Raw genomic sequence first — 71,031 nt, 5'->3', positions numbered from 1 at the left:
TTCTGGTCATAAACGTGAAACTTGGTAAGAGACTTCTTCAGGGGCAGCAGGAATGGGGGTATTAATTATAGTTATCATTTACATTGGGAATAGAAGAGTAGTTGGTCACAAGGAGTACCAGGAAGTCTCTAGCATCATGGGAAGATTGGGATCTTTGATGATGAATCCAGCAGTCTGAAAGGTTACCCCCTTTCTAATGGCCTGGGAGATACTGAAGGCGTTATCTTTGCAGGGCAATGCCACAGTAAAGGAAAGAACATGAAAAAGATTTCATGCTTAAAATCTGAAGTCTTGATCTGGCCAGTCCGATCTGAAGTCAGCTGCTTCTCTTGTTTGTTGGTTTTATTTGAAGGTCTCCAGCATCTTTACAGGGCCAGAAGGCAGCTGGTGACTTTAGCTGTGAGAGGTGTATTTAAGGCTCAATGTCCTCTAGTTTTCCATTAGTGTCAGGGGTCAAGAGCACTTGAGATGGTCCTTTGCAATGGGGCTCAAGAGCTATTTTTCTCTTGTGTTGTTTCCAAAATACCCAGTCACCAGGCTCTAGACTACAATTAACAGAATCATTTGAATTGGGAACAGGAAAAGCTGCTTTATCCTGTTGATGATAGGCTTTAGCATAAGACATTAAAGTCTTATAATCACTGGCTATATAAGTATACGATAACAAGGGATCAGCAGAAAGTGGGATTAGCCAATAGGCATTGGGTTACATTGGGTGACTATCTCATAAGGAGGGGGTTTTACGGAGGGAGTACTATAAATGGTTGACAGACTCAGAAGCAATTCCTTAGGCCAAGGGAGTATAGTAGTTTCAGCAAGCTTAGAGATTTTTTAAAAAATACTTTATTTATTTATTTGACAGACAGAGATCCCAAGTAGGCAGAGAAGCAGGCAGAGAGAGAGAAGGAAGCAAGTTCCCTGCTGAGCAGAGAGCCCGATGCAGGGCTTGATCCCAGGACCCTGGGATCATGACCTGTGCCCAAGGCAGAGGCTTTAACCCACTGAGCCACCCAGGCGCCCCAAGCTTAGAGATTATAAGTTTAAGGATCCCATTAGTTTTCTGAACCTTGACTGATGATTGAGAGTGATAGGGACAGTGATAATTCCAAGAGGTTTGCAAGGTATTCATTAAGGCTTGTATGATTTGCCCAGTGAAGTGTGTCTTGATCACTGAGATTATGGAAGGTATATCCCATGTGGGAAACACATTTTCTAAGAAACATATTTTCTAAATCTTTAAGATTTTATTTATTTGAGAGAGAGAGAGAGAAAGAGAGGGTGTACATGTGTGTGTGCGTGTGCATGCACGCACACACACACGTAGGGGGGAGGGGAGAGAGAGCGGAGCAAGCAGACTCTCCGCTGAGCAGGAAGCTGGATGCAGAACTCAATTCCAGGACCTGGAGACAGTGACCTGAGCTGAAGGCAGACGCTTAACCAACTGAGGCACCCAGGCACCCCTCTAACAGTTTCTTTGCCACCGTGAAGGTATCAGTTTTGTGGCAGAGGAAAGTTTCAACCCATTTGGAAAATGTACATATAATAACAAGAACATATTGATAACCCATCCTACGTGCCAATTGAATGAACTCCAGCTACAGGTGTTCAAAGGATAGAGAGAGAGGAGGTTGAGGCCTTTGGGAACAAAAAGAGTTTTTCTAGTATATGGGCCTGATGGGTTAGATATTGATGGTAAACCATTTATATAATTTTTAAAAAAGATTTTATTTATTTATTTGTCAGAGACACAGTGAAAGAGGGAACAACAGTGGGGGGAGTGGGAGAGGGAGAAGCAGGTTTCCCGCTGAGCAGGGAGCCTCATGTCGGGCTCAAACTCAGGACCCTGGGATCTTGACCTGAGCCAAAGGCAGATGCTTAATGACTGAGACACCCAGGTGCCCCTTTGCAATTTTTTTTTTAAATTTATTTATTTATCTGTCAGATAGAGAGAGAGAGATTACACAAGCAGGAGGAACAGCAGGCAGAGGGAGAAGCAGGCTCCCTGCTGAGCAAGGAGCACGATGTGGGACTCAATCCCAGGACCCTGGGATCATGACCTGAGCTAAAGGCAGATGCTTAACTGACTGAGCCAGCCAGGTGTCCCAATAGAATTTTTAACCTTCACAGACTGTCAGTAAAAGTGAACATTCACATAAATAACCTGTAACAAAAGGCAGAATGAAGAAAGAATGTGAAAGACACAACCATGGGGTACAACATGGAGGAGAGGCCGGGTCCACCACTTGCTCTTCTGCAAACAGTGTTCATCAGGTCTCATCTGCTGCTCCCATGTGAGCACTGTGTAGAGAGATATGTTCAGGTACTAGCAAATCCAACTGCAACAGAGCAGCTGGTGTTTAGGGACGATTTGAGAACATGTGTGCATCTCATGACACAACACATAGAGCTTAATGTTGGAGCACACTGCCGATGGAGCAGTGAGGAGAGTGAGTAACACCAGTCCAGAGATGTGCCGATTAGCTCTGGAACTGGAAGTAAGAGAAGTGAGAAGTAGTACAATTGAAAAGTCAGCAGAAAGAGAAGCATGGGGAAGAAAAGGCAAAAATGGGGTGTAGGCACAAAAATGGCACCAAAATACTAGTTAAACAGTAGATTTCTGGCACTGATTTGTATACAATCCTGATGTCATGTCCTCCTCCAGGGACTTCTCCTCAGGGCCAGACTTCCTCTGACCCCATCTTGCTGTGGCTATTTTCATATACATCTTGTCTGCTTCCAGGGGGGTCTCCATCCCACCCCCAAGATAAGTAACTGCATGGGATGATATAATTATTAAGGGGAAGACAGAATAGAACAGCAGCTAACGCTGGTCAAGAATAGCTCAAGACAGGACAGCCTACAGGAAAGAAAACTACTGAAAAGAGAATTTCAGAGGGAGGGTCTTGCAAGAAGAGCCCTTGATCCGGGTAAATCATGACTGAGCTGAGAGTGAATCCTTATACAACTATGGGCTTTGGGTGATAATGATATGTCAGTGAAGTTCATTAATTGTAACAAATTACTACTCTGCTTGAGGTATACCGGGAATGGGGGAGCTTTGGTTGGCAGGGCAGAGCTATAGGGGAAATCTCTGTACCTTTTGTTCAGTTTTGCTGTGATCCTAAAACTGCTATAAAATATAGTCTATTACCCCAAAAAGATAGCATTAGTTAAGTTGTTCTCAGTTTGAGCTGCTTCTCAGATTGCTAAAAGAAATTGAGTATATCTTAGAATATGGAGTAAAAATATGTGGATAAAAAGAGTTTTTCAGTGTGTAGGACATAATTCCCGATGATATAAGCAACTGAGAAATTTTCTGTGGGATTCAGACGCAGAGCTCCTACTTGTTCACCGGCTTCAGGACAGTCTAACATTTTTCTTCTTTCTTCCCACTCATGGCCCTCTTTGGAGTTTTTTCTATTCTTCCTGACCAAACATAATGAAACACTGAATAGTGCTTCAGTCCACAGCATTTGAAGAACAATAACATAACGTTTCCAGCTATTCAAGGACACATTTAATGACTGATTATGGGATGATTAGGCTATTTATGTTAAGTAGATCTGGGAGCATCTCAGGTAAGATTTTTATCCTCTTGGAGTAGGCTGATTTTGTGGAGTCTGAAACAATTTCTTTCTTTTTTTTTTTTTTTTTTTTATTTATCAGAGAGAGATGGGGAGAAAGCAAGCACAGGCAGACAGAGTGGCAGGCAGAGGCAGAGGGAGAAGCAGGTTCCCTGTCGAGCAAGGAGCCTGATGTGGGACTCGATCCCAGGACGCTGGGATCATGACCTGAGCCGAAGGCAGCTGCTTAACCAACTGAGCCACCCAAGCGTCCCTGAAACAATTTCTTTTTAATGCGTTTGACATGGGCAAAGCCTCCTCCTCCCATGAGACAGGAATATTATTTTCCAGCTTCCCTCCTAGTGCCGCGCAGCCTATGCTGGATACTCTGGTTTATCAAGGGTGGAGAACCCGCTATCCTGCCACCGCCAGAACTCTAGGACTACATTACCCACAAGATCCTGCATTCCTAGGAGCCGAAGACTCATCAGGACGAGCATATCTGCGCGTGCGCATCGCGTCGGGGCGGGACTTCGGCCTCCAGCGCGCGTTTTGCTGTTCTGAGGGATCCCTTCCGCAGGGCTGAGGCGTAGGTAACAGACGGGAGTAGGCGTAAAAAGGCTCGGCCTTACCGCAGAGATTGGGTCCCGGGCTTCCCCGCTCCGGGCCGGGACCTGGACCGCTGGCCCGTTGTCCGCTCCGCCACCGAGTCCGTTGGCGGCGGCCGCGTCCAGGGACCCGGCTCCCGTAAGCGCTCGTCCCCCGGGGCCTCCCCGCCGCCCCCCTCCCGCCCAGACCCCGAAGGCCCGAGCGCGGGGCGCCAGCTCGCGGCCCTGCGGCCCAGGCCCGGGTGTCCGGGACAGGGAGGCGCCGGTGGGCGGGGGCGCGTTTGTGAGCGCCGGCGGGCGGCGTGCGGGAGCGGGCTCCGGGTTGAGGGACCGCTGGGGCGGGGGCTTCAGGCGGCCTGAGGCGGGAGGATTCTGCCCTCGGGACCAGGGGACGGAGAGCCTGAGGCGGAGACGCCTTGATTGGCGGGCGGAGGTGCGGTACTTTCAAGGGAGGACGCTAGACGCCAAGGGGACTTTGGCCAAAGGAGGGACACAATCTCCATTAGCGTTTCAAGATTCCCCTAGGGAGTTCTAAAGAAGAGCAATTTGGAGGTGGGAGAGGAGTGCTCCGAGAACTGGCAGGCTGAGTCTCTGTTCAGGGTCACACAGCTGGTAAGACAGCATTGAGCCCTGAGGCCCACTGATTACACAGCCCGAGCTCACTGGGCTCCAGGGCCTGGAAGAGTGCGAAGAGGCAAGAGCCCATCATCCTTTCCCCACAGTGGTGGCATTCTTTAAAGGCCTGCCTTTGCCCACAGACTCCCAGGACTGCAGAAGTACTTGTGGAACCAGCACGGGTATGTAGAGGGTGTCCTAGTCGTTTCCTAGCCCTGACTGACACCCAGATGTTCTCAGGACTCTTACGTGCTGTTTTCTTAGTCCTTGGGTCTGAGGACGGTAGAGAAACCCCAATCTCAGAGTCCTAAATTGATGTCAGGGGTTATATGACGGTGTTCCCATTTCTGCCATCCAACATAAACGAGTGTTTAGGGTTAACCGAGGAGCAGGTACCAGGATGTGCAAATACAAGGAGGTAAAGCTGAGTTGGGGGTGTTCAGGAATCACAGGTTTCCTTTTATGATGTGAACAAAGAGCAGGAGGACACGTGTCAGGATAGGAATGACTGTCTGAAAAATTGGGTGTCTCTTCTGGACATCATAGGAGGTTTGGTCAGAAGAGAGAGATAATGTCAGAAAAGTAAAAAACAGTCTCCTGTAAAGCAGAGAATAGACCATGGAAATGAGGAGGAACAAGGGAAATCAGGGCAAAGGCTACTACCATAAACCAGGTGAAGGTTAATTGACCAGGACTGTGGTTTAGGGTGGTCACATTTTTGGATGCAACCATGGATTCATGTTTTAAAAAGGGAAACTAGATTTTCTAATGTGGGTGGTGAGGGGGAGAAACAGGTATCAGGGATAACACCAGGGTGTTTGATCTCTGCAGCTGTAGGGATGGAAGTTCCAACTGAGGAGGAAGTTGGTAGTAGAAATAATGTTCACTAGGGATATCAGGAGCTTTGTTTTGGCCATGTTTAGATTCAGAGGTATTTCAGAGACCACTGAGGAGAGGCATCAAATTTGCAGCTGGAAACACAAGTTGGGAAATCAAAAGAACAGTTCAAATTGGAGACATTCAGAATGTGGTATTTACTGTGTGGACTCAAAGAAATGACCTGTGGTTATGTTTAGGAGGTATAACCTTCTTGTTGATTGGTGTGAAGCTGTTCATAGGCCAGGAAGTAGAGGGTAGGGGCTGAGCACTGGGTCTCTTGCTTGAGTACCTGAGTGATGGTATTGGAATTCATAAATGCCAATTAGGGAGATTTGTGCCCTTAAAAGTAGGGTGTATCAGACAGACTAGTCTAGCAGGTGGCCAAGGTTTCCAAGATAAGAATGGACGTGAGAGAGATGCAGAGACAAGGGGTAATTGAGGCAAGAGGTCACTCAGGCCAAAGCTCTTGCTCATTCACGTCTCTGTGGATTCCCAGTGATTTGTGAGGACTTTGGTGGGACCTGGGTTATGTCATTCGGACTGATGGTATGCTCAGGGGCAGATTATGGTCGTCTGTGAGAATCAGTACGGGGATGTGTGATAGATAAATGGACTGGGCTTTGAATAGGGATTAGGTGGATAGAGACGATTGTCATTGTGAAGGGGACAGCAAGTACAGCACAGAAATGGAAGAGGGCCATGGTTTCAACCACAACTGGTTCTGTGTGGCTTGGTCTCAGGCATGGAACAGAGCCAGGGAGGGAGGCCTTCGTAGAAGGATTAGGCATTTCCAATTCTAGCAGGAGCCATGGGAGCTCTGGACTAGTATTGGGTCCTGTGGGAATTTGCCAAGGAACTCTGGATGTTTTCTGCTAAGTTGTATTTCATGGCCTAAAATTAAGGCCCATTATTATGTGCTGTCTTGGCACCTGTTGAAACTCTGAGTGCCTGACATGGCCTGAGTTCAGGTTCTCCTCCCCATTCTTGAACAGGTCTCCTAGCCAAGACTCCCTTTTCATCAGGAGGACCAGAGCGTTCCTGCTTATGCCTTTAAAGGGTGTTTCAGTTCTTTACAAGCCCATGGAGTTACTTGCACAAGCCCTTCACATCATTCTATGGGAACCGGATTATACCTCACCTCTTGATCTTGTAAAACTTGCCTCTCATGGCCCCTGATTGTCCGCTGTATCCTTAGATGTTCTTTTCTCTTCCCTTTTTCCCTGGTCTGGCCTCCTCATATCAGGCCCATGAACACTGCTCGTTTCCCTGATTGCCTAAGTATGTGCTGTGGCTAGTAAGTCTAAGTTATGTGCACTGCCCTCCCCCTGAGCAGCCCCAGCACAAGGTCAGGCATCTGATGGTCATTGTAATTATTCTTTGCTTGCCCTTTCCCTGGCCTGCAGATCTAGGCACCCGAATACACCAGTTGCTACTACTTTCCTCTAGCTGACATTTCTTCATGACTGTCCATGCCAGGAATTGCTAACACCGACATGATTACAGTTATGGGGACCATGATCTCTTCCTGTAAGACTGTCCTCCAAGACACCCCCCACCCCCACACCACACTGCCAGGCAATCAAATACGGAGTTGTTCTGGCCCAGTACTTTCTGCTCTTCTGTGACGTCTTCCCCTTGGTGATTGCATCATGCGGGTGCCATGTAGTTGCTCATCTTGGGAGTAGGTTGGAGAGGCTTTATGTGGTTCACAGACGGCTGTTGATCAGCCACAGCAAGATGGGCTCAGGAGGATCCTGATCTGGAGGATTGGCCCCTGGGGGAGGGAGTAAATCAGGGCTGTGTTTAATTTTTATTTTTTATTATTTATTTATTTATTTTAAGATTTTATTTATTTGACAGACAGAGATCACAAGTAGGCAAAGAGGCAGGCAGAGAGAGAGAGGTGGAGGCAGGCTCCCCGCCAAGCAGAGAGCCCGATGCGGGGCTCGATCCCAGGACCCTGGTATCATGACCTGAGCCGAAGGCAGAGGCTGAACCCACTGAGTCACGTAGGCGCCCCATCAGGTCTGTGTTTAAGAAACAGAACATTGGTTGTAACAGAAATCTGTTCTGTTTGATTAGTATTTTGGTGCCTGTGGGCACACCTCATTTTTGCTCTTTCCTCACCAGTCTTGATCCTCTGCCTACTTGTCACTCTGCATGTCACTCCTACTCTCATATCCTTTGCGTGACCAGTCTCTGCCTCTCTGGACTCCATGTCTTGCCTGCTTTCCTCACTGCTCCATCTGCAGTGCTGCCCGCATTGACCGCTGTGTATTTTGTCAAGGAGGTGTGCATGTCTGCTCAAATAGGCCTTGAACATGAGCGACTCTATTGCAGTTGAATTTTCTTGGTCCTGGACTTACCCTTCTGCATAATGGGCATGCGTTATCAGGAACCAAGAGCTGGCTGGAGGTTTTTTGCCGAGAAACAGGTTATAGACCCGGCTCTCCCCCGACATGTCACATGTCGTAGTTGTGTCCTTCACCATTTGACACCTTCCCCATTTTACGCTTTTTATTTCCCTGGAGCAAAGACACTGTGCTGAACTGGAACCAAATCTGTTTTGCAGATAATCACACGGACTTGTCCTGTGTTTGTCAAACACATTCTGGCATATGGGTGGTCTCGTCCAACCAGAGTCAACATGGACTCCTCCAGCATTGTATTTCTTTCAGGTTGTTGATGTGGAGCAGATGAGGAGGAGGTACCTTTCGAGCAGAGGATTTCTATAGAAGTGTCAGAGGTCAGGACTCCAAGGCAGATGTGTCTGCCCAGAGGGCCCACTCCTATGAGATACATAGCCTGGTCTTGAGAGATTTTGCGCTTGGCTGTGCCAAGGAACATATACCAGCCAGAAACCATACACCTATGGGGCACATGGGAAATGATTATGTTTATTGCAAGCCTTCCATAGCTCCGGAAGCAGGATATTGGAGAGAAACACTTCAGAAGCAGAACCTCATTCAATAAGAGTTGCAAGTTCTTTGTGTGAAGGAAGCCCTTTATCTGTAGGGAGGTTGGGAAGGACTTTTTGACCAGCTCTGGGTCTCTCCAACAATAAGTCAAAGAGCAGTGCCAAGTGCATGGTGGCCTTACACGATATAGAAATTCATTATAAATGGGGAGAATGCTTCAAAACTTGTGAGAACAAATACACATTTATTCAGCACTAGAGAGACCTTTCCAGAACACAATGTTACCTATGTAGTGCATGTGGGAAGTCTTTTACCATAAGGTACTGCCTCAATCACCGTTGGAGAGTTCACACAGGGAAAGGGCCTTAGTGAGTGTGCAGAATGTGGTAAATTATTTAGCATCAAGGCCAGCCTCATTCCACATCAGAGTTCACACTGGGGAAGGGCCTTATGTGTGTGGGGAATGTGGGAACTTGCTTCCTTACAGATACAGTCTCTCTAATTACCTAAGGTTTCACACTGAATCAAGGCCTCATGAGTGTGGTGAATGTGGGAAATCTTTTAGCTAAAGTTTGTGCTCTTCCAACATCAGAATTCACACTGGAGGAAAGCCTCTTGAGTATGGGGAATCTGGGAAGTCCTTTAAATAAAGCTCTGGTGCTCCTTCAGTGTTGGAAAGTTCATCCTGGATGAAGGCCTTCTGTTTGTGACAACTTCCCCAGCAGAGGCCCTATCTCATTGACTACCAGATAATTCACATAGGAAACTCAGAGGATTAATGTAGATGTGCGGGGAGTGTGTTAGTTCTGTATTCCTTCTAATGCTGGAGGTGGCTTATAAGGGTGCCATCTGCCTGAATTTAATCTCCTATATCAGAACAGCCACCAAATTCCAGGTATGTGAGAGGTATATATATATACACATATATATGTGTGTGTGTGTGTGTGTGTGTGTATTTTTAAAAAAATTTTTTTTTTTAAAGATTTTATTTATTTATTTGACAGAGCGAGATCACAAGTAGGCAGAGAGGCAGGCAGAGAGAGAGGAAGGGAAGCAGGCTCCCCGCTGAGCAGAGAGCCCGATGCGGGACTCGATCCCAGGACCCTGAGATCATGACCTGAGCCGAAGGCAGCGGCTTAACCCACTGAGCCACCCAGGCGCCCTAAAAAAATTTTTTTTTTTTTTTTTTAAAGATTTTATTTATTTATTTGACAGAGAGAGATCACAAGTAGGCAGAGAGGCAGGCAGAGAGAGAGAGAGGAGGAAGCAGGCTACCTGCTGAGCAGAGAGCCCGATGCGGGACTCGATCCCAGGACCCTGAGATCATGACCTGAGCCGAAGGCAGCGGCTTAACCCACTGAGCCACCCAGGCGCCCCTAAAAAAATTTTTTTGATGGAGAGTACAAGCAGGCAGAGTAGCAGGCAGAGGGAGAGGGAGAAGCAGGCTCTCTGCTGAGCAAGGAGCCCCATGTAGGACTCAATCCCAGAACCCTGGGATCATGACCTGAGTGGAAGACAGTCGCTTAACCTACAGAGCCCTCCAGGCGTCCCGAGAGGTGTATTTTTAAACTTCCCAGGTTATTGCCAGATTGACACCTGGAAGCTTTTCTACTTCTACCCTTTGGAAGGTGCTCACGGTGTGTCTCATTCGCTAACTACACTGTGTTTAGGGAAGTAAAACTTCCCTGTTCTCCTATTTGTGAAAGGATGAGTAAGAAACCTGATCATTCCTTTCTCATTTCTTTCTGTCCCATGAGTTAGGCCATGGACCTGGTCCAGTTTGGGCCCAGAAGACAATGCTCATGATTTGAAAACATAGATTCCTTTTTCAGGGATGTTACTCGTCTCACATGACCCTTGTGATGGGATTTTCCAGCGTCCAACTCACAAACCTAGGAATAGCCTGTCTTCCATAGTTCTGGTTTGTGTGGTAATGAAGGCCTTACTTAAGGCACCTTTAATTTGGGGCTTCTATTCACTGTGTATGTGGCAGCTTGACGACAGCTATTCCAGTTGTTCTGCTGAGAACAACTGAGTTCTGCTAGCATGAGCATGTGACCAGCTTTTCTTGGGTCCAAACTTTGCCCCAGATAGGACAGTATTTGCCAGAATATATATACATATATGTATATGTATATATATTCTTTTTGTTTTGTTTTGTTTTTGTGGAGGCCGAGAAAATTAAGGACATCCCACTTCAAGTGTCTCAAGTTTAACCTTAGCAAGAGTATAGCCATCTTAGCTTCAGCAGCCATCTCAGGCCCCAGTGAGCAGGGGCTGAACTTTAGTTCCAGGAAAAACCTCTAAGCTTTTTTTTTTTTTTTAAAATAATTTTTTTTTTTTTTTTTTTTAAAGATTTTATTTATTTATTTGACAGACAGAGATCACAAGTAGGCAGAGAGGCAGGCAGAGAGAGAGAGAGGAGGAAGCAGGCTCCCTGCTGAGCAGAGAGCCCGATGCGGGGCTCGATCCCAGGACCCTGGGATCATGACCTGAACCGAAGGCAGAGGCTTTAACCCACTGAGCCACCCAGGCACCCCCACCTCTAAGCTTTAGTAACAGGAAAAATCACTAACCCAACCCTGCAACATCCCAGCAACAGCTAATCAGCTTACTGCAGGAAAGTCTGAAATTTTCCCTCTTCCTCCACCCCCCAAGCCTCTTGTAATGACACATAAATACCCCTGCCTTAACTAGACTCGGGGTCCAAGTCCCTACCCTGCTGTGTCGGGTATACTTGGGCCCAAGCTTAAGTTTGTCGAATAAACCCTAGCGTTATTGCATCGGTGTTGGCTCCTTGGGTGGTCTCAGACACGAAAACTTGGGCACAACATTTTGTTTTATTTTGTTTGGCCTAGTTTGCATTGCTGCCCACAGCCTCCCAGAAAAGTCTGCCTGGCGTTATGGTCCTGATTTGTAGCTTGGATGTCATGATACTCTGTAGGTTCAGAGGTCAATCTGAGGAGGATAGAGTTGTGACAGACTCTGGTGTTTGTAAGAATTGTTTTCTTATTCAGAGGGGATGCTGCATTGCGCTCAGCACTGGTAAGGGAAATCTATTCCTTGGGTCCCGCAAAGTGGTGAAGTGCTCTGGTGTCCAGAATTCTTTAGGGAGGTGCCACTGGTTGGAAGATTATAGGGGGAATCATGATTGTTAAAAACAAGCAAACAACCCCGCACCCCCGCACCCCCGCGCCCCTATACTGGATTTATAGGGAGTGAGGAGACTACAACAAACTGGTTGGAATGGGCCTCTTTTAAAAGGGTGTCCGCAGGTTTAGTCACTATGGCTGTGAAGGATGAGCAGGTACAGAAATTTTCAGGATTTCTAGAAGGGTGTATCTTGTGTAGCTGAGCGCATTTGAGAAAAAAATAAATGTAAAGTTTTTATGACTCGTAGCTTTTTTGAGCGCCCTGTCTCAAGGCCATTGCTGTCTTGGGAGGAAAACCAGGGAGTTGGGAGAAAGGACATGTCTTGGTCAGTGATTGTGGCCTTAGTGCTGCAGCCTGCTTTCCTTTCCAATCGAGTGGAAATGGCTTTCATCGTTTGCTTGTATCTGTTATCCCTGGGGCATGAGGAGAGATGGAGTCGCAGAGTGGGATTTTATAAGCCAGTAGGAAATCCAAATTTTTACTTTGAACCGTTTCTAAAGTTGTGATAAGGTATAGATGATGTGCAGTAAACTGTACGTATTTAAACTGTACAGCTCAGTAAGCTGAAATTCACTTAACCCAGGAAGTTCATCACAATCATGAAAATGGACCTGTCTCTCACTCCATATTTATGTGCAGCACTTCAGTGGTGTCTCTCTCTCTGCCCTTCAGGCAACCATTGGTCTACTTTCCTTTGTAACAGATTAGTTTGCATTGTCTAGAATTTTATATGATTGAAATAGTAAATTGTTTACCCTTTTTTTCCTCCCATGGGTGCCCTCTGCAGAATGTTCTTTTTTTTTCAGATTCAGCATGAATAGTTCATCATTTTTATATCACTGAGAGGTATGATTTTCTATGAACTACCGCTGCTTGTATATTCATTCATCTGTTTATGGATATCAACTGCTTTCTGGTAGTGGTTGTTACAAATAAAATCACTACAGACGTGTTTTTTTTTTTATAAAAGATTTTATTTATTTATTTGACAGAGAGAAATCATAAGTAGATGGAGAGACAGGCAGAGAGAGAGAGAGAGGGAAGCAGGCTCTCTGCCGAGCAGAGAGCCCGACGCGGGACCCGATCCCAGGACCCTGAGATCATGACCTGAGCCGAAGGCAGCGGCTTAAACCACTGAGCCACCCAGGCGCCCCCACTACAGACGTTTTAATATAATTTGCTATGTGGCTATATTTATTTTCTCTTGTGTTAATATTTCAGGGTGCAATGCTGGAATCACACGCTTGGTGAATATTAACTTTTTATGTATATTACATAGTGCAATAAGGGAGGCGTCTTTGATAATGGGGTCATTGGGTAAAAACCTGAAGGATAAGAGGGATAACTACGTGAGTGTATTTTCAGAATAAGTTCTAGGCAAAATGTGCAGGTGAGTAGATAGCTTGGGTAGGTGGAGCCCTCATAGGCTCCTAAGCGTTTGAAGACTCCAGCCAGGTTTGCCATTAGCATGACTTGCTCACTGCAGAGACACTCAGGGAACAGATGTGAGGAAGTCTGGCTCTGCCTCTGGGAGTCTGCAATTCTTCACTGTGGCACACTGCAAGGCCTGAATCTAGGCAGCCTCATTTTTCATCAAAATCTGGTTCCCAAGTTTAATTCCTAGACCTTTACCATTCGTGTCACCCAGTGATTTGTTAGAAATGCTTGTTCTCGTTTCAGAAACTGGCCCAGTGAAACAGATTCTGTGGATCAAGACCTTAGAATCTACGTTTTAACAATTTTCCAGGTGATTCTGATATAACATTCCATTGTACTGTTGTGGTTTTTGTAGACCAGGTCACAGTGTTTCTCACAATAGCAGGAGTCACTTCTAAATCTGCAGGATTTTTTTTTTTTTTTAAGATTTTTTTTTTATTTATTTGAGAGAGAGAGAGAGACAGTGAGAGAGAGCATGAGCGAGGAGAAGGTCAGAGGGAGAAGCAGACTCCCCTTGGAGCTGGGAGCCCAACGCGGGACTCGATCCCGGGACTCCGGGATCATGACCTGAGCCGAAGGCAGTCGTCCAACCAACTGAGCCACCCAGGCGTCCCTAGATCTGCAGGATTTTTAACTGATACTAAAAAAGAAGGGATCTGTACAGGTTATTTAATATACAGACCATACTTCTAAGCACATTCACATTATGTTCTTCCATTGTGCCTACCACATTCCAAGATGCTAGATGATTTAGGATTTCTTCTTTCATGAATTCTGTGACTTCCTTGTATATAATATAACCCCCAGGAGGGAAGGAGTCTTTCTCCCGTTGTGTCCAGATGTCTCCTTTGCATCTACAATAAGTTCTTGAAGCCAAACACTCTTGATTATTTGTTAGAACAGTGAATAAGCAAGACACTTTAGCTTCCCTTTATATTTTTACAAGTCGACCTATTCCTAACGTCCCTGTTAGCTTTTCCTGAATGTTGGTATCACTTACTTTCAGGAATGGATAAGAATCAAATTCAGGAGACAAAGTCATCAGAATGATTGTTTTAGTCACATACTCAGCTTAACTATATCTTTTCTCAGACATCACTGCTACAATTTCTCTTAAGATCTTCACATTTTTATCATTCACTGGTATTTCCACTGAGACATTTTCTGACACAATCTCTGAATCATTATAGAGCTATTGTCAGTAGCTTTGTGTAATTTGCATTTTATAGCTGTTTTTCTCAGATAATGTCAATTCCTCATGCAGAAAACTCCCTGTAGGGGTGCCTGCGTGGCTCAGTGGGTTAGGCCTCTGCCTTCGGCTCAGATCATGATCACAGGTTCCTGGGATCAAGCCCCGCATCAGGCTCTCTGCTCAGCGGGAGGCCTGCTTCCTCCTCTCTCTGCCTGCCTCTCTGCCTACTTGTGATCTCTCTCTCTGTCAAATAAATAAAATAAAATAAAATAAAATAAAAAGTATAAAAAAAGAAAACTCCACGTAATCGCCAGGGAAATGATAACCACTTTCCAGTAATGAGGTGAGCACAGAGATTTAAGTTACCCTCTGCATTTTGGAAATCAGAGCACCCTTTTCATAGGTACTAACACCTGTAAACCCTGAAGCCACCGTCTGCTATCAGAATAGCACGTCTTTCACAGTTCTGTTGTTGAGATAGATGTCAGATTTCCAAAAGGTAGGGACTTTCAGTCTATCCAAAAGGAGATACTAAATAGATACACGTGTTGCTAAGTTGAACACAGTAATTTACTGTACAGTCAAGGGAGATACCTTCTGTGGTAATTACAGAGATCAGCTTTGTATTCCTGCTTCGGGGTAGTCCAACATCCCTGTTCAATAATTTCTGTCATGACCCAATCTGTTTTTTTCTGTCGTCCCTGATCAAACATAGAGCGACTGTAAAACCAAGTGTAACACTGACTTGGTAGTGTATGGATTTGAATTGCAACGTGACTTGTTGAGCCTGCATAACTACGGATGGTAAGCGTATTTGAATCTGTAGCCTTTGGGAATATCTGAAATATGTTTAGCTTCTTGGAGCAAGCGGAGCTTCATCCGGAATAACACGTCCCTGCACTCTTGGGTGAACAGCTACAAGCAACACACAACACTCCCCCCAAAACTTGAGTTCTCCTTCTTTAAGAAGAGACAAAGACCCTTCTAATCTCTTGGACTCAAAGACGGCATCTCCCAACGCAGCTCCTGGGTCGAAAATTGTCTGGGGGTGGGCTGCCGAGCACCCTTACACACGGCGTCTGAATCCGTGGGAACTACATTACCCTGTATGCTCCGCGCCTAACGGCCGCCTCGCTGAACCAATGAAGGTTCACAACAGGCGTTTTCCGTGTGTGACTCCGAACGCGGGGCGGGACTTCCGGCGTCCTCCTCCGGGCGGTCATTTTGGCTTCTCCCCTGTGTTCATCCGGGCAGAAGTTCCGGAGCGCTGGGTGTGTGCGAGAGGACTCCAAGAGAAGGAGTCAGAGGAGTCTTTGACCCCGCCATACAGAGGCGGGTCTGAGGCGAGGCGACGCTTCCCGGGGTGCCCCGCACTAGGGCCGGTTTAAGAACCGCCTGCCCGCTCCCGGCCCCGCTTCGCTCACAGGCCCGGATGGCGGCAGTCACGCTGAGGGACCCGGCTCAGGTAAATGCTGCGTTTTCCGCCCCTCATCGCCACCCAGATCCTAAAGCTCCGGTTGAGGGGCGCCGGCTCATGTCCTCACATTCCACGTCACTTTAGGATAACGAGGCACTAGTAGGTGGGGTCCCGTTTCTGACAATGACTCTGAATAAACATGACATCTCAGCTTCCCGGTTTCGTTTCACTGGTGAATAGTTGTGGGGAGCGTTTAATTTCACTGTTGTGATTAGGTGTGGGGGAGTGTTGCAGGCAGAGGAACCGACCTCTGCAAAGGCGTGGAGGTGCCGCTGAGCTGGGAACATTCGGGACCGCTGGGGGTGGTTGTGCCTGAGGGGAACAGTGTTTGAGGCGGAGTCTCACCTGGAGGAGCACGCTGAGGGTGCTGCCTGCGTGCTCGGGACTCTGGCAGCTGTGGATAATTGTAAACAAAGCGACACGAATGACAGGGTTTTAAGGCTTCTCGAAGGCTATTGATTGGAAAAACAGACGGAAGGAGAGTGATGGAGACATTGAGGCATTAGGAGGTTGACTCCTTTTTCGAGGACGCAGAGCTAGTAAGACGAAACTCTGAGACATAAAAGGTAGACTCCAGTCATAAATACACTCGCTTACGGGCCAGGCATGGGTGCATAGAAGAGTCTGAGCCCACTGAAACCTGACATGTGTTCATTTATAACGTGCCGGTTAAAACACGGCTACAGACGCGCTTTTGGAACATACACAAGTATGTGTAGGGTGTCCTAGCCCCTCACTGGCTCCTATTCCCACTCCTGTATTCTCCAGTATAGTGTGCAGGGACTACGTGCCATTCTTCCAGACCTTGGGTCTAGGGACCCTGGGGAAACCCCAAGCCTCTGCCCTGGGGGTATATGGGGGTATTTCCATTTGGGACACCTGATATAAACAGGTGTTGAAAGGTTATCTCAATACAGGACTGTAAAAACATTTGTGGAGGTAATCTGGGAGCATTAAGGAAACCATAGCTTCCCTTTACTTCAGGTGGGAGCATTAAGATGGGATTCAGGACCGGAATGGCTGCCTGAGAATTTGGTAACCTGTACTGGAGGTGATGGGAACTTTGGGTTCGAGAAGGGAGATGTTCTTAGCCAGGTCTTAACAGGCTTCTTCCGCCTGCATGATAGCGAACAGATTGTGAGGATGAGGGAAGAGGAAGGGAAATCGAGGGTGGAGTCCACTGTAGTGGTCCAGTTGAGGGTTCATGGGACAGAGTGGTGGCTTAGAAATGGCTGGACTGTGTGTCAGTTTTTATTAAGAGTCCATTGGATTTCCTGATGTGCAAGGGAAGTCACATGATTGGTCTTTTAGTATTGCTGTATAACAAAATACCACAAGCTCAGCAGTTTATAAATTTCACAAATTTATTTCTCACAGTTCTGGAGGCAAGAAGTCCGAGATCAGGATGCTTGCATAGTCAGGTTTTGTGTCTAGTGAGGACCTCCTTCCTAATTTCCACCCAAAGGTCCCAGCTCCTAATACCATCAGTTTACTTGTGGGGGGTGTAGAGTGTCAAAATACAAATTTGGGGGGGGGGATAAACTTTTTTTTTTTTTTGAACAGTGAGAAAGTGAAGCACAGGATTTGGAGATGACCCGAATCTTTTTTTTTTATTTTTTTTAAAGATTTTACTTATTATTTATTTGACAGAGAGAGAAATCACAAGTAGGCGGAAAGTCAGGCAGAGAGAGAGAGAGAAACAGGCTCCCGCTGAGCAAAGAGCCCGATGCGGGGCTCGATCCCAGGACACTGAGATCATGACCTGAGCCGAAGGCAGCGGCTTAATCCACTGAGCCACCCAGGCGCCCCGACCCGAATCTTTTTAAAAGATTTATTATTTATCTGACAGATCACAAGTAGGCAGAGAGGCAGGCAGAGAGAGAGGAGGAAGCAGGCTCCCTGCTGAGCAGAGAGCCTGCTCGATCCCAGGACCCGGGCATCACGACCTGAGCTGAAGGCAGAGGCCTCAATCCACTGAGCCTCCCAGGCGCCCCTGACCCAAAGGTTTTGATTTAAACAACAGGAAGGATGAAAATTCCAGCAGATAAGGGGAAATTCATCATAGAGTAATTTTAGCTGGGGATATCCTATCAGTAACTTTCTGTTGGCTATTTTAAGATCTGAGGTGTTTCAGAGACCAGTGAGTGAGAGCATCAAGTAGGCAGCCAGACACCCACATCTGGAATTCTGGGGAGGGGTTCAGGATGGAAACATCCAACATATGGTGGCAACTGTATATGTCCAGGTAGGTGAGTTATATTTGGGAGGTGCAATCTCTAGATAATGATGGTAAAACCATTTTCAGACTAGGAAAGGAAAGGTGGTGGCTGAGAAGTGGGCCTCTTGCTTGGATATCTGGTTGATGGCTTTGAGTTTTCACATACTTAGTGAAATAAGTGGCACAAAGGGTGAAAATGTCAAGGACAGGGTAGACTCAGAGCCGATGAAGGGTACTAGTAGAAGAGTGGACATGAGATGGATAGAGAGGCATAGGAGTTGGCACATTAATACTCAGTCCTTGGAGCTAGTGTTTATTTCACTCAAAGGACTTCGTAGATTTTGTGGCAACTTTGGTGGGGCCTGGGATATTTCATTCAGGCTGGAGGATTAGGTTAGCGGCAAATCTGTGAGAACTTTTGCAACTCAGGTGGGTGACTGGTGGAGCTGCACTTTGAGTGAAGGACTAAGTCAAAAGAGGAAAGTTCTGACTGCAGAAGGCACAGCAAGTGCAGCACAGAAATGGGAAGAGGCCAGGGGTATCTGAAATCTGCAGGTCATTCTGGGCTGTGGTGGTTGTTGCGGGAAGCAGACTTAAGCAGGGAGAACTACATAGCAGGCTTCAGAGCTGCCTCTGGCCGTGAGGCTCATCAGAGGGATCAGTTGGGTCTTGACTGGGTTTACAAAGACCTTTCTGGATACCATGCAGTAGGTAACATGAGGCCAGGGAGATACTTATCCTGTTCTGTGGGGCAGGAAGTGGCTGTGGCTTCTAAAAAGAAGCAAGAAAGAGCCTCTTCAGGAAACTAAGATACTTAAAGGCGATCATATATGCTGTAGTTAACAGACACAGCCCAGGAAATATGCATTCATAGAAGAGATTTGAATGACCCCAGAACTTCTGAGCTAGGGAATTAGTGAAGGTCTTCCCCTGCACAGGCACAGTTTTTAATGATTGGAAGTGTTTGCTGTTTTTTCAGATGCCCAGATCTTGACAAAAGAATGCAGAGCATACAAAGAAATAAGGAAACATGGCTCAATTGAAAGAACCTGGAAACTAGCCCTATAAAAATGTAGGCCTCTGAATTACTTGACAGAAATTTAAAACAACTGTCCTAAAGATGCTCAGTTACTTAAGAGAACACAGACAACAATATCAGAAAACAATTCATGGACAATGTAAGAATATCAACAGAGATAGAAACTGTAAAAGAGAACAAACCAGATATTCTAGAGCTGAACAATACAACAATTAAACTAGAAAATTTATGAGGGGTTCAGTAGCAGACTTGATCAGGTAGAATAAAGAATCTGTAAACTTGAAGATAGGTCATTTGAAATTGTCGAGGCAGAGGAGTCACTGTTAAGGGACTTAACGGGATACCAGCCAACTGACCAGTATATGCATTATGGCAGGCCCAGAAGCAGAAGATTGGGACTTTATTTGCAAAAGATACCAACAGGACAAGTATCTAAAATAAGGAATATCAATAGTTATAATTTTTTAAAAGAACAAGCAAAAAATGTGAACAGATATTTCCAAAGGAAGTTATGGCAAAAGTTACATAAAAAGATATTGGAAAGGGTCATTATTAAAATGAAAAATTAAACCCATAATGACTTAACCACTGTGCACTTCTATCATTAAAATTAAGGGGCACCTGGGTGGCTCAGTCATTAAGCATCTGCCTTCAGCTCAGGTCAGTCCTAGGGTCCTGGGAGCCCCACATCAGGCTCCCTGCTCATTAGGCTCCTTTTTTATTCGTAAAAATAAATACTGCTTACTTCAAAATAAATACTTGTTACTGCTGTTGCTTGATTGTTTCTGTTTTTTAGATTGCACACATAACTGAAATCCTATATTTGTCTTTCTCTGATTTATTATGCCACTTAGCATAATACCTTTTAGATCCATCCATGTTGTTGTGAATGGCAAGATGTTTTGTTTTGTTTTTTTAAATAATCTCCATGCCTAAAGTGAGACTTGAACTTATGACCTGGAGATTGAGTCACATGCTCTACCAGTGAACCAGCCAAGCGCGTCATGATTTCATTTTTTTTAAATGACTGAGTAATATACTCTTGGGTGCATATATACACAGACACCTCACATCTTTATTCATTCATCTATCAGTGGACACTTAGCCTGGGTCCATATTTTATCTATTGCGAATGATGCTGTGGTAAACAGGGATGTGTATATCTTTTTGAATTAGTGTTTTCATTTTCTTCCGGCAGATACCCTGAATTGGAATTGGCAGAATTGGAATTACTGGATCGTATATAATTCTTTTTTCTTTTTGTATATATTTCCTTTCCTTTTTTTTTTTTTTTGACTACTAAAATATTTATTTTATTTGTGTTTATTTTTTACTAATATATGATGTATTATTTGCTTCAGAAGTACAGATCTGTGAATCATCAGTCTTACACAATTCACAGGATCGTATATATTTCTATTTTTGGTTTTCTATGTATCCTCCATACTGTTTTCCAGAGTGGCTGCACCACTTTACATATCCCCCCAACTCCCAAACACGCACACTGCACAAGAGTTGTCTTTTTGATACTAGCCATTTTGAGTGGTGTGAGGTGATAAATCATTGTGGATTTTATTTGCATTTCCCTGATGATTAGGGATGTTGAGCATCTTTTCATATCTGTTAGCCATCTGTATGTTTCTTTGGAAAAATGTGCATTTACGTCTTCAACCAATTTTTAATTGGCTTGTTTGGGGGGATTGGTGTTGAGGTGTGTGAGTTCTTTATATATTTTGGATATTAACCCCTTATTGGATATATTAGCAAATATCTTTTCTAATTCAGTAGGTAGCCTCTTTGTTTTGTTGATGGCTGGCTTTGCTATGCGTCATTTTTTTACTTTGATGTAGTCCCAATTCATTTTTGTTATTTCCCTTTTCTGAGGAGATATATCTAGAATAAAGTGTTGCTAAGGCTGATGTCAAAAAAATTCCTGCATATGTCTTTTAGTCATATGGTTTCAGGACTTATGTCTAGGTCTTTAATCCATTTTGAGCTTATTTTTGTGGATGATGTAAGAAAGTGGCCCGGTTTCATTCTTTTGTAGTGTTATGCCCTAATAATGGGTCCGTGATTAAAGGAGCAAGACTGATACAAAGCCAAGGTCATACAAAGCTTTATTTAGCGCCAAGCATCAAGAATCTAACCCAAAGTTTAGGGACGAACCTCTTACAAGAGGGGGAGACCTTTTTTGTTTCACAGACAAGCTTTTAAGGGCGAAGGCCATGTGGTCGGGCCTGGCCACGAACAGGTGGCCAATGAGATTGTAACACACACAGGAAACTTCACAGTGATTCTAGGTGACCAATTGAGTTACAATTTACCCTAGTAGACATTTGACCCAGCCTATTAACACCTTGATTGGTGGCGCCAAAAAGGCTCCCAAAGGGCGGGGCCCATACTCCTTGGTAACCAGGGAGACACTGTGCATCCCCCTCCCCCCCCCCACCACTGATCTGTGTCTGCACCTGGCCTGACCCACCTTTGTATCTGGGCTTTGTTACCTGAAGCTGGTTTCCGGGACTTGTCTCCAAGTAAATCCCCTGGGGGAAGGAGGGCAGGGACAGTTTCTAAATAGGTCCTTACAGTGATGAAGTCCCAGAACCGAAGTCAGGTTCGGTGGGGTGAGGTTTGGAGCTGACGACTAAAGAAAGAATTCTTAAGACATCTTTGATGCAAAATGGTGGTTTTTTAAAGCACGGGGACAGGACCCGTGGGCAGGAAGAGCTGCTGCCCCGGGTTGTGAGGAGTGGCTGGTTATATACACAGGAGTGTTGGGTAGGTGAGGACAAAGGGGTGTTCAGAAGGGCTATTGGGGCAAAGAATACTATCAGGATATTGAAGGCCTGGTTACTATAAGTCAAGGTCACTTTTCCCTCTAATGAGGCATTAACATAAAGACAATTGGGAGTCTCCTGGTGGAATGTTACATTCCTGCTATAAAGCATCCTTGTTAACGAGATTTAGGTTTAGAAGTAATTTAACTTTATTTACTTTTCCTTCTACCTCTGCCTCCTTCTTCAGTTTTTTATGGAGGGGAGGGTGACATTAGGACTTGAGGAACTGAGTTGTGTCTTTGGAAATTGGGCTATTGATAAGGTAACTTCTTTGTTGTAAATCTCAAGGACATTTGCAAACCAAGGGGGACTCCTGCCTTGCAGGACTGTGATCTCTGCAAGTTAACTATTTATCGTTTTATGGCAGTCATGGGTGCCTGAGGAATGCTACACCTATGGAGGGGAGCAGGTGAAGAGGGGCTGCAAGGCGCCAGCTTTTGCTTTGTCCTCAGCCAGCCTCCTGCTCCCTCATCAACAGTAGGTAGCTACCCAGTTTTCCCAACACTATTTATTTATTTTTAAAGATTTTATTTATTTAAAAAAGCTTTTATTTAAAAGCTGAAGCTTTTCACCATTGAATATGATGTTAGCTGTCATTTTTTTCAAACATGGCCTTTATTATGTTGAGGTATTTCTCTCTGAACCCACTTGAGTTATTATGAATGAATGTTAAATTTTGTCAAATGCTGTTTCTGCACCTATTGAGATGGTAATATGATTATTATCCTTCATTTTGTTAATATGTTGTGTTACATTGATTGATTTTCAGATATTGAATCATCCTTATGATGAAGTTCTAGAACCTAGGTGAGGTTCGGTGGGCTGAGGCCCGGAGCCGGTGACCAAGAAAGAATTCTTGAGACATCTTTGGTGCAGAATGGTGGTTTATTAAAGCACGGGGACAGGACCCGTGGGCAGGAAGAGCTGCTGAATGATATTCTTAATGTATGTTGAATTTAGTTTGGTAATCTGTTGGAAGGCTTTTGCATCTGTGTTCATTAGGGATATTGCTCCGTCTGTAATCTTCTGGTTTTGTAGTGTGTTCATCTGGTTTTGATAGTAGGGTAATGGCTAACTTTAAAGAAATGAAGTTAGAAGAATTCCTTTTCTATATTTTTGTAGTATTTTGAGAAGTATTGGTGCTAACACTTCTTTAAATGTTTGGTACGGGCGCCTGGGTGGCTCAGTGGGTTAAAGCCTCTGCCTTCAGCTCAGGTCATGATCTCAGGGTCCCGGGATTGAGCCCTGCATTGGGCTCTCTGCTCAGCAGGTAGCCTACTTCCTTTTCTTTCTCCCTCTCTCTGCCTACTTGTAAAGTAAATAAAATACTAAAATAAAAAATAAATGTTTGGTAGGATTCACCTGTGAAGCCACTGTGATGAAGTCTTAGAAGATAGGTGAGGTTCGGTGGGGTGAGTGAGGTCCGGAGCCAGTGACCAAGAAAGAATTCTTGAGACATCTTTGGTGCAAAATGCTGGTTTATTAAAGCACAAGGACAGGACCCGTGGGCAGAAGGAGCTGCTGCCCAGGGACTGTGAGGAGTGGTCCATTATATGCTTGCAAGTTGGGAGGGGGTCAGGGATGGCATAAGTCTCTGAGGAATTTTGGGAGCAAGGTTTCCAGGACCTTGAGGGGCTAGCTGTTTTTGGGAAAAAGGTGACTCATTATCAGTAATAAAACCTTTGTTATGAGACTCTTTAGATGTATATCAGTGGGTCAAATGCTTGGGAATGATTGCACAGTTTGGAGGGTTTAGAGATACAGGAAGCTTCCAAAGGAATTGTTAAAGTAGACTTGCAGGATCCTGGTTGGGGGTGGGAGGGGGTTGGTCAGGCTATGATTGCCCTTTGCCAGGTGTTAAGGTGGAGGCAGTTGAGTCCCTAGAGAATGTCACTGTGCCTGTTTCAAGGGCTTGTCAGTGGGTAAGGACATTTTTCTTCTGCCTGTTTCCCACATCATTTGGGTCCTGGACTTTTAAGTTTGTTGGGAGTTGTGGGTTGTTCGTAGGGGTGGGGTGGCGGAGGGAGGGGAAGAGAGAGAGACTCTTAGCAGGATCCACACCCAGCACAGCCCAATGTAGGGCTCATTCTCATGACCTTGAGATTGTGACCTGAGCCAAAATAAGAGCTGGGTGTTTAACTGACTGAGCAACCCAGACTCCCCCTGTTGGGAGTTTCTTGGTTACTGATTTAGTTTTGTGACTAGTAAATAGTCTGTACAAATTTCCTATTTCGTTGTGATCCGGTCTTGGAAGGTTATATTTTTCTAAGAAATTATCCATTTCTAAAAAAAAAAAAAAAAAAAAAAAAAGAAATTATCCATTTCTTCTAGGTTGTCCAGTTTGTTGGTATATAATTAATCCTTTATATTTCTGTGGTGTCAGTTGTAAGGCCTCTTTCTTTTCTAAGATTTTATTTATTTATTTGAGAGAGCATGAGAAGGGGGAGGGTAGAGGGAGAAGCAGACTCAGCAAGAAGCCGATGTGGGACTCGATCCCTGGGCTCCAGGATCATGACCTGAGCTGAAGGCAGTCGCTTAACCTACTGAGCCACCCAGGTGCCCATAAGTTCTTGATCATTTCTGATTATTTGAGTCCTCTTTTTGCCTTGATAAGTCTGTCTAAAAGTTTATTTACTTTATCTTTTCAAGGAACCAGCTCTTGGTTCCCTTAATCTTTTTTTTATTGTTTTTATAATTTTTTTTAAAAAGTTTTATTTATTTATTTGACAGATCACAAGTAGGCAGAGAGAGAGGAGTAAGCAGGCTCCCCACTGATCAGAGAGCCCGATGCGGGGCTCGATCCCAGGACCCTGGGATCATGACCTGAGCCAAAGGCAGAGGCTTTAACCCACTAAGCCACCCAGGTGCCCCTGTTTTGTTTTTGTTTTTGTTTTTAAGATTTTATTTATTTATTTGACAGAGAGAGATTACAAGTAGACAGATAGGCAGGCAGAGAGAGAGGGGGAAGCAGTTTCCCTGCTGAGCAGAGAGCCTGATGCGGGACTCGATCCCAGGACCCTGAGATCATGACCTGAGTTGAAGGCAGCATCTTAACCCACTGAGCCACCCAGGCGCCCTTTTTTATTGGTTTTTAATCTTTAGTTTTTTAAAAGATTACATTTATTTATTTCACAGAGAGAAGGATCACAAGCAGACAGAGGCAGGCAGAGAGAGAGGGGGAAGCAGGCTCCCTGCTGAGCAGAGAGCCCAATGTGGGGCTCAATCCCAAGACCCTGAGACCATGACCTGAGCCAAAGGCAGAGGCTCAACCACTGAGCCACCCAGGCACACCTCTTTTCTTTTTAAGATTTTATTTATTTATTGGGCAGATAAAGAGTACACAAGTAGGCAGAGCAGCAGGGAGAGGGAGATGCAGGCTCTCTGCTAAGCAGGGAGCACGATGCGGGGCTTAATCCCAGGACCTGGGGACCATGACCTGAGCTGAAGGCAGTCACTTAACTGACTGAGCCACCCAGGCCCCCCTATTTCATTTATTTTCATTCTGATCTTCATTATTTTTTTCATTCTACTAACTTTCGTTTTTGTTCTTTTTCTAGTTACTTTAGGTATAAGGTTTTTTAAGATTTTATTTATTTATTTGACAGAGAGAAATCACAAGTAGATGGAGAGGCAGGCAGAGAGAGAGAGAGGGAGGGAAGCAGGCTCCCTGCTGAGCAGAGAGCCCGATGTGGGACTCGATCCCAGGACCCTGAGATCATGACCTGAGCCGAAGGCAGCGGCTTAACCCACTGAGCCACCCAGGCGCCCCATCAGTCTTTAAATTTACTGAGACTTGTTTTGTGACCTAACATGTGATTTGACTTGGAGAATGTTCCATGTGCATTTGAAAAGAATGTGTATTCTTCTGTATGGGGATGGAGTATTCTGTATATGTCTGTTAAGTCTGTATGGTTTATTGATTAAAGCCACTGTTCATTGTTGATTTTCTGTGTAGGTGATCTGTTTGTCGATGTGAATGGACTGTTGAAGTCCCTTTCTATTACTGGTTCTGTTAGTTTCCCTTTGTGTCTGCTAATGTTTGCTTCATATTTTTAGGTGCTCTTTTGTTGGTTGCATAGATAGTTAAAATTGTCGTATCCTCTTGTTGGGTCAACTTTATAATTATGCAGTGCTTTTCTTTCTCTTTATTACAATCCATATCTTAAACTCTACTTTGTTTATTATAAGTATTCCTACACCAGCTTGATTTTCACTTCCATGTGCATGGAATATGTGTTTCCATTCCTTCATTTTTAGTCTATGCGTCTTTAGGTCTGAAGTGAGTCTCTTGTAGGCAGTGTATAGATGTAGGCAGCGTGTAGATGGGCCTTGGTTTTTGTTTTTGTTTTAAGATTTTATTTATTTATTTATTTGACAGGTTAACAAAGAGAGGGAACAGTAGCAGGGGGAATGGGAGAGGGAGCCCATTGTGGAGTTCGATCCCAGAACCCTGGGATCATGACCTGAGCCGAAGGCAGATGCATAACTGACTGAGCCACCCAGGTGCCCATATATTTTGTATCTCTTTATTGAAGGTCTTACTGAACTCATCCACTTTTCTGTCAAGACCAGTGAGCATCTTTAGGACCATTACTTTGAACTCTTTCTCAGGTAGATTGTTTCATTGAGTTTTCTTTTCTGAGGTTTTGTCTTGTTTCATTTGGAACATATTCCTCTGTCTGTGTTTTGTCTGACTGTTTGTTTGCATGTATTAGGTCAGTTACAAGTCCTGGTCTTGAAAGTAGTGACCATTAGAAGGCATTCTGTGGGTCCCAGTGGTGCAGTCCCCCCAGTCCCCAGAACCAGTCACTGTGGGGTATAACCCCTCAGTGTGCTTTTTAAGCTCTTGTAAATGGTCAGAGACTGTTCTGGGCATGTGGGTCGTTGAGCTGGCTGGCAGCCCTTCTGTCTGCAGTAACCGGCCAGGGCTCCTGTAAGCCCTCTAGTGGACAGGGCTGGCCCCTGCTGCGGCTGGCTGAGATAACCTCGCTGTAGCTGCTGCTGGTGTGCTGGGGGAGGGAGGATTCCCTCCTCCCTGGGGCAGGAGTCACTTTGGAGAGGTGCCTGTCTCAGCTGGGGGTGCCCATGCTCTGGGGCAGCATAAGAGCTGCTTTGGGGGAGGGGTACCTGCTGGGGGATAGGTAGCTTAGGTGGAGCAGGTTTGCAAGGGAACTCTAGGGTGGGGGGAGCAGTGCTAGCAATGTAGAGGGAGAGGGTTAGATCTGGCTCCCACAGGCATCCGGCCAGCTAGGCTGAAGGAATGCCGGAATAACGGTCTCCACCAGCACATCTTTTCCTTGAGAAGGCTTCTAGAGATCCTTGCTCCTCTGGCACATGTTCCAAAATGAGTCAGTAAATCTTCACGTGTGACCTAGGTGCTTTTCAAGCTGCTGCCTTTTGTGCTAGCTTTCAGACGGAGTGTTACAGTATGGTGGCCCTCTAAAGAACAGAATCTCAGTTTCCGATAGCCTTCTGGCTCTGCCGTTACCATAGTTTAGCCCTGCTGATTTTCAGGTATCTCAGAGTTAAGTTCTGCTCATTTTCAAAGTCAGACTTTATGGGGCTCATCTTCCTGTGCAGGTCCCCAGGGCCAGGAGGTGCCCTTTGTGGGGATGGAGCCTCTTAATCCTTAGGGAGGACCTGGACCTGTGTGCCTGTGATACCCTTCCCACTTGTGGCTTGCCATGCTAGGTGTTTGGTTCTGCACAACATCTGTAACCCCTCCTACCCTACTCAGTTTGGCTTTTTTTTTTTTTTTTTTCTTAAAGATTTTATTTATTTGACAGAGACATATGGGAGAGGGAACGCAAGCAGAGGGAGTAGGAGAGGGAGAAGCAGGCTACCTGCAGGGTAGCCTGATGTGGGGCTCGATCCCAGGACTCTGGATCATGACCTGAGCCGTAGGCACATGCCTAACAAGTGAGCCACGCAGGCCCCCTCTATTTGGCTTTCTGTATTCAGCTGTGGAGTAAGTGTTCTAGTCTTAAGGTCATTCTCAGAGTGAGTTGTGTTATATGTAGTTGTTGGCTAGGTGCATCTGTGGGTGGTGAGCCATCCTTTTCCTACTCTGCCATATTCCCCTGCTTTGTCTTTGGTATTTTTTTTTTTTTTAAGATTTTATTTATTTGACAGGCAGAGAGAGAGGAGGAAGCAGAGAGCCTGATGTGTGGCTCGATCCCAGGACCCTGAGATCATGACCTGAGCCAAAGGCAGAGGCTTAACCCACTGAGCCACCCAGGCGCCCCATCTTTGGTATTTCTTATAAAAGCACTAATGTCATCTTGAGAGTCCCAGCCAGATGGCCTAATCTAACAGAAGTACCTCCCCATACCCTACCTTCTATTTCCGTTTCATTGGGGTTAGGGGTTCGACATACGGATTTGTGGGCACAAATCCATGATCTAATAGGAACAGAATATGGATATATCCAGCGTAGATGAGTCTAAACACTTATGCTGAGTGGAAGAATTTAGATGAAGTGAACACACAGGATCATTCCGTTTATTTAAGACTCGAAAATGTAAGCTAATCCATTATCACAGAAGAGATCAGTGGTTTCCTGAGAATAGTGGCTGAATGAGTAAGTTTTTTTTCTCAGAAAGAGTTCTGAGAAAATTTTGGATGGTGATGAATGTTTCCTGTCTTGATTGTGGTGATGGTTTCAATGGTATATATCTGTGTTAAAACTCACTACAGTGTACACTTTATTTTTTTAAAGATTATTTATTTATTTGACAGACAGAGATCACAGAGAGGCAGGTAGGGAGTGGGGGAAGCAGGCTCCCGGCTGAGCAGAGAGCCCGATGTGGGGCTCCATCCCAGGACCCTGGGATCATGACCTGAGCTGAAGGCAAAGGCTTTAACCCACTGAGCCACCCAGGCGCCCCTACAGCGTACACTTTAAATGTCTTCAGTTATAATAGCTTCAAAGAACCATAAAAATACAGATAAATAAAAAATACATTTACTTCTAGCAAGACAAAGTATCTTAAGAGAATGGTTAGGTTGAAAGCAATAAGGGGGAGAAATTGTAGCTATTAGCATAGAATCCTGAAGAGGGGGGGGTTTCTTTTTTCTCTTCCTGTGTTCCATGGTGTCAGTGATGCAGTGAAGGATACAGCAGAAACCCCCTAAAAAGATGGAGTTGTTGGAGTCACCATCATACTGTGAGGGACTAAGGAGGATCCAGTACCAAATATTCCTAAATCCTTATGACCCTAATGTTGTTCCTAATGAGGGGGAACTTTTGTGCTGGGTTTGGGGAGTTAACAACACTTTCTAAGCCAACGGGATAAGTAGGATAATGTTGCCTTTACACATCTTGTCTCAAGGGTCAGATTACACAGTAAAGGAGACTGAAGGTACTAGTGGGTAGAGTTAAGGGAGCTAATCAACTGGCCTAGAAGTGGGAGGTGATGCTGGATTACCTGAGCCTACCCAGTGTGATCAAATGGGTTCTTGGTTGGGGAACTGATAGGCAGAAAATGGAAAGTGTCCAAGTGACGTGGGGTGAGAACAACTCAGTTCGCCATTGCTGGCTTTGAGATGGAAAGGGCTGGGAGCCCGGAGCTGCGGAGTCTGTCTGAGGAATGAGAGAAGAGATGAACTCTTTCCTAGAGCCTCTGGAAAGGAAGTCAGCCCTGCTGACACCAGGGAGACTTTTTGGACTTTGGACTTCCAGAACTGTAATATAGTAAATTTTGTATTGTTTAAGCAATAGTTGAAATAGTGCATAAGCAGAATACTTAGAGTTGCCAGATTTAGGAAATAAAAATACAGGACACTCAGTTAAATGTGAATTCTAGGTGAACTTTTTTTTTTTTTAACTCTATGTCCCATGCAATATGCCTTATAAAATTATTTGTTCTTCGCCTGAAGCTCACATGAAGCTGGGTATCCTGTGCTCTGTCAGGGAACTCAAGGTATACTAGAAAGCACTGTGAGCATGTTTTGCTGTTTTTAGAACCCTGGTTATTCTCCATAATATGGATAAAAAGAAACAGGCATTTATCACTCAGCTGACTGCTGGTAGGATAAAACAGGATGAGACCTGACAGCACATGCGGTACTGGTGTGCAGGCTAAGTGTCCAGTTAGTTTCAGCCTATTGGGAAAACCTTGGGAATGACTTGGAAAACATTCTGGGGCCTTGATGTAGTTCTGCAAATGTACTACTTTGAGTCAGAACAACCAAATCTTATGATACACTGTTTGATCAGCTTTCGGAGTACCTACCAGTACCCTTCCCTGTCCCTTCCTTGTCCCTTCCCTTTCCCTGCCTACGCACAAACATGCAGATGTACATACACACGAAAGTATCACGCAGGGTTCCATACTAATGCTCGTAGCGAGCACTCTTGCTGTGGAACCACAGCAGTTTGCAGGGACACCTTTCTGTGATCTGAAATTGTCTGGAAATGGAGGTGGAGAAATCGGTATTCTCAGGTACTTGATGCTGGCAATGCACAAAGGTACATCTACCTTGAAGAATATTTTTTTGCAGTTTTTTTTCTTTTTAAGTTATGTGTTTACACATTACAACTCAGAATCCTAAGTTGAAACAAAAAGCTATAGACAGTGTTTACTGTGACTCTATTCACGATATCTGGAACTGGAAATGATTCATGCGTCCTGCAGCTGGGGAGTCGATAAACCGGGTACATCTGCGCAATGGAAGCCTGCTTGGCATTACAGAGAATGAACTACTGATCCCTGTCAAAACAAGGGAGAATCACAAATGCGTTGTTGTTTTAAGATTTTATTTACAGGAGAGGGGGAGACACAGCATGCACAAGCAAGGGGAACAGCAGGCAGAGGGAGAAGCAGGCTCCCTGCTGAGCAAGGAGCCAGTGTGGGACTTGATCCCAGGAGCCTGGGATCATGACCTGAGCCGAAGGCAGACGCCCAACCAACTGAACCACCCAGACATCCCACAAATGTGATGTTGTATGGGGCCTGGGTGGCTCAGTCGTTTAAGCATCTGACTCTTGATTCTGACTTCATCGTGCTGTCAGGGTCATGAATAGAGACCCACGTTGGGCTCCGCGCTTGCTGTGGAGTCTGCTTGTCCTTCCCTCTCTGCTCCTTCTGCCCTCAAGTGCGTGCTCTCTCAAATAAATACATAAAAACAAAACAAAAACCAGTTCATTGTTTTGATTAGAAGGGCTGTATTCTGTTTGATTCCCCTTACCAGATGCCCTGGAAAAGATGGCCTAAAACCTGAGGCAGACAGCACGTAGGGTTTCAGAACACGGGGGTAGGGAGCACGACTTTCTGCAAAGCGGGAGGAGGACTTGCGGAGAGATGGGGCTGTTCTGTACATTTATTTTAGTTGGTGAATTTGTGATTATGCTGTCAAAACATGTTGAACTGTACGTTAAGAGTGCATTTTGCAGCATTTGGTGTTCTGGGAAATTAAAACATAAATACCAAAAAGAGTGGCTGTTTTTAATAGGGCTGTCCTGAAAGGACTTGGGAGCAAACATTTCATGCGGCTGTTTGAGAACAAAGAAACTCCGGCAGAGAGATCTGAAGTTTGCTTAGACAGTGTCAGAGTAGTCCTATTTGGTTTTAAGGAGAATACGTTTGTGAAACAGAAGTACTTTTCCCAAATACATAATCTGTGATCTGAGATCCACAAGGCTAAAGGCTTTTGGAAATCTTTCCTTTTTCTTTGTGTGTAAAGCCCACTTCAGTTTCAGAGGAGCACAGTGTCCTCTCCTTGGCGCCTTGTCATCTGTTTGCAGCTTGCAGCAGGAGGCGTAATTCCTGCTTCTGTTTCTAGGCCGCACGCTCCATCCAGTGCCCTTCCACACCAGCCGCTCTGCGGGATGCTGGCTTGAAGGAGACTTACACAGTCCCCAGCTCGGGTCGCACACACGTTCCCTGCTCTTTAGAGATGTAAAATCCAGGGTTGCCTTATTCCTGTTCTAAAATCTCACCGTTGGGGCGCCTGGGTGGCTCAGTGGTTTGGGCTGCTGCCTTCGGCCCGGGTCATGATCTCAGGGTCCTGGGATCGAGCCCCGCATCGGGCTCTCTGCTCCGCAGGAAGCCTGCTTCCCTCTCTCTCTCTCTCTCTCTGCCTGCCTCTCTGCCTACTTGTGATCTCTGTCTGTCAAATAAATAAATAAAATCTTAAAAAAAATAATAAAATAAAATCTCACCGTTCTCTTTACTAGAAAGACTCCCAAGTAGCGATTTCCTTGTTAGTGCTGCCACCATCTTCAACCTTGACTTCATGTAGTTGGGGAATATTCAGGAAACCTAGGACCTATTCCCCTAAATGCTCTTAATAATTGTAAGTATTTCAGTACTCTCAGATAAGGAGCCCAGTCACAGCGGATCTGTCACTTAGAACTTCCCAAGCCCTGGGCGCAGACGTCCCTGGCTCTGGCAGCCTCTCTCTGTCTCTTAATTGTATCTTCGGGTTTCACCTTTTGACTCAGTAGATCAGTAAACTTTTGGCAGGTCCAGGAAATCTAAATGTTACTTCATTACGTTTCCAATATTACTCCCCTCTGTCCCTTGATATTCTGCTCCCATAACACAACAAAGAAATCACCATTTGAAAACAGTTTTTGCTTTCTTACATAAAACCAATTGGTTTAACTTCTGTTAACATTAGTCAGAGAGCACACAAGTGTGGGGGTGGGGAGGGGTGAGCAGCAGGCCCCTCGCTGAGCAAGATACCTGGTGCAGGACCCAGTCCCGGGACTGTGGGATCAGGACCTGAGCCAAAGTCAGATGCTTAACCAGCTGAACCATCCAGAGGTCCATGTTCATTCAAGTCTTATTATGGACCTACTTTTATCAAAATAGAACTAATTCCTCCCCTCTGATTTAGGGTCAGTTACTAATGCCAGTTAAGGACCATGCCGCCCATGTCTTAACATCTCGGGGCACTAGTTCTTTTTTTTTTTTTAAAGATTTTATTTATTTATTTGACAAAGATCACAAGTAGGCAGAGAGGCAGGCAGAGAGAGGAGGAAGCAGGCTCCCTGCTGAGCAGAGAGCCCGATGCGGGGTTGATGTTGATCCCAGGACCTTGGGATCATGACCTGAGCCAAAGGCAGGGTCTTAACCCACTGAGCCACCCAGGCATGGGGGCACTAGTTCTTTATGAAATCTCAGGATATTAACTTCTCTTGCAGTGGGCTTGCTTTTGCAGCATCTCTCTCTCTTTCTCTTTTTTTTTTAATTAAGATTTATTTATTTATTTATTTGACAGATCACACGTAGGCAGAGAGAGAGAGAGAAGGAAGCAGGCTCCCACCAAGCAGAGAGCCCGATGTGGGGCTCAATCCCAGGACCCTGGGATCAAGCCCCGCCTCGGGCTCTCTGCTCAGCGGGGAGCCTTTATCCTCCTCTTTCTCTGTCTGTCTCTCTGCCTGCTGTGATCTCTGCCTGTCAAATAAATAAAAAATCTTAAAAAAAAAAAAACAACTTTCCTCTCCTTAGTTGATCCAGTATATTTCCTATTCTACCATTTGTCTCTCTCCACTTTTACAACTAAACTTTTTTTTTTAAAAGATTTATTTATTTGACAGAGAGAAATCACAAGTAGACAGAGAGGCAGCCAGAGAGAGAGAGAGAGGGAAGCAGGCTCCCTGCTGAGCAGAGAGCCCGATGTGGGACTCCTCCCAGGACCCTGAGATCATGACCTGAGCGGAAGGCAGCGGCTTAATCCACTGAGCCACCCAGGCGCCCCCAACAACTAAACTTTTAAGATAAATTTTTGAGGAGCATTTTTTTTCTCTCACTCAATTACCTCAATTCCTATGTAGCACTCCACTCATTCAAGTTTGGTTTGTTAGCCTCACAACTTCATTGTCATTAGCTAACTCCTGAATCCAATGGTGACTTCTGAGATTTTGTGTAAAGTTCCTCTCAGAAGGTTTTACCACAATTGACGTTTTTTATTCCCGATTTCTTTTCCTCTCCCGTCTTCATTTTCCCATTAGTCATTTCTGAATTTTCAGACTGCACACTCATTTCTGATCTCATGCAGTGTCGTGACTATAAATAGCACACCGTATAAATACTAGAAAACTTCCAGATCTATATCTGTCACAGACCCCCACATGTTCAAAAATTTCTCCTGCACTTCCTTGCAGTCCTTCCCCGGCCCTGGCCTTCCCCATTTCAGCCAGTGCTAACTCCATCTTTCTACTTGCCGAGGCAGGCCAAAAATCTAAATGTCATGTTCATGCATGCGTTCTTTTTTTAAAAAAAAGGGGGGGGCGAACTAACTTGATTGTACTTAACATACAGTGGTGCACTAGTTCAGTGTTGTACTAGTTTCGGGCATGCAGTGTGGTCACTCGGCGATTCTCTACATTGTGCAGTGCTCACCGTGATAGCCCGTGTGGTACCGCCTGTCGCCGCACATTCCTGCAGTACTGCTATTCGTTTTTATTAAAGGGTTATTTTAGGGGACCTTGGGGGGCAGATGTCTCAAGTAGACTCCCGGCTCAGTGCGGAGCCCTTTGGGCTTGATCTCAGGACCGTAATCAAGAGTCACTTAACCGAGTGAGCCCCCTGGATGCCCCCACATTGATTGTTTCCAGATGCTGTACCTTTCAACCCCATGATTTCTCATTCCATAACTGGAAGCCTGTAGCTCCCACTCCCCTTCACCCATTTTGCCTGTTCCTCCAGAGCCCCTGTTTTCTTTATGTTAAGATGATACTTGGGGACAGTAGATCTGTAAAGGTGTGCTGATAAAGGAATGGACACCGCTAAGTAGATACATAACATTAGAAAACTTTGGTTTTGTTTTCATTTTTGTTTAGAGAGAAGAGAGCATAAGCAGAGGGAGAGAGAGAATCTTAAGCAGGCCCCATGCTCACAGGGAGCCCAGTCTCCTGACCCCCCAGACATCACGAGTTGGACATTCAACTGACTGAACTGCCCAGGTGCCTTGAGAATATGCTGATTTTCACAACATCATTAGTGAAATGTTCTCTTTCATTCAGTGGTTAATAGGAGTTATATCATTAAATTTAAAATTAACCTCTCTCAGGGTACCTGGGTGGCTCATATGGTTCAGTGATACGGTTAAGTGTCTGCCTTCAGCTCGGGTCACGTTTTCTGGGTCCTGGGATCTAGCCCCACACCCGGGCTCCCTGCTCTGTGGAGAGTCTGCTTCCCCTCTCTCTGTGCCTTCCCCGCCCTCCCCGACTCTTGGACTCACTTTTTCTCTCAAATGAATAAGTGTTAAAGTCTTTAAAAAATTAACTTTGGTTAGGGCCTGAGGTTTGATACACAGTAATTTATTTTTAGCTTAAGTATAGATTCACAGGAAGTTGCATAAATAGTATGAAAGTCCCATGTTCCCTTCACCCTGCCTCTCCAAATGATGTCTTAGACAGCTATAGATCTTACTCAGGTGTCGCCATTTTTAACTGCACGTGTGTATTATTACAGTAATTTGCCTGTACGTAGAGATTCCCATCACCACCAGTGCAGTCAAGATAGAAAACTGGTCTGTGACCACCAAAACTTCCTTCTGTTGTTTGCACTCACACCAGCTTACCAACTCCATCCCATCCCTGTCCTCTGAAAAGCACTGATCCGTTCTCCATCTCTGTAGTTTCATGAACTGCACATGAACATGGGTTTCCGATGAAACCGAACATGTAAGAGATGCATCCTGCTCCATGCATGTGTCAGTCATTCACTCCTTACTACCGCTGAGTAGTGTTCTGTTGTACGGGTATTAAAGAATTTATTCAGTTACTCATCTGTTGAAGTTTGTTCCTAGTGTTGTGCTATATAGTGAGTAGATGCTGTGAACATTGATTTGTAAATATAAGCCTCTTTTTTATTCTTAGGAATTTTATTTCAAAATATTTAATCATAAATGTATGAAAGGAATTTCATCCTGTTTACTCCACTTTTCCCACCTCCCCTCTTAATTGGATACCATTCTTCTAAGTTTAAAAAAAAAACTAGTATATAACCACACAGGTTGATTTTCCATACAGTTTTATCTTTTAAAATTTTTTTTTATTTTTTTAAAGATTTTATTTATTTATTTGAGAGAGAGAGATCACAAGCAGGCAGAGCAGCAGGCAGAGAGAGAGGGGGAAGCCGGCTCCTTGCTGAGCAGAAAGCCCAATGTGGGCCTCAATCCCAGGACCCCAAGACCATGAGCAGAGCCGAAGGCAGAGGCCCAACCCAATTAGCCACCCAGGCGCCCTTCCATACAATTTTTGTTCCTTCCAGTGCTGGGGAAGAAGAGCTAATTACAGATGGCATTCTGATACTTTAATACAGGATTATGACCTGAAGTTTCAGCAGCAGAGAAAGTTTATTGATCCTGTCCACAGCAACCTACTGCTCTTTGAGGGTTTATTCAGTTCCTAATTGATAGATGCTAGTTTGAGTCTGTGATAATTCTACATGAAATAGCTCTGCAATTATGAAAGACTTGCTGTTATGATTATTATTAAATTGAAACAGTTTATCTGAATGAAGAAGTTTTCTGGTACGATGACTTTGTCACTGAAATCAGCCTTTAGCATGCTAGAGTTGGGATCCTTGGAAATTCCTCACCCTTTTCTTCAGACATTCCTATGAGCGCCAGTTTCGTTGAGAAGCAGAAACCTAAGCATTGGGGGAAATGTATGCATTTTCCCTGGGCTGTTGCAGACAAATTGAGAAGCTTAAGGAGGTGTAGAAAACTGACAGCATCTGTGATGTTGATGTGTCGTGTGCTTGAGGCTCATGGTCTGAGCTTGACTCCACACTGTCCTTGTCCTTGACAGATACTCACAGAGGGGTCAGTACCTTCTCAGCAGTGACTCTCTTCTGTGAAGCCAGAGCCATTGGCACCATCCTGATCCTGGTGAGTGTGTTTGACTCTTTGCACTCATTCAACTAATTTATTTTGTCCTTTTAGATAACCCTGATACCCTGATTATGAATCTAAGCTCTCAGCTTACAAACATCTGCCTTCCTGTTTCTCAACATCTCCACATTTCCTCTCTCTGTACTTAATTAGAGTGACAGACAAAAAATCTTTTTCCCAACAGAGTCTTTGGGCTCTGAGTTCTCTCTAGAACACACAATTGTTTTATTTAGTAACACTTTAAAAAATCCTTATAGTCTCACAAGCTATGCCAGTGAATCTGCTGGGAATTTTGCATTCTATGTTCAGTAGCAGTTGTAGGATACAAAAGGCCGTTCTGTAAGCAATTATTCAAAGGGAATTTCATGAAAATATCATGTATGGCTTTTTGAGGTTTGGGGAGTTTGACAGTAGAAATCCAGTGCTGATTTGAATGAAAACATTGGGTGAAAAATGTTGCATGTGAGGGGACAGTGTGGGTAGACTGTGATGACTATGAATGTCTACAGTGTCTAAATGGCATTTTTCATCTGTTGCTGTGAATGATGGAGGAAAGATTACATTTATTGTGCAGGGACCTCTTTCCCTTTTACACTCTGAGCAGAAGAGAGAGAGGATGTGGTTTGCGTAGTTGGATCTCTGTTCCACCTGTCCGGGTTCTGAGTGGAGGAAGGTTGTCAAGACTCCTTGTCTAAGAAGTTGCTGCATTTGCCTGATAATGGATGCTCCAGGAAGGCTCCTTTCTGTCCGTGCTGCTGCTCGTGCCCGAGGGGCATGTGGTTGTCCCATCACCAGCAACACAAGAGGTGTGGGTTGGGTTCTACACCTGTGATAAAGCAAGTCGAACGAAGTGTTTGGTTTCCCAGGACATATATAATAGAAGTTATGATTACACCGTAGTCTTTTAAGTGTACAAAAATCATTAGGCCTTATTTAAAAAAAAAAAACCCTAACCAATATACAGACCTTAATTAAGAAATACGTTCTTGCTAAGAAAATACTCACCTGAGCTCTCAGCAAGTCCTAATCATTTTGTTTGTGGCTCAGGGTGGCTGTGGCAGTTTCTTCAGACAATGTTGTTTACCCTACAGTTGACTCCCCCTCTTACGAAACATTCACCATAGACCTTCTTTATCAGTGGTCACTTTGGCAGTCTTTGGGCATCTTTACCGGGAGTAGTTCCACCTCAGGCAACCCCAAGCAATGCCTTTCTCTGGTCTTCCATTCAGGTTCTTTCATGAGATTGTACTGTGCAGCCTTTCGGTCATACCTTCTCTACTTCTGATTCTCTGCAGCTACTGGCACTTCTAAGTCCCCACAGAGTCATCCGTGAGGGTTGGAAACAACCTCTTCCAAACTCCTGTTCATACTGGACTCTGCTGCCCATGAATGGCTACTGGAATGAAATTCCAGGTTTTCACTTTACTTCCATGGACTTACAAATTGTATTTTTCATAAGCAATAAGACTTGAAAATCAAAATTACTCCTTGATCCATGGGCTATGGGGCTCTTGCGTGGCCAGGTATATTGTCAACAAGTGAGCAGTAGGTCTCAGTCAGTAAACCAGGTTGTAAACACGGTGTCTCCACCCCGCTTTGTTGTTCCAGAGATTTCAGCCCAATTGGTAAGGGTCCTAGGATGTCCAGAATGATAAAGGAACGCTGGCCCCCACCAAGAGTGTTGGCCTGTCCTTTGAAGCCAGGCTCGACCTTTCTAGCTCTGAAAGCGCTAGATGCAGGGCGTCTTCCCATCACAGGCTGTTTTGTCTGCCTTGGAAATCTGTGGTATGCTCTGAGCTCGATCTTCTGGATCACTCACCACAGCTTCTGCGTCAGCACTTTGTCCCATTGTGCTGTGATGGTGTGGAGATGGCTGCTTTCCTCAGCCTCAGGACCCAGCCTCTGCTGACTTTCAGCTGGTCTTCTGCCAACTCCTTACCTCTCTCAGCCTTTCTAGAAGTGGAGACAGTTAGGCCTTGCTCTGGATTAGGTTTTGGCTTAAGGGAGTGTTGGGGCTGCTTTGATCTTCTTTGCAGACCACTAGAACTTTCTATCAGTAGTCAGGCTGTTTTGCTTTCGTACCATTTGTGTGTTCCCTGGAGTGGCACTTTTAATTTTCTTCAAAGACTGGTTTTTTGCATTCACAACTGGGCTCCATTCAGCCAGCTGTTGGGCTCAAGGGGCCTAGCTCGGCTTTCAACATACCTTCCTGGTGAAAATGTCCATGACACTTCCTCTCACTTGAACGCATAGAAATTGTACTCCTGTTATTAGTAGGCATAATTTCTGTATTTTGGGGTGTCAGGAAGCCTGAAGGTGGAGCAGTCAGAACAGATACCAGCATTTATGAATTCTAGATGGCTCTTTGGATAGGGGTTCATCACCTGGAGCTGTCAAACCTGTAAATTTTTCCACAAGAGACTTTGTAGTTGTTTTAGAAATGTTCTTCACACACTTGTGGGAGGGCTTGTCTTTACATGGTATTTCCACTGAGAAGCTCTTAGCATCCTTGACGCCCTGTCATTCATATACACACAGATTAGGGTGCTCTTTGGCACCGCAGTTCAGGAGTGTTTTCATCTCTTTAACCCCGCTAGATAGATAAAATACAGCTACTGCAACTCCATGGCACCCAGTAGCTCAGAACTACCCCTGCTGTGGTGAGCGGGTCCTGCACGGAGCCAGGGAAGCCAGAGAGCACAGTACGAATCTCTCACGGGAAGTGGTTTTGGTTTGGAGCTTTACCTTTTAAAACCCACATCTCTTAACAACCCGAGCATTCGCAAAGTCTGGAGAGAGCCCTGAAGTGAGAAGCTTTAGATCCCTTTCATTTTCCTCAAGGGGTCTCCCTCAGACTCCTTCTGTGAGTGACTTCAAAACGACCAAAGACCAGAATCCATGGCTTTCCAGCGTTGGACAAAAGCACGCCATGGGCAGTGAGCCTGGAGAAAACAAGTGTAGGAGATGAGGTCGCCTTCTTCCCAGCACCTCCCCCTCCAAAGTCAGACACAGTTGTGATTCTGAGTGACACTGGAACACTAGGTCCGTGTGCAATTGTGAGCTTTGGGGACAGCGGGAGTAGTCCCTGTAGCCTCTGGGAGCATGCGGTCGGGGAGTCTAAAACTGCATCGGTGTTGAACATTCAGGGGATCGTCACGACTCCCCAGGAATCCAGGCACAGCGCCCCTTGCAGAGCAGCTGCGGCTGTGTTCCAGGAGGTTCTGACGCGTGGCGCCCCTTGCAAAGGCCTGTGGAACGCTGAGAATTGCATTGCCCAGAGGACCCTGCGCCCAGCGACGCCAGCGTGGAGCCAATGAAGGTCCAGGAGACGGGCTGTTCGCTGTTCGGCAGGTCCAGAGCGCAGGGTCAGTCTGAGGTGACTGGGGAAGCACGAGAGGAGGCGTCCCCGTGGCCCTGGGCCACTCCCAGGCCTGCTCTTCCCACGGAGTCCCATGGCGGCAGCTGTGCCCGCGGACCCGGCTCAGGTAAATGCTGTCCCCTGGGCCTGAACTCGGCACCTGCTTGCGTCCCTGCAGCCTGGGCCCCTTCCTGTCTGCCCCACAAGCAGAGCGTGAAGTGGAATCACGGGGCAGGTCCTAGCGGGAGCTCCGAGGGCCCCATCTCTACAGGTTGCGCATTTTGGAACCGAACCTGTAAGGGAGAAGGTGCCGAGGACCTAGAAGGATGCCAGCCTGGGGTTACTGGTGGAGGCAGCTGCTGAGCTGTGGGTAGCGCTACAGAAAGTGGGAGGGTTGGGGTGGTGGCTACAGAGATGTAAATCACAGCCCCAGAAGCTGGAGAAACGGTTGGGCTTTAAATTCCGTTTTAAAGTAGAACCAGATTCTCTATTGGGAAGAGTGAGGTAGAGAACAGGCCAAGCCCTGGGGAGGCAATTGGCGGGCAGAGGTGAGGGGTTGTGCCTCAGGTACCTGTGGGAACTTCAGGTACTGAGTCTAGTCCTGCCTTGGGCCTCTCACACGCAGGTAAGGGACAGGAGAAGGACACTGGTTTGTGGCATCTGTATCTGGAGCCTAGTAGAGGAGCTTAATTTAAGGGCAGAGGTCATGAGCTGGTAATTACTAATTCCCAGTGTCTGGATATTAAAGGGAGGTTTTTCGTGGAGGCTCTAGTCCTCAAACCCAGTATGAGTAGTGTCCTCAAACCCAGAAGACTAAAGGCTGCCCTAGGAAGTGGGGTTCCTCTTGCCGAGCACTCATGATGCCAGCAGCTATAAAAGGGGGGGTGGGAGCTGATGGGTATTAGGGACTTAGGAGCAGCGGTTGGAGGTGGCTACACTGGGGAGGATTTTAGGGACAGTGCCTGGTTGGAGGCTGGTGCAGCCTTGCAGACCTGCCTGCTGTTGCACAGGACTGAGACCTAGGGAGAAGTGGCACCAAGGCTTGCCTGTTTGTGGTTTCATCTCTCCCCCTCATGGCAGGGTAGTGTGACCTTCGAAGACGTGGTTGTGTACTTCTCCTGGGAAGAGTGGGGGCTCCTTGACGAGACACAGAGATGCCTGTACCATGATGTAATGCTGGAGAACTTCGCACTCGTGATCTCACTAGGTAAGACTCCCCGCCGGGCCGGGCCAGCTCCTGTCCAGACCCAGTGTGTGCTCAGGTTTTCTCCCTCCTCCTCATTGGGGCCAGCAGTTATGTGGAACACCAGGGGCTCATCTTACGAGATGTTCCTGCGTGGATCTGCATCTGGTATTGTTTCGGGCCATGCGCAGACTTGCTCATCCTCTCCCAGCCACTTCAGCTGGGGATTAGAGAGGTTGTCCAGGGTGCTCAGGCCTGAACCTCCCCCCTCCTTCCTGCACCGCTCCTTCCCCAAGTCTCTCCAGTGGCATCTGGTCCCTTGCAGCCCGCTGCAGGGCAGAGGAGGGAATTAGAGGCCGTGCTCCTTCCGATTGTGACTTGAGTCCCAGGGCTCCGGCCTGTTTTATCAACCTGACCTGGGGCATAACAGGAGCTTCTCCCCCCGTTTCTTTGCTTTCAGGTTGTTGGTACGGAATGGAGGAGGAGGAGGCCCTTTCGGTGCAGCAGGTGTCCATGGGCAGGACTTCAAGTCCAGCTCCATCCGTGTGGAGAGCTCAGCCCTGTGACAAGTGTGTCTTGCTTGGGAGAGACATTTTGTATCTGGGTGAGGACCAAGGAGCACATCATGGGCAGAACTACATCTGTGAGGCATGTGGGAAACTGTGGTTGGACGTAAATCTTCAGCCCCAGAAGCACAATGAGGAGAAGCCATTCAGATGGGACATGGAGCTTGTGACAAGGTACAAACTGCACGTGTCAGGGAAGCCTTTCCCGTGTGGGGGAGTTGGGAAGGACTTCCTGGCCATCGTGAGCCTTCTCCGGCACCAGGCCACTCTCAAAGGAGCCGAGCCTCACAGCAGCTTTGAACATAGGGACTCCTTTCAGGGTAGAAAAAGTCCGCCTGAGTACAGCGACCACGGGAAGTCCTTTAGCTATGACTGTAAACTTTTCCAGCATCAGCAACTGCACCCCAGAGAAAGTTACCACGACTGGGATAACTGTGAGAAGCCTTTTAACCAAAGCTCCATTCTTAGTGACTGCCCGAGAGCTTACCCAGAAACGAGGTCTTACGAGTGTAACGAATGTGGGAAATCCTTCAGCCAAAGCTACAACCTCATTCAGCACCACAGGATTCACACTGGCGCCAGGCCTTACAAATGCAGCGAATGCGGAAAAGCCTTCAGCTTCAAGTTCAGACTCGTCCAGCACCTGCAGATTCACACTCGCGTGAGGCCTTATGCCTGTGGCGAATGCGGGAAAGCCTTCAGCTACAGCTCAACCCTCATCAAACACCAGAGAGTGCACACGCGAGAAAAGCCTTATAAGTGTGGGGAGTGTGGGAATTCCTTTAGCCAAAGCTCCAACCTCATCCAGCACCAGAAGATCCACAGCGGAGCAAGGCCCTACAAGTGCAACGAATGTGCCAAGTCCTTCAGCTACAAGTGCAAGCTTGTTCAGCACCTGCGCATTCACACCGGAGAGCGGCCTTACGAGTGCGGCGAATGTGGCAAGTCCTTCAGCCATAGGTCCACCCTCAACCAGCACCAGAGAATTCACACGGGAGCCAGACCTTACAAGTGCGGGGAATGTGAGAAATCCTTCAGCCAAAAGTCCAACCTCATCCAGCACCGAAGAGTCCACACGGGCGAGAAGCCTTACGAGTGTGGAGAATGTGGGAAGTCCTTCAGCCAAAGCTCCCACATCATTCAACACAGAAAACTTCACACCAGATAACCTCCTGCCTGCAGCCGCAGAGGACAGGGATATCAGTGCAGCACACGGGGAAGCCAGCTCAAGGCCTAACCTCCTCCCGTGACTGGGATTTCATAGAAAGAGACTCCTGCTGGGAGGAACGGTCTCCCCCCAAGCCCCCCAGACCAGGTTTGTGGGCCTTTAGGAGCCCTGCCACCTTCCTCAGCGTATAAAACAGGGCAGGTTCTCTGGGCCCTTGGGAGATAGGGGGTGGGGGGAATTATGCAGTCCCCTTCCTCATTAGGTAGTTTTGACAGCTAGTCTACGGCCATACCACCCTGAATGCGCCCAATCTCGTCTGACAGCTAAGGGGGTTTGAAAAATCCTGGTTCCATGAGAATAGCCTCTCTTCTCTGTGGCCGCCGGCACCCCCCTCCCAGTGGTTTATTCTGCAGGAAGGAAATACTGCAAAGGAATCATGTGCCTTCGACAGGGAGGGTTCAGCTTTTCTGGTGGGCCTGATGATGTAGTGAAACCCGCACACATCACCTTCCTCTGTTTTCTTCATGTAGTTGAGGAGCTTTATAAACTCTATTTGCAGGATAGGGCTTACGGAGGCAAGAAATAGGATAGAAATTTGGCTGGGATGATGCTTTTCTGCCCAGATTGCTGACCCACAGAGAAGCTATTTGGAAATTCTCACTGATGCACCAGGCAGGGTGAGGGGACTTGCTCTCTATTCCATTTTTTAATAAAGCTTTATATAAAGTTAAGGATACTGGTAGACTGCACATATTTAAAATTGTATACAGACTGTAATAAATGGATCTATATGCCTTTTTCCTTGTGACCTTTTTCAAGTCCCTCCCCACCATAAGTAGTTTTTACCAAGGACTATCCCGCAACACTCCAGGATCTGCTCATCTACATTGTTTTATCCATTTTGTTCCCCCTCACTTGACCACCACAAATAAAATGTATGTAAAACACCTCCCCCCCCCCCATGTAGTTGGGGGGGTTCATTTCGGAAACAGACTTCCAAAACTTCTCAATAATCTTCACTGTATTATGGACAAAATATTCTCTCCTACAATAAAAACTTGAAAAACCATCCCCCAAAATGATGAAATTGGGAGACATAAAAACGCAATACACGGGGCGCCTGGGTGGCTCAGTGGGTTAAGCCGCTGCCTTCGGCTCGGGTCATGATCTCAGGGTCCTGGGATCGAGTCCCGCATCGGGCTCTCTGCTCAGCAGGGAGCCTGCTTCCCTCTCTCTCTCTGCCTGCCTCTCTGTCTACTTGTGATTTCTGTCAAATAAATAAATAAAATCTTTAAAAAAAAAAAAAAAAAAAAAAAAAAAACGCAATACACAAAAAGGCCCCAAACCTTAAAAAGTTGGCACAACCAGGCAACTAAGTGCGCTTGGGTGCCACAGTTTTAGGGTCAAGAAAACCAAGTCACCAAGTCACTAAAGGAAGGCACAGGCCCACCTTTCCCTCCCATCATCTCTCTCGCATCCTCACGTGGTTCCAGGGCTTGGGGGACAGTGTGCACCCTACTCGCTCTCTTGAATAAGGCTTGCTCTACATTCCAAGATGGGCCCTGACACATGAGGAAGCCACCCCTGGGCCACACCCCTTTGCGTCCCAACCAGCCAGGACTGCATCTACCCTGCACCCCTGGGCCAGGATGCCACTTGGAGAGCGGGGCACACACCAGAGCAGGCATGCCTGGGTTCTCTGCCTGCTGGAGGCCCTGGAGCAGGAAGGATGTAAGTGGCCTTTGTGGCCTCAGAAAGGCTTCCTGTCCTCCAGCGCGCTCCGCCAGTCCCCCAAACCCTTCCCTTTTCCTTTCCGAGCCTCAGATAGCCTTAAAACACCAGGTGCTTGGGGGTTGCATTGCAGCCAACACCTGGGCTTCACCCCCAATGGGGTTGGGGGCAAGCCTTCAGGCAAGGCTCCTCCCCCTCCCCCATTCACCCATCAGCGCGAGTTAACTAACCCCCTGCCTGGAACTCACAGCTGCACCCCTCTTCCACTGGAGGCCAAGCTGCAGTGATCATCTCCCAGACATTGCACGGTGGGGGCCAGCGTGGACGCCCCCTTCGTCCCCCACACACCGGAGGACAGGAGGAAAAAGGGACCCACAGAGGCACCCACAAGCGGTGCAACACAGTGAGGTCCTGGTTGGGGAAAAAGGATGCGGCCACCCGGGGCCTCACGTACCGATTGATGGGCAGCCCAGGAACAGACCGCGGGCTGCCACCACCACAAGCCGTTCTAGCCGGGGGACACACTGCCCCCCTGAGCGAAACCCTGGGCACGATGCCCTGCCGAGGTAACGGGGCTTCCCGGGAGCAAGTTCACATCCTGCAACTCCCTCCCCCCGCACAAACTGCTGAGGCTGACTCACCCCCAGCTAAAAGGGCAGACACCCCAAGGGCAGGAAACCTGGGCGCAAGCTGACCTGGCACAAGGTCGGGGGAAGAGCCAGACGGGGAGAAGGGGGTTTTCCAGAGACATGGCCAAAGGATGGACGTGGAAATTAGCCTATACGCCCCACGGGAGGCTGGAGAGGGAGGATGCACCCCTCTTATGAGCCCTGCTGCCCCCTTCCCCGCACCGCCCAGGGCCCCAGCGCTGCCTCCGAGTCTCCGCCGCCCTAAAAATCCTCGAACGGGCCACCAGAGGCTGCGGCCCCCTGAGCGGGTACACAAAGACTCATGACCCATATCACCCATCAGGAATGAGGCCTTTCGCGGCAAGCAAGGGCCCAGTCTGGACCTCCAAAGTTGGCTCAGCCAGTGGAGGCCCCAAGCAAGCCACCCTATAGCTCCGTGGGAGTGGTGCTGCGTGCCACACCACTTGCCCCGGGGTCACACACTAAGTTCTCTTATTACAGCCTCCAGTATATTCTAGGTTTAACCGCATAAACTTGCTCCAACCCAGCACCCGCGCTGCCAACCCCATAGGTAAGGTAAAACAGTTGGTGGGGGCCGGGCTACCACATTCAAGCCACTGATCTACCTCCCGCTGGGATCCTGCTTCACAGCCACGCCTGAAGGGCCACTGCCCCCCCCCCCCCCCCCCCCCCCCCCCACCGCCCCCCCCCCCGCGGCGCCCCTCCCCCCCCCCCCCGCCTGAAGGCCCCCCCCCCCCCCCCCCCATCACAAGGCCCCCTTTTCAGGACACAAAACCAAGAGAAAATCTCTTCTACCCGTCAACTTCCTTTCTCAGGAAAGTCTCCCCCCACAACCCTTAACACAGCTCGGTACTATGACACACACGTCACTCCTCAGCCGCCACCTCAGCTCCAGAAAACTCCAACGGAAACATCCCTTGGTCTTGGGTCTCCCCGTTCATAGGGACCCAGCTGCAGGATTCAAAGCCAGCCTGGGACAAGGTTCTACAGACATGCCTGCCCTTCAGGGCCAGCAAGAACATCCCCTTCCCACAGCTGCAGCAGCGAAACGCGAGGGGGAGGAGCCACAGCTGACCGGAGCGGGTCCTCGTCCACACCCCCCACCCAGCATCGGGCTCAGACTCGATCACGCGGGGGGCCCGCGACCGAAGGATCTCAAGCACTCCCCCTTGGGAGACTGGGTCCTCCCTCCTCTCCCCCTGGTCTGCGCCCAAGAGCTAGGGATGATCAGGGCCCCTGCTGTGCCCCTCAATGCAGCGCTTGGTTCTCAGGCTCCTGCCACCAGAATCGGATCCGGATTCCCCATCACTCGGGACCCGCCCTTCCAGCAAGAACTACCGTATTGCGCAATATGGTAAAGCATCCACCCGGGTTTGCAATCTCGAGGGCGGCGCGCGACCACGCTGAGATCCCATCACCGCAGCCGCAGGAGCCCACGCTAGGGCCGCGGGGGTGCTGAGCCGGCAGGTGCTGGTCTGCGGGGCGCGCTCCCGGGGAGAAGCCAGCTGAGGAAGCGACCTGTGGACTCTCCCCGGTCTGCTGACCCGGTGTGGGGAGAGGGGGCGCCCCCTCCCCCCGAGGTGGCGCGGACGCCAGACCATCCCCTTCCAAGCCAGCGTCTCGCCCCGACAAAGGTCAGGGCAAGGCCCTGCCCCCCCTCCCCCCCAGCGGCGCGTCCCCGGCTCAGGAACGTGTAGACCCGACCCGACTGGCTTACGGGTTTTCTCCGTCCGTAGGGTCTGGCCACATATACATCCCGGGTCCTCACACATGGCCGCCGGCCGCGGACGGAGCCACAGCGCGGCCGGGAAGCGAAGTCCTGGAGCGCGGCCCCACGTCGCAGCAAGGCCGGAGGGCACGAAACCAGGAAGCGAACACGGGGCCCTCCGGCCAGCGTCTCCCCGGGCCCCTCCGGAGTCTCGAGTCCTGAAGGCCCCCATATAAAGCGGGGGCTGCCCTCGAGCACCCACAACACTCGGTTGGCCTTCAGAGCCCCGCGCACACCCCAACACGCGGTGCTGGCAACCACTGAGGTCCCAGCCGTGCTGCACGGTGGAGAATCGGCGGCGATCGGAAAGACGCACAGGAGGGCCCAGCGCCGGGAAACCGTGCGCTCAGCCCACCCCTAGCGGACACAAGATCTGGCTTGGACGCCTCGGACGCGCGCCGGCCCCTGCACCCTCGAGGCTGTCGCTCCCGTGGGATTGCGTCCGGCAAGCGCCCCAACGAGGCAGCCCCCCCCCCCCGTGCCCACTAGCCGCCCAGCGGGTCAGTAGCCAGGAGCAGTAGAGAAACCCCACCGAGGCGCAGGGATGCTGGAGACAGACCCTTCCACATCAGGAAAGAGAACCGTACGCGCGCCACTCGCCGGGCAGCCCCGAGAGACTCTGCCCTGCTTCGGAGGCAACGACACGGTTCCCGAGGGAGAAAATGGTGCTCAGCCCCGGAGCTCCACGCCGAAAGCGGCCTCTGCCAACTACGTGGCCAAGCGCCTACACAGAATGAAAGGGGAGTAAGCGGCAAAGGTAACAGCAACGTCCAGGGACAACTGGCCTGCTGCTCTCCGACCACAAATCAGGCCCGGGAAACCCAACCCCGCGAGCTGCGCACCCCAAGATGCAGGTCAACACACGGCCCCTTCTGGGTTCTGGGTACGACTGGGAAGTCCCGTCGCTTCGGGGCTCATCCGTACGCCCTGCAGGCCCAAACGGACTTCGCAGTCCTATACCCGTATAACCACCCAACACTCTCCTCGCACCGCTGCCACTGTTAACCGGCTGCACCTACGCAAACCTCCACGCAAAACGCGCCCGGCGCGGCGCCCTCCCCACGCGGGCACAGGCTCCAGCTCACGCACCCGGGAGGGGGTGTTCCGGGAACACTGGCAATGGACACCCCGGGGCGGACCGGGGAGTGTACAGGCCGAAGGGCTCCTCCCCGCGAAGGTGCGGGCAAGACACCACCAGCCAGAGCACGTCTGCGCGGAAGATCGAGACTGCTCGGCTCCACACCCCCTGCCCGGCGGGGAGAAGAGGGGTGGAGCAGTGTTCCGCGCGCGATCACTCGCCTCCCGAAGACCGCGCCCAGTCCAGCGACTGGCTCAACGGCCCTAACGGAAACCCACCCGCAGAGCGATCACCTCGGGCTCGCTTCGACCCCAGCTCACTCCCTCCGCCGGAAACGGCCGCTTGTATAGATACTGCTCGTCCTCCTCTCCCAAGCATCCAACACACCGCTGGGGGGGCGGGCGGGCTTTAACCTGTCCTGGGTTTCAGTGGCACAAGAACGCCAAGCCCCAAGCTGCATCACCGGTGTCCAAGTCCACGGAAAACCGCGTGAACAACCATGACAGGAATACCCAGTCTCAAACGTAGGGGCTTCCGCGTGCTGCCGGCCACAATGGCCCACGGCACTAGAGAAAACCGCAGTGCTCGGGATGGCACTGCCGCAGACTGTGCGGGGCTCTTCAAAGTGGGGCTCGGCTCCCCGTCCCAGCGCGACTCCCCTTATATCAAGGCTTAAGTTTCTTCGGCCACCCGGCGGACTCCCGGAGCGCCAAGGACGCGGCCCTCGGTGGACGCCGAGTACCGGAAAAACGCATAAACGTGCCCTTCAGAGTGAAAACCAAGTGCTGTGGTAGACGCGGAAACGCACCCGTCAATAAAGACCCAAGTGCAGGGGAGGCTAGACACCCCCTTCCCACCTGTGCATGCAAGGAGGAATCTGTCCACATGCGTCTCCAGACTGGACCGTCGGCTCCACGCAGACCCTCCAACCAGGAAGGCTGACGCCCCACGCCCCTTCTCTCGCAGGAGGCCGCCCACTCGTTCTCAGTTCCAGAACAGGGGCTCGGAAAAGCCGTGGAAGCACCACCGGCCACGCGCGAAACCAGAAAGGCCCCGGGGCACGTCCCACCCACGCGTTCTGCGCCAATCTTACCAAACCAACAATTACGAAAACCGAACAAGAATGACAAAAACCCATGCGGGAACGCGCACCGGCGCGGGCCGAGGCCGGTCCACCCCGCCTACCCGTCGGGACCTGGAGAAACGTCCCACGGGGAGACCCTGCGGCCACCGAGGCCCACACAGAGCCGCAACCCGGCTTTCGACGCCCTAACCCGCCTCCAGCACCTTCCGGGTCGCTCTCCCCTATCCGTAGTCGCCGGCGTCTGGGCGCGTGATGCCCTCTCCCACGACCCCATAACGTCACAGTTTGCTTCCGCGGGCGCAGAAACGCCGGGTGGGGGCCGGCGGAACTTCTGGGCGGCCTCCCGAGCTCGCCCCGCATCGCGCCTACGCCCACCACCCTAAAGACCTGCGCATCCAATCTTCCGCGAATGGATGGGCCGCGACGCGCGGGAGAATCCCGCTCTGGAACTCGGCGCCGGGCACCAGGGCCAAATCCCCTCCCTCGTCGGTTTCGCCGGAGCTCCGGGGGGAGAACGTACAAGAGCAGCCACTGGGTGGCGACCGACAACCGGCGCGAAAGTCAGCGGGAACGCTCTGCATCGCCGCAGGGGAGGGCGCACTGCCCGCGGCCCGGATGTCCGAGCTCCTCCCGCCCCACCGCGGACCGCGTCTCCCAGCCCGGGGCGGGGTTGGCGTCCGCCCCGAAGTCCCCCTTCTGCCGGGGGCGGAGGGGGAGGGCACCTTGTGATTCCAGGTGGCTGCTAAGAAAGGGACAGACGAACGCGTGGAAAGTTCCTCGGAGAGGCCTGCAGGCCTGGACTGCGGCCATGAGCTTCCCGGAGCAGCCCGAACGCTTCCGCGGCTCCCAAGAGGACCTAAACAAAATTGGCGGGTGGACACTGTAAAAATCCATACACATGCTCGCAGACTGACCAGGGATGTATGGATCACTGTAATTCTATCATTTCCGGCCGAGAACGTCTTTCTAAAGCATTACAACAAAGCCCCCAAACCACAAAGAAGTTGATAGACCGGACCACATTAAAGCTTAAACAAGATCCTTCCCTGCATATACAACAAAGAAGTAGACAACAAACATACCTAGAGAACGTCGCTGCAAACTCACACATAGTTAGAAAAGTATCAATTCCAGTGTTACTTATCAAAATGATGAGAAAATCAAAGAGCATTAATACTGGTTTACTAAATATAGTATTTGCCCATCCACGCACCGCAACACTCGTGTGTATGTTTGCAATGAGGTAAGTGCTGCCGAACTATTCCATGGAAATAAAAAACGCTGTAGATGGACGCCTGGTGGCTGAGTGGGTTAAAGCCTCTGCCTTCGGCTCAGGTCATGATCCCAGGGTCCTGGGATGGAGCCCAACATCAGGCTTTCAGCGGGGAGCCTGCTTCCTCCTCTCTCTCTGCCTGCCTCTCTGCCTACTTGTGATCTCTCTCTCTCTGTCAAATAAATTTAAAAAAAAAATCTTTTTTAAAAAAGCCGCTGTGGAACATTCTTTGCTGTAAACACACACTTAAGTATTTCTCTTAAGCAATATATGCAAGTGATCTATTTTTTTTAAAAGATTTTATTTATTTGACAGAGAGAGATCACAGAGAGGCAGAGAAGCAGGCAGAGAGAGAGAGAGGAGGAAGCAGGCTCCCTGCCAAGCAGAGAGCCCAATGCGGGGCTCGATGCCAGGCTGGATCCCAGGACCCCGAGATCAGGACCTGAGCTGAAGCCAGAGGCCCAACCCACTGAGCCACCCAGGCACCCCGCAAGTGATCTATTTTAAAAAAAATTTTATTTGAGAGAGAACATGCACGAGTGGAGGTAGGGAGAGGGAGAAGCAGACTCCCCGCTGAGCAGAGATCCATATCCCAGGATCATGACCTGAGCCCCAGGCAGACGCATAACCAACTGAGAGCCACAAGCGCCCCTATGCAAAGGAATTAGAATCGCTACAGCAATTTCAAAGAAACAAGAATAAAATTGGCAGACAAGACACATTGATCAATGAAAAGAAGAAACCCAAACAAAGAGACTATCAGAGGAGGTCTGATTGAACCCTAAGTTGAACCCCAACACATTGGAGGTTCCCCACTCTCTCCCCTGTCCTTGGAATGTGTGCTGTGCCTATCCTCCGCAGGGGAGCTAGTCCACAGACACAGCTTTGAGAGAATACAGGGTCGTTGAGACCATCTGGATGGTATAGGTGACTGAACCCCATTAAGATCTCTATAAATGTTCAAGATTTGGTGGCAGGTAAGGAGATGTACTCCTCTGGTGGCATCCCCAACAAGCCTCATATATTAGTTTCCTTGCTTATTAAACCTGTCAGCTACCAATCTGGGGTGGACTTTCTTCTTGGCTGGTCTCTTCCTGCCCTCTGCGTAAAGGGCCAGCTTTCAGATTACAGCCAGGAAGCTCCAGAGGAGCTTGCAAACTGACATTTGCTCTAGCCCAATAGATTTTTGGCAAACATGCAAAAGCAGGGACGCCTGGGTGGCTCAGGTCATGATCCCAGGGAGCCAGTCGTCGGATGCTTCTCCCTCTCCCTGCTTGTGTGCTCTCTCTCTCAAATAAATAAAATCTTTAAACAACAACAACAAGATTTCTGTATTTCAGAGAAACAGTGAGGGCAGGGGGCAGGGGTGAGAGAGGCCTAAGCAGACTGTGTGCTGACCGGGGAGGCGGACATGGCAGTTCTACCTCAGGACCCTGAGATCCTGATCTGAACCGAAACCAAGAGTCAGATGGGATGCACAACCAACTCAGCCACCCAGGTGCTCATGGAATAATTTGTTTTTAAACAGGATTTATCAGGGCGCCTGGGTGGCTCAGTGGGTTAAGCCGCTGCCTTCGGCTCAGGTCATGATCTCAGGGTCCTGGGATCGAGTCCCACATCAGGTTCTCTGCTCCGCGGGGAGCCTGCTTCCTCCTCCCTCTCTCTCTGCCTGCCTCTCTGCCTACTTGTGATCTGTGTCAAATGAATAAATAAAATCTTAAAAAAAAAAAAAAAAGCAGGATTTATCAGGGAGCCACCACTCCGGTCATAATCCCAGCTTTCTGGGATGGAGCCCCACATGGGACTCCCTGCTCAACGGGAGGGCTGCTTTTCCCTCTCCCACTCCCCCTGCTTGTGTTCCCTCTCTTGCTGTCTCACTCTGTCAAATAAGTAAATAAAATAAAATAAAAACCAGGAATATGTGTGTGTGTGTGTTTTAAAGAGTAGTTTTGGGTTTACAACAAACCTGAGTGGAGAGTCCAGAGATTTCTCCTACGTTCTCTGCTCTGCCTTCGCAGGTCCCTGAAATTGGGCTACACCATATGCTGAAGAACATCTTGTACTTATGGCTGAACTTTGTCCCTGTCCTAGTGCACCAGCTAAGTGAGACACACAACAGAGGGAGAAACTGTCAGATCCTTAAAAATGTAAGCAATCTTATATACATAAACCAATGTTTAAAAACACTTAAGGGGTGCCTGGGTAGCTCAGTCAGTTCAGCGTCTGACTCTTGGATTCGGCTCAGGTCATGATCCCAGGGTGGTGAGATCAAGCCCCACTGTCAGGCTCCAAGCTCAGTGGGGAGTCTGCTTTAGATTCCTGCCCTCTCCCTCTGCTACCTCCCCCAGCTCATGTTCACTCATGCTCCCTCTGAAATGAATCTTTTTATTTTTAGGTTTTTATTTATTTGACACAGAGACAGAGTACAAGTAGTCAGAGCAAGAGGCAGTGGGAGAGGGATAAACAGGCTCTCTGCTGAGCCCCTGATGCAGGACTCGATCCCAGGACCCTGGGATCATGACCTGAGCCAAAGGCAGCTGCTTAACCAACTGATCCACCCAGGCACCCCTCAAATAAATCGTTTAAAAAAAAAAAAAAAACCCACACTCTTGCAATAACACAAAAGCTCTGAGATCTCCTGTTTCTTACCTGGTGATCCAGGGGTCAAGGCCATTATTCAAAATCACAATTTAGCAAATTTTTATTAGAAAAACAGCTTTGAGGATGGTTATGTTTAGCAACATAAAGAGCCAATCCCAGGGGCATCTTGCTGCTGCCCCTCGGAACAATTTGTTATTTAAACTATAACCTGGAGGATTTTACTAGTTGCCAAGCACATTTAGATATGGCCTTAAGAAACACTGATACTGACAACAGGTCTTTGGGGAGAAGGACGATGTACGACTGTGAAGCTGGGCAGCTGGGGATGCCCGGCTCGCTCAGGGCGGAATGCCGCCCCTTCACAGAAGCTGGGCAGCTGGGGATGCCTGGCTTGCTCAGGGCGGAACGCTGCCCCTTCACCGAAGCCGAGCATCCGGGAACGCCCCGTCAGCTCAGGGTGGAACGAAAACCGCTTGCTTCCCTTTTTCGTGATCGCTCCTTTCTCTTCTCTCTTCCCAGAAGTGCTCGTTGTTAGTTAGATGAATCCTTTGAATGTGCTTGGTTAACTATAAACATTACCCTCCTCCTTGCTGACCTGCAAGATGTGACTAACGTGTGACCTTCATCAATCCTTCTGTTGGCTATTGTTTTCTATCTAATAAAAGTGAGACTGGAGTTGCTCGTGGCAGCAGTCCTTTTCGACTGTTGTCCCCTGCTCCCAGTCTTTTGCAGCTGACTTGTTTGTGCCTAATTCTTCTCTCGTCGCCGTTGCCGACTGGAAGCGGCACATCTGGGTTTTTCAGCTGGTTAAGCAGCTGCCTTTGGTTCAGGCCATGATCCCAGAGTTCTGGGATTGAGCCCTGCTCAGCAGGGAGTCTGCTTCTCCCTCTCCTTATGTCCCTGCTCCTTCTCTCTCTCCTTACTCTCTTAAATAAATAAAATCTTTAAAAGAGAGCCAATCCCATTTAAAGCATTAAATATTTACCATTCCTTTATGCTACCTACCTTAGGGCAATAATTTTACATTGTCAAGTATCCTTTGTAAAAGTTCCAAATGATTTTCAGTTCTTTCATTTTTAAACATTAAAATTTCATTAATCTTGGAATATTTTTAAGTCAGGTCTACTGGACTCTTTCCAACCATGTTTGTGCATCTCTTGGCTCAATCAGAAGATAGACTGATTCCTAGAGAGTGTGTGCACAGGAGAAGAATCAATGACTTAGCAAACGTTTTTTTTTCTTCTCCTGGTATTTGGGAAGTCTTTTTTGACAATGCCACAGTTTTTCTTTAACATAACCAGGTGGAATGTCCATTTTCAGGACTGTCTCTCCTCTAAAAGGAAGTTACAAACTTATGGGACGTGGAGGCTTTTCAGCCAACTCCAGAATACTGTGGACTGAAGGAAAAGAAAGTTGGGCTAGAAATAGGACAAAGAGGGACACAGTTTAGGAGGATTCACCAATGAGGAAGGTTTAAGTTCATCATAAATTACCTAATGCCAGAGTTCCTAGGTGGCCCCTGCAATACTCTTCATTGGCAGGATAAAAAGGTAGTAAAATGCGGATTAATAAATGACCATGTCTTTCGATACTTGGTATGGAGAGGCTCCAAAGCAGTTGACTCCCTAAAAGATGCTTGGATGAGATTATGTTCTTTGTCAGATAATTGCCAAAATGTCCATAACCTAGGATGGAAAATGAAATGCAACAAGTAAACTTAACACTATTGCTAATAAATCCTTATAAAATCACACAAAATTATTTCAAATTAACTTACAACACAGTATTTTGAGGAATATGTCCAAGAGCTATGGAAACACACGAAGACCAACCAAATGAGAACACTCAAAGGCTGTTTATTCAGCCCTTGCTGCAACAAGGTTTTCAGAATCTATCACTTGTATTTTGACAGATTCTCAAAGGGAGGCAGAAGAGTGGTAAACTTATAGTTTAAAAAGGTAAGACTGGGGCACCTGGATGGCTCAGTGCGTTAAAGCCTCTGCCTTCAGCTCAGGTCATGATCCCAGGGTCCTGGGATCAAGTCCCCAACAGGGGCTACTCAGTGGGAAGCCTGCTTCCCCCTGTCCCTCTCTCTCTGCCTGCCTCTCTGCCTACTTGTGATCTCTGCCTGCCAAATAAATAAATAAATAAAATTTAAAAAAAAAATTTAAAAGGTAAGACTTCAGGTGTGCCTCGATTGAGCAACTGTAGGCGGGGTAAATAGAAGAGATGCATCCTACATGATTGGTTAGGGGTACATTTCTGGCCTTCTCTCGTTGTTTATGTTGCAAACAAGGACAAAAATGAAGAAATCTGTCCATTATTAATCATGTCCTGGCTCTTCAGTGCCATCGTTACTGGGGTGATCCTTTGGCATCCTGAATTGTTGCAAGATATAATGGTACGATTTCCTACAGGTTTCACTTCTAGATGGCTGGCATCTTGGGCTGGTTATACAGATTCATGGGTTGGTTACCAGAGACTGTGGGTCTGAGTTCTATCTTTCTATACAGTCTGGGCATTGTCCATTTCCATATTCTCTCACCTCCACCCTGGTCTTTCTCTCACTTCTGAGAAGTTGATCAATTTGGAGAAAACACAAAATTCAAATCTTCACTGTGTCAAGATTCATTTCATCTTCATAGTGGTACTGTGAGGTTGGCTTGACCTTTTTATTGTTATATCATCATGGTGATCACCCAGAACAGTGCAGTTGCATAGAGGCATTTGAGATTGGACAAACAGACCAGCATCATGGCCACTGTGACAAAAGCAAGCGCAATTCAGAGTTCCTTGTCTGTTTCATGGATCCAAGGACAAGAAGTATTAGCAATGACACAGATTCCATCATGACTAGCCAACAAGAAATCTAGAGCATTGAGACTGTCCATCACTACTCGTGTCAATGAGTTGAGACAAATGTTTACTACATCTAGGGCAGAAGTGGTGTCATTTAAAACTTCTGCCAAGGCTACTGATAGATTTATTAGTCTTTTCTATTTGTACGATTCCCACTGATGGGAACACTACTCGCATCGTTTACATAAAAAATGAGTCACTAATTCCCTCAGTGTGCTGAATAGTAGAACAGACCTCATGTTGGAAATCACACTTGGATTGGACTTCCAAAATTGGTAATTTATATAACTAGGGTCTCTCATGTATGAACAAGTTTGTTTTTTTTTTTTTTTTTTTAATGGACAAGTCTTAAGATACTATTCTGAAAGTACCTGAGGCCTTAATCTGAATCCTGTGGGCCCTCCCAACAAAGGAAGTAGTTATCTGTCACAGGCACAGAGACATCTGGGAACAAAGAAGTCTATCTTGATATAAGGTCAGAACCTAGGGCTTACATGACTGGGTTACATTTTTTGGATCTCTATCGAGATGGATACCGGGTAGTAGGTACTGGGGACATTGCCCTTTGAAGATTACTGAAATCAAACTTAGGATCTCCTGAGATCTGATCAATAGATTGAAATAATCGGTTCTTTTTCTGGGAGAGAGGGACACTAGCAATGTTACACATTGATTTATGTAAGATCCATGTCCATGTGTGTGCAAGTGGAAATGCCATCTGATGTAACTCCCTATGGTCTCATCTGATGCAACCTGCATGGCCCAGAGGTTTTATCAGGGTGGGCTGCAGAAGAATGGCATATCCAGCAGTAAGTAAGATTGAGAGCAGTGGCTGCTGTAGGGATAATCAAATAAGGGTGTTAGACTGAGTATGTTCTGATGTAACCTAACCTTATAATAGGAAGGAACAAACGAGTAAAAGGGCCATTAGTGGTAATGACAAGGGGTCTGCAGAAAATGAGAAGTGGAACAATTATAGGCAAGCAGATTAAAAAAACTAAACTGTAATTTCTTAAATGTCTTGCTCTGAGGTATTGAGTGGAAGCAGTTATCTGTTCCAAAGGTCTTGGGTCACCTGTCTGCTTTTGAAGATCAGCTTACAATCCTCAGTTGGAGGTCTTGGATAGTAGCCTTAGCCTTCCAACTGCGTGGAATTCTGAATTTCTTTAGTTGTGAACCATGAACCAGCATGACCTCTTGGAATTTTACTGCTCTATTTGTTGCTAACAGCCCCTGATAGGTTCCTTCCCATAGATTCAAGAGCAGTTACTCTCTGAGGTCTTCCAACAGATGGCATTTACTAGTTGAAAATCATGAAAAGGCTCTTTAAAGCATGTTTTCAGAATGCGCCCTTAATCAGTTAGTGACAGGACTGGGTATGGTACATGAGTCCCTGATAACATTTGCCATGTCTGCATATAGCAGAGCAGGACTAGTACTGGAAATGAAATCCCTAGACACATGCATGAGTCTTCCACTTAGTAATTCATAGGGGGATAAATGAGTGAGTGGATGACATGGCCATAAGGGCTAGAGAGAATACCTTGGGCCAGGGGAGCTCAAAGGTTTCTGAAAGTCCTGCTGATGTTAACAATGGCAGTGGTCAGTTCAACTTTCCTAGAGGATTGTTGAGTGATAAAACAGAGTTTATATAAAGTGTGACATGACCACTTAATGTAGATGTAAACAGTGGAATGACGCAGGGTTGGAAACAAAATCAATCAGCTTTTCAGTGACTATAAGAGCCGCAGGGACGCCTGGGTGGCTCAGTTGGTTGGACGACTGCCCTTGGTTCAGGTCATGATCCCGGGGTCCCGGGATCGAGTCCTGCATCGGGCTCCCAGCTCCACGGGGAGTCTGCTTCTCTCTCTGACCTTCTCCTCACTCATGTTCTCTCTCACTGTCTCTCTCTCAAATAAATAAATAAAATCTTTAAAAAAAAAAAAAAAAAAAAAAAAAAAGAGCCGCAGCTTTTCAGCTAAGAAATGCTTTAACCCACTCTGCAAATGGACATACAATAACTAAAACATATTCAAGTCCCATGGAGGGTAGAAGCTGGATAAAATCCATCTGAAGGTGTTCAAGGGGCCCTTGAGGTGTGGCCACCACTTATCCAGGGCCCCATGGTGATGTGTGCATAATCCAAGCCATGCAGTCCCTATTTGTCCCCCACTGGCTTGGGACTGTTCAGTAGGGATCAGAGCTTCAGGAAGAGCCAGGTGGGAACCTTACCCGCCACCTCACTTCAACCTCGGCCCCTGCAAGGCCTGTCAGGTATTAACACCCCAATATTCACCCCAGTGGTCTTTTGCCCCCTTCCAAAGGCATTGCTGATCCTGCTCCCCACCCCTTAGGACAACTGTCACTCTTAAAAGTTCTCCATCTGAGCCCCCTTCCTGGACCATGAGCTCTTTACATCCTCAAATAGCCCCAGAGGCGGTTCTGGTGATGATCTCCATTTTACATGACTGGACGGCAAATTTCTCTTTGTGACCTCCAGTGAAAGGTGGGGATGGAGGAATCAATTCCAAGTCCATCTCTCCTTCTGGTCCCAACTACTCTACAGATTGTAATCACCTCCTTCCTCTGACCCTAGGGTGCCCTGCAGACCCTCTCCTTCCCAGATGCTGATGGCCCCCTAAGATTTGCTAAGGCTACCATAACACATTATTTCAGACTGGGTGGCTTAAACAACAGAAGTGTATTTTCTCACAAATTTGGAGGCTAGATATGAGAGATCAGGGTGTCAGAAGCACTGAATTCTCCTGACACCTCTCCTTGGCTTGTGGGTGGGTATTTTCTTCTTGTCTTCACATGATCTTCCCTCCGTCTGTCTCCGTACCAATTTCCTCTCAATGACACTAGTCACAGTGGATTAGTGTCCACAGTATCGCCTTGATTTTACCTTTTTAAAAACCCTATTTCCAAACTCAGTGATATTCTGAGGTACTGGAGATTAGGACTTCAACATTTCATTTTGGGAACATACATTTCAGCCCATAACTAACACATCTTTTCAAAGGGAGCTATCAGTGAAGAGTTCTCATGAGAATGACCTCATTTAAACAGTCCCAAAATTGCAGCCCTGTAACTCAAGCATTTGCTCTGAGGTATTAACACAAGAGAAATGAAACATATCCATATAAAGAATCGTAAATTTAAGAATCAAATGTCTATAATAACTGTTTGATAAAGCCCCAAACCAGAAACAACTCAAATATCTGAAAAAGACAAGTAAATAAAAAAATAGTGGTTAATCCACAGAACATTACATTTCTTGACAATATCAAAAGAATGAACTAATTACACAGGTCCATTGACAACTCTCAAAATAAATAATATACCACATAAGGACACATAGGGGGGAAAAAACACAAAACGTTTTATTTTCAATCACGTAAAATTGCAGAAAATACATATTAATCTATTGCAGAAGAAAGTGAATCAATGTTTGTCTGGAGGACAGAGAGAAAGACATAATAATTAAAGGGCATGAATGAATACAGGGTGATGTATACGCACACTGCTATGATTGTGATGATGGTTTCATGGGTTTATATGAATGTCAAAAATCATCAAATGGAACAGTGTAAACATGGACAATTTATTATTTATTAACTATTCTGAAAAGGCATTACAATATAAAAAAAGTTTTCAAAAATAGTTTGGCAAACCCCACCATATCCCTTGTAATGTCCTGGGATCAGCACCTTGCCTCAGTGGCAGCAAATACAGGAAAGCAACGAAAGCCATGTCCATCTGAGTCATTGGGCAAGCAAGCTGCGTAAAGCCTGCACTTCTGGACTGAGATCCTCCTTCCTTCTATCTTTGTTTTCCTTCCTTTGTTGCAATGACCTTTAGGTGCACATTGCAGAAAAGCTACAGGAATCCATAAAACTGTTAGACTTCTTTCTAGAGAGAGGGCGTGCAAGTGAGAGAATGTGGATGTGTGGGGACGCACAGGGAGAAGGGAGAGGATCCCAAGCAGGCTCCGCACTAAGGCTTGATCTGTACGCAGGGCCTAATCTTACAACCCTGAGATCCTCACCTGAGTCAAAAACCAAAAATCGGACACTTAACCAACTGAGCCACCCAGGAGCCCCCCATTAGATGATTCTTCTAAGGCCCTCAGCTACACAAGATTTATAGTTTAGAAGGATCTGAGAATTTCTGTATTGGCTCATCCTTCACAGCCATACTGTCCGAACAATAGCAGGCAGCCTTTAAAAGAGGAACATTCTAACCAGTTTGTCGTGTTCTTTTGGCCTCTCTGTTAATCCACCATTTGTGTACAGTTATGATCCTCCTATCATCTTTCAGCCAGTGACACTACCACATAGAATTCTGGGCATCAGAGTACATCACTCCTTTGCAGGGCCTAGGAACATTCCCTGCACCAGTGCTGGGCACAATGCAAACAAGAGAACAATTCTATGTTGTCACCAGAAGTATCAGAGGTTATTACAACTGCCCTCTTTTCAGGACAAGTGCCGACACCACAAAACATCCTGAATCCAGGCTACAATCTAACTACAAAACTTTATAGAATCTTATTAGAAGCCTTGGGCAACAATGCAAACAAGAGCCAAATTAGAGAGAAAACTACCATCCTTCTATCCCCTTGATGCACACAAAGATTGGGGCTCCCATAGCACCTGTTTCTCCTGTCATTCTGAAACCACCCCATGAAGTGAATCTAATCCTTAAGATAAAGGTGACTTACACAACAAGGCCTTTGTTATAACATAAACCAGAATACAGAGGAAGGCTGTTCCTTGGTTGGTGAGTTGGAGGCTGCAAATTTCATCACAAGAGTCATTAGACCAATAATATCCCTAAAAAAGCTGACTTTTCAGGCCACCAGCAGAACTAAGATGGAGTCCTCTGGAACACAATGGAGTCATCCATGCCCTAACTAATCAGAGAGAAAAGAATGAGTCCCCTGGCTTTTCACATTTACCCAGGGAATGGGAAAACACTAAGGCTTACTTTGCTGAACACGTCACTGTGGCTAAGTGACACAAATGCGGGCACCTGCAGGGGAGAGGTGAACGGCTGCTGCTACAGAATCAACGTAATAAAAACTCACATGGGCCTGAGCTGAAACATGCAACACGGTTCTACATACCTGGAATTTATTTTGATGTCTGGATGTATGAGGCTCAATTCAGGCTCAATCCCTCAAAAGAGAGCTCCTCGATGTTGTTATACTGAACAAGGAAATACATTTGCTACATATCTAAGTTGTACTTCCCATGTGAACTGTGTGGTAATCAATGAGGTAAGGGCTTCGGCTAATGGCTTTCTCACTCATATTTATAATGCCCAATCCACTATGAACTCTCTGGTGTCGAGTGAGGCCAGAGCTCTTACTGAAGGATTTCCCACATTGGTTACACTTATACGGCCTTTCTCCAGTGTGAACTCTCCGATGGTCACTGAAGTTGGAGCTTCGCCTAAAGGACTTCCCACACTCACTGCACTCATATGGCCTTTCTCCAGTGTGAACTCTCTGGTGCTTAAGGAGTGCAGAGCTTTGGCTAAAAGATTTTCCACATTTGCTGCACTCATAAGGCCTTTCTCCAGTGTGAACTCTCAGATGGAGAACAAGACTGCAATTCTGGCTAAAAGATTTCCTACATTCACTGCACTCATAAGGCTTTGATCCCGTGTGGACTTTCTGGTGTTTTAAAAGACTGGAATTGTAGGTAAAGGATTTCCCACATTCACTGCATTCATAGGGCCGTTCTCCAGTATGAACGGTATGGTGCTGCAGGAGCGCAGAGCTTTGATTAAAGGACTTCCCACATTCACTGCATTCATAGGGCTTTTCTCCAGTGTGAATTCTCTGATGTTGAATGAGGTTCGATCTTTGACTGAAGGATTTGCCACATTCTCCACACTCAAATGGCCTTTCTCCGGTGTGAACCTTCCGATGGTTATTGAGGCTGTAGCTTTGGCTGAAAGATTTCCCACATTCACTACACTCATAAGGCCTTTCTCCAGTATGAACTCTCCGATGCTGAAAGAGGTTGGAGCTCTGGCTAAAGGATTTCCCACATTCCCCACACTCATAAGGTCTTTCTCCTGTGTGAACTCTCTGGTGTTTAATAAGGCTAGAGTTATGGCTAAAAGATTTCCCACATTCACTGCACATGTAACATCTTTCTCGAGGGTGAACCCTCTGGTGTTGAACGAATGTATGCTTGTGGCTGAAAGCTTCTGTGCTGTCTCCCCAGTGGTGTTGAGTTTTTCCCATGTGGAAGGCCACCCCACATTCAGTTCCATTGTTTGACTTCTCTCCAGTATGTGTGGCCTGTTGCTGGAGGGTTCCTGAGGTGGCCAAGAAGTCCTTCCCAATCTCCCCGCAGATAAAGGGCTTTCCTGACACCTGCAAGCTGCAGTTCTTGACCACTGAAGCTCTGCTTATGTGGTTTCCGAAGGGTTTTTCGCTCATGTGCTGCTTGAGCTGCTGCTGAAGGTTTTCACTGAAATAAAATCTTTTCCCATGTGTCCCACCAGTGTACAGTTTCTCACTGAATTGTGTTTCCTGGTGTTCAGCTGCGTGAAAATTGTCTTTCAAGACCAGACCACACACCTCACAGGGGTTGGCCTTCTGGGGAAAAAGACCTGTCTTGGGAGTCCTGACCTGTGACTCTCTTTCTACAGAAATGCTCTGCTCAGAACGTGCCTCCTCATCCTCTGCTCCATGCCAACAACCTGAAAGTAGGAAATGCTGGTGAAGTGCACGGTGACATTTGTGGGTAGGCAGCCACTACCCAGGTATGTCTAACAAACCCAGAAACAAGTCCATGAGATTGTTTATAGGATAGGAGGTTTGAATTCAGGCTGAGGCTGAGATGCTTAGCTGTACTGGGCCACTAATGATCACAAAATGCGGGCTCAGGGGCACTTGTGAGGTGAAATAAACACACTGAGGAGAGACGAGGTCTACACATAACTTTCAACCGGATATAGTCTGTCACATAGAAGGGTGTGTTCAGGCTCAGGAAAATTCGACAGTGAAAGAGAAACTGTGTGTGCAAGAATCTGTGTGCACCTCATGACACAACACACAGGAGCCAATGAGGAGAGTCCCCACATGAAGCAGTGATTAAAATGGTCAAGATGACGGGCGCCTGGGTGGCTCAGTGGGTTAAGCCGCTGCCTTCGGCTCAGGTCATGATCTCAGGGTCCTGGGATCGAGTCCCGCATCGGGCTCTCTGCTCAGCAGGGAGCCTGCTTCCTCCTCTCTCTCTGCCTGCCTCTCTGCCTACTTGTGATCTCTGTCTGTCAAATAAATAAATAAAATCTTTAAAAAAAAAAAAAAAAAATGGTCAAGATGTGCAGATCAGAGAGGTGTGGATTAGCCCTGGGCGGGAAGTAAGAGTACAAGTGATGACCAGCAGTTGACCAGTCACCTGAGGGTGACGACTGGGGAAGGAAAGGCAGGTATGAAGTCTGGGGGCCACGGTCATTACCAACAAAAGACCAGTCACAAACAGGAAGTTTCTGGTATGATGTGCACACAGCCCTGACATCTTGCTCTCCCCTAGGTGTCACTGTTCGGAGCTGGGCTGTGAACCACAACAGACTCTCCACCACAACCCCGAGACGAGCAGCTGTGTTGCCCCTGGATGATCCAGGTGCTAATAAGGGGAAGACGGGAGAGATAAGGGGCCAGCACTGGCCAAGAACAGCTCAGCACATGCAGCGCACAGGAAAGAAAACTATTATAAAGACAACTTCCAAGGAGGATCTTGCAAGAACAGACAGTGGTCTACATAACCGTGATGGTCAGTGACGGCAATTTCTGGCCCAAGAAGGAATAAGGAAATGTCAGCTAGAGGAAGAAAGTGGAACCTGGGATACTCGGGTACTTTGTAACTGTTAGTTACCTGCCAGAGAGAGGGCAGCAAAGTGGGATCCACTGGGCTGACTGGAACACTCCTGACCCTGGTTCCTTCCCTGGGAGGCTTGGGAGTCTCAGGTGGTGGGGCTACTCAAGGAGTAGGCAGTGCACATACCTCAGCCCAGCCAACAACACTGCCATTCAAGGAAGTGGAGAAGGAAGCAGAGACCACAATCCTGATGGGAGGACAGACCAGCCCTTGGGGAAAAAGGGAAATGGAAAGACTAGCTCAGGGGACAGAGGCAGGTGTGAGGACCTTACCCAGGGAGGTTATAAGTGCCAAGTTCTCCAGCATCACATCCTGGTACAGGTGTCTCTGAGCCTCATCAAGAAGATCCCATTCCTCCCAGGAGAAGGACACGGCAATGTCCTCAAAGGTCACAATACCCTGGCAAGATGGAGACAGATGAAACCATAAACAGCCTCTCCCTCAAAGATGACAATCCAACCCCTCCACATCTATCCCTCACCCATCCTTTCCTAAGCATCCAACACAGAAGAGAAACCAGGCCCTAGCACCAGTGGTGCCACTGTCTCCTCACAGGCCCACTGATCATGGGCACCACCCATCAGAAAGACGAGGCAGGTGGATAACAAGGTACCAAACAAGGGTCTGGCACAGAGGCATTCACCCATTTCTGCTACACAATTCACCTAGTATGGACAAGCCACCCAGCTCTCAAGCCCAGGGCCCTGGGGCATCAGGCACACTCCCTCCACAAGTACATGTCATTCCTTAGATGGCACATCCCCACATTGCAGACACTGTCACCTGCCCGTGGCTGCCACCAGCTTATTGCCCTGCATACCTTAGGCAACTCTCTGGCCTTACAGTTATAGATGACTTTATTTCAATCACCTCCTCTTCAACCCACGGTGAAGAAGGGACTGTGTGCTAGGGTGACAGAGATGGCCAAACACAGAACACCTAACACTGGCCACATGAGATCGAGAGCACTTTTCTAACCATATATACTCACAGCGTGGGAGAGAAGGACACCACATGCCACACTGGGCCACACGGGGTGGCAGTCTGGGAAAGAGTTAACAGCTGGTGGTTGTAAGATCCAAGCTTTGTAATATCGACACAAAGAGGTACCCGTTTCCCCTGGGAAGATGCCACTGACTTATCTGAGTAACTCCATAGGCAGGTAAGGAGCTGAAACCAACTAAAGAGGGATAGGCCCCTGAGCCCCTTGATAAAAACAGTATTTAGTTAGATCTTAGTTCTGAGGGAAGAGTGGGGAGCAAAGCAGCACTCTGGCCACCTGAGCCTCTCAGGGTTTTCAGACATCAGTGCCACACATAATATTGGGTCTTGGTTTTAGACCTTGCACCAAAACCTGACAACAGCATCCACAGGAGGCTCTGCAAATTCAAATAGGATTGAATGTGACCACTGACTTTTCAAGACTCCCACAAGCCATCACAGCCCCAAATCCTCCTATGAAGCCTTCACTGCTCGGGTCTGTTCCTTGCTTCAGATATATGGATCTCAGACACCGACAGCCCTATTGCACGAGGTGCTGCACTGCCATCCCCAAAGCAGTCACAATCTTCCTCTGCCTACCTAACCCTCACTCAAAGCCCAGCTCCACTGATAGTTCACCCCAGGCCTTAATGACTCTCACAAATGACCACATTTGCCCTTGACCTTATCTTCCTGGCTGAACGAAACAGCCCAGGCCCCAACAAAGCCCTCACAAAATCCTGGTGAGTGCAAAGAGCGGTGCAGAGACCCACTCTGGTCTGCATGACATCTCGCCTTGGTTATCCCTTGCCTCTGTGTCTACCTCATTCACATCCACTCTTGTGTTGTAAGCCTGGCCACCTGCCAGACTACCCTGTCCCTGACACACACTCCTTTTAGTACCATATACCTGCTTCATTTGTGTTTGTGAAGCCTCTACCCATCAGCTGGGTACCCAGACAAGAAACCCAGTCCACAGTCCCCATCCTCCCCTGCCTGGTCCCCTATTAGCTTTATAATAATAACCTGAAGATTACCCCTCCTGATCAGGAACATCCTGAATCCTCCAACCTCAACCTTCCTCAGATTCCAACACTATGTATACAACTGCCCACATCATGCATCAATTCAGTCATCTCTGAAACACCTCAAACTCTCAATATACCTAAATCAAAGCTCCTAACACCCCCTCCCCATAGTGAATATTACTACCACATTCTTCACCTTAGATGATGGACCTTCCAGTCCTACAGCCGCTAAGACCTAAAACACTGGGGTCATTCCTGAGTCCTGTATTCACTCCTCCATCATCAGAGAATCTAGTTGTCCATTTACTTATCTTTTTTTTTTTTTAAAGATTTTATTTATTTGACAGAGAGAGACACAGCGAAGAGAGGAAACACAAGCAGGGTGAGTAGAAGAGGGAGAGGCAGGCTTCCCTCTCAGCAGGGAGCCGGACGCAGGGCTCCATCCCAACACCCTGGGATCATGACCTGAGCCAAGACAGATGCCCCCTAGTTGCCCATTTAAAACAAACATCCAGAATACAACCACTTTTCCTAAGCCACACCTCTAGTCCATCAACTCTCACCAGGACTTTGGCAGCAGCCTGCAGCCTGATCCTCCTTCCTCCTCCGTCTCGCTGTCTGTTCTACACTTGATGTCTGTTCTACACTCAGCAGCCAGCCCGAGTCTGCTAAGACCTTAGGATCACTTTCTCCCTCTGAGTCACACCTCCCATCACCTCCAGAACACACACCAACCTCTCAGTCATTCCAGTCTTGATTCCCGCCAACCTGTTCTTTGTTCCCACCTAAAATGACACCTGTGCTTTTCTGAACACTCAGTCAACTATAAACATATGCGTATCTTGGAACAAGTTCCTAGTGCATCCGGGGATCCTTTCTATATAAAGTCTGAGATGGACTTAGGCCCCTCTGTTTGGGATTTCCCTACGGCTCCCAGACCCAGGCCTGGGGGAACGGCCCTTAAGCGCCCCAGGACATAATAATCCAGAGAATATGCGGGTGGTGGCCAGGGCCACGAGCCTGGTGGGCGGCTGAGACACCCCCCACCAGCCTGTGTAAGTTCCACAGCACCTCTGCCGCAATGGGAAACCGTGTAGAGAGGCTGGCAGTGGAGGGACGGGTCCACGGCAGGGTTCGCTGGGCTCACGTAACCCGTACCTTAGGTGACCTCACGTAACCCGTACCTTAGGTGACCTCACAGCTCTCAGTGCTGTGTCCCCTCTTGCCAACTGTGCCACCTGAACTAAGATCCAACCTCCCAGGGCCTCAATGTCCTCTACATTGCCCTCGGTCTGCTCTCCCTCTAAACCACCTTCGGGAAACTTTTAAATCGCAAATGGAGATCCGGTCCCTCTTTCGGCCAAAGTCCCCTTGGCGCCCAGAGTCCTCACGAAGGTCCCGCACCTCGGCCCGCCAGCGCAGGTGTGGCTCCGCCTCACGCTCTGTCCCCGGAGTGCAGAATCCCAGCGCCTCAAGCCCCCTGCAGCCCCCGCCCTGGCGGCCCATCAGCCCGGAGCCCGCGCCCGCACGCAGCCCGCCGGCGCTCACGCACGCGCCCCCGCCCACCGGTGCCTCCCTGTCCCGGACACTCCGGCCTGGGCCGCAGGGCCGCGAGCAGGCGCCCCGCTCTCGGGCCTTCGAAGTCTGGGAGGGGGGCGGTGGGGAGGGCCGGGGGGACAAGCACTTACCTCAGCCGGGTCCCTGGGCGAGGCCGCCGCCATCCGACTCGGTGGGCGGAGCGGACACCCGGGCCGACGGTCCCCGTCCCGGTCCCCGGCGCGGAGCAGCCCGGGCGGTGTCGCCTGCCGCGGACCCAACTGTGTGCGGCGAGAACAGCGCCTCCCCTCGCGCCTTCTCGATTAGTCACCCCGAACCTGAACCTACGCTTCAGAACATTAGCGGACGAACAGGCGTGAAAGAGGTAAAAAGACCGCCAGGGGGATGAGGACGGAAGTTCCGCCCCGACGTTAGGCGCACACGCACAACGACTTTTCCTACCTTCATTGGTCAGAGGTGCAGTCCATCGACGCGCGCTCTTCTGGGTAATGTAGTTCACAGACTCACAGGACGAGGACAAGACATTTCCATTGACCTCTAGAAGGAAAGGGCACGTCCTCTTAAGCGCTCTGGAAATTGGGGTCTAACATACCAGGCCAGGGGGGAAGTGGTGCCTGCAACTGATCACGCAGGTGTTTGTAGGCATTATTGCAGACCCCTTGATTCTCAGCGTGGTTCCAAAGCTAAAAATATTTCATATGATCCTAAAGACTACAGACCCAAATGCACATATCATTCTATAGAGTCATTTAGATCCAAAATATGTCCCTGGAAGCAGAACCTCGTAAGCGTCATCATCCCACAAGTCAAATATACCCAGGAGCATTAGAGACAGTTTTGTTGGTCTGGACAAGGCAGAAATACTTTGTATAGGGCCATGACAGAGAAGATACAGGATGAATGTGAGGCCACCCTGAAGCAAGAGTTTAAAAAAAAAAAAAAATACACCCATAGAAAACATTTCTCTAATCTGATCATTACTTTTTGCATCCAATTCATTGAGCAATACTTTTTCCATTTAATATCTTTATGTCCTAGCATAAACCCAGTTCCTTGTAGAAATCTAACATCCACCAAAAAAAGATCAATGTAATAAATGTTGTTTTGGAAGGCGACAATGGCTGCAGTGTTCCAAGATGGAGCATGTATACAAAGGCTGCTTTCCTTTTCCAAGGAATTGGGGTACTTAAAACCAGGATATCTCATTGTCTGGAAGTGATTATCATTTCTCTTGCAGGGACTGTTTTCCACAGGGAACCGGTATTACCTCAGAACTACAGTTGCAAAATGCAAATTACAGAAAGCTATTACCAGTGACTATGTAGTGATTCGGAAGTGGTGGAAGACAGAGCTTTGATGAAACATCAGTGGATAGGGGAAGAGTTAAGACCTCAGAGAAGATTTAGCAGTGATGTCTGAGAACAGGAATATTTAGGTTGAACACATGACCAGAATGGTCACTCTGATGAAAACATTGTGCAGTATCAGTGGAGGAAAGAAACAATGTAGACAGAGTAGACAGAATTATACAAATACACAGAGAAGCTGAGGCTTACTGTATAGTGTTATCCTTTTAGAATTGTGTCTGCACACCTGTGTGTCATTCTGTCTGGGTCCTGAATTCAAATTGGCTTCTAGAAAAGTTGTTTGTGGTAAAAATGAAGACATGCTCTGTATACAGATCTGTACTATGCTTTTCTCACTTAACTACATATCTTGGACAGCCTAAAGCCACTTCCTCATTTTATATCCACACGTATTAGACCTAAACCTGACTCTTTTCAAAGATGCTGCACATTTCACTGTCCTGCTCCATAGTTGCCCAACTGATCCAGTTAATATCTCTCCTATTTTCCCCCAAGGTCCTTCCTCCAAGCCCATGCAAAACTCTGCAGAGACTTCTAGGTTAGTCCCTTGTTTACCTGGCCATTCCTAGAGGTCTCCTGTACTGAGAACTTGGCCAGGTATTGAAGGTATGAAGGCCTGGAGACTGGTGATACTAACACAAGCCTCAGGCTCCAGATCCCTATGGTTGGGGTGCTGTTCAGTCTTGCTGCACTCCTTTCAGTCCAGAAAGCAGAAGCAAGGTCCACATCATACTCACTGTATCCTGAGTGCTCTGCCTCAATGCTGTGTCCATAAGAGAGTATAGCTCAATCAAAGGATAGTTCACCTGCCAGATGCATACCAAGCCAATAAAGGACTGACCCCCAGCTTCCAAAGTGGGGAAAAATTGGCTACTTATTGGTGCGGCACCACCAAGGAGAACAGGGAGCTAACGCTCAAACTCCTGAACTCCCTGATGGGAGGAGGGATCTCTGAAGGTAGATGCTATTGACTGGAAGCCCATGAAGTCATCTTAACAGATGCTATATACTTTGGGTGCTCTTTCATCTGGTCCCATGGAGGTTTGTTCTATCTCGTAAGACTTAAAATCTGAAAAATAGGGTCACCTGGGTGGCTCAGGGGGTTAAGCCTCTGCCTTTGGCTCAGGTCATGATCTCAGGGTCCTGGGATTGAGCCCCGCATTGGGATCTCTGCTCAGTGGGGAGGCCTGCTTCTCCCTCCCTCTCTGTCTGCCTGCTTGTGATCTCTCTCTCTCTGTGTGCCAAATAAATAAATAAAATCTTTTAAAAAATCCCTACAATTTAGACAGAATGTCTTTTAATCACAAGAAATGCAGGTACACGTTTCTGCACAACACGGCAGAATGGTGGAAATTTCTTACATATGTATCAGAATCACATGGAAGCTTATTAAAACAGATACTTGGACCTGATCCACAAAGTGCGCGACCCAGTATATCTGGGTCTGGGATTCAGAATGTGCATTTCAAAAGTCCATAGGTGACACTGTGGTCAAAGGTCCAGGGATCAAACTGTGAAAATCAGAATTCTAGGAAAGGTGAGGTTGACTGGTCCCAGGCCCCACCCAGTCCACCGTGGTGATTTGCAGGTTCTGAGAAACAGAGCCAGGATTTCTCACACACATGCCCTGAGTGTTATCTGTACTGAGCCAAGAAAAGGAAAGGCCAACTGGCCTTGAGTCCCAGGCCATCCACTGCTGAGACCCGTTATGCCTGCACTGACGGAATAACCTAAACAACTGCTTTAAACTGCCCAGAGCTTACTGCAAACATATCCATGAGGCTCACCCCTTAATTTCAACTGTTTTTTCCTCATACTAAAGAGGCCCCCTTATTGGGCTGAGTATTATTACGTTCTATACTTACCTCTCAGGAGACTCACCTTGTCTTCCCTTCCACTTCGTCTGCCACTTCCTGACATAGGACATATTTCTTCAGTTACTCTTTTCAATTCCTGGTCTTTCTTGAAAACAACACAAGTCCCAGAATGCAAGGGTCTTTGTCTCTCTTAGGACCCCAAGTCCTCCATGCACCTAGAATAAGCGCCTAAAACCAAATTTTTGTTCACTAATCATCAGGAAGACCCAAAATAA

General features: G+C 47.6%; 2 protein-coding genes across 2 annotated transcripts; one reads left to right on the top strand and one right to left on the bottom strand.

Annotated features, from left to right (window-relative positions):
- The first annotated feature begins 14,932 nt into the window (after positions 1 to 14,932).
- LOC132005134 (zinc finger protein 211-like) lies at positions 14,933 to 43,869 on the top strand. Its single transcript, XM_059381965.1, has 5 exons — positions 14,933 to 15,830; positions 36,704 to 36,783; positions 39,628 to 40,271; positions 41,225 to 41,351; positions 41,788 to 43,869. Exons 3-5 carry the CDS (start codon positions 40,239 to 40,241, stop codon positions 43,059 to 43,061), a joined length of 1,434 nt encoding a protein of 477 aa, XP_059237948.1. The 5' UTR covers positions 14,933 to 15,830; positions 36,704 to 36,783; positions 39,628 to 40,238; the 3' UTR covers positions 43,062 to 43,869.
- Positions 43,870 to 59,465: 15,596 nt separating this feature from the next.
- On the bottom strand, positions 59,466 to 67,960 carry LOC132005124 (zinc finger protein 211-like). The gene is made up of 3 exons (XM_059381924.1): positions 67,704 to 67,960; positions 64,279 to 64,405; positions 59,466 to 62,825 (listed from the first exon to the last, which is right to left on the bottom strand). Exons 1-3 carry the CDS (start codon positions 67,734 to 67,736, stop codon positions 61,345 to 61,347), a joined length of 1,641 nt encoding a protein of 546 aa, XP_059237907.1. The 5' UTR covers positions 67,737 to 67,960; the 3' UTR covers positions 59,466 to 61,344.
- Between the last annotated feature and the right edge of the window lie 3,071 nt (positions 67,961 to 71,031).

This window comes from Mustela nigripes, chromosome 17 (genome assembly GCF_022355385.1).
Source record: "Mustela nigripes isolate SB6536 chromosome 17, MUSNIG.SB6536, whole genome shotgun sequence".
In the NCBI taxonomy this organism is placed as follows: domain Eukaryota; kingdom Metazoa; phylum Chordata; class Mammalia; order Carnivora; family Mustelidae; genus Mustela; species Mustela nigripes.
Note: the sequence above shows the minus strand (reverse complement) of the source record. Positions and strands in the feature narration are given on the sequence as shown.

What these genes read in the sequence shown, in the direction of transcription:
- LOC132005134 (XM_059381965.1), top strand. Translation starts at nt 40,239, where the DNA reads ATGGCGGCAGCTGTGCCCGCGGACCCGGCTCAG. An exon ending in TGCCCGCGGACCCGGCTCAG is followed by an intron (nt 40,272 to 41,224) that starts GTAAATGCTGTC and finishes CCCTCATGGCAG; the next exon opens with GGTAGTGTGACCTTCGAAGA. An exon ending in CGCACTCGTGATCTCACTAG is followed by an intron (nt 41,352 to 41,787) that starts GTAAGACTCCCC and finishes CTTTGCTTTCAG; the next exon opens with GTTGTTGGTACGGAATGGAG.
- LOC132005124 (XM_059381924.1), bottom strand. Translation starts at nt 67,736, where the DNA reads ATGGCGGCGGCCTCGCCCAGGGACCCGGCTGAG. An exon ending in CGCCCAGGGACCCGGCTGAG is followed by an intron (nt 64,406 to 67,703) that starts GTAAGTGCTTGT and finishes CCATCTTGCCAG; the next exon opens with GGTATTGTGACCTTTGAGGA. An exon ending in GGCACTTATAACCTCCCTGG is followed by an intron (nt 62,826 to 64,278) that starts GTAAGGTCCTCA and finishes TCCTACTTTCAG; the next exon opens with GTTGTTGGCATGGAGCAGAG.